General features: G+C 37.9%; 1 protein-coding gene across 1 annotated transcript; it reads right to left on the bottom strand.

The window, feature by feature from the left end:
- Positions 1 to 24721: 24721 nt before the first annotated feature.
- LOC132541272 (tropomyosin alpha-1 chain-like) lies at positions 24722 to 39870 on the bottom strand. Its single transcript, XM_060201021.1, has 3 exons — positions 39764 to 39870; positions 34191 to 34281; positions 24722 to 25561 (listed from the first exon to the last, which is right to left on the bottom strand). The coding sequence occupies exons 1-3, from the start codon at positions 39868 to 39870 to the stop codon at positions 24761 to 24763; spliced, it is 999 nt and encodes a 332-aa protein (XP_060057004.1). The 3' UTR covers positions 24722 to 24760.
- Between the last annotated feature and the right edge of the window lie 32219 nt (positions 39871 to 72089).

The raw sequence follows: 72089 nt of genomic DNA, 5'->3' as shown, positions 1-72089 counted from the left end.
TACATTATTCCCCCAATGTAAAATAAAATCTGAACTTCTAAATCTAGGGAGAAATTTTGATAACTGAAATAAAAGGGCATATGTTGCTCAAGGAACATAGGGGCCTAACTTGCAAGTTTCTGTGGGGAGAAGGAAATACTTTTCTATCTCAAAAAATATAAGCATGTTTCCAGTGATGTTTTAGCAATGACCTCTAGGATCAGGAAATATCTTATTCATGTGCAAGGCTCTTGGGTTCAATTTCCAGCGTTGTATAGAACTCCATGAGAGATGGTACTAGGAAAGCCCCAGGAATGATAATGATGAAGTGTTCCTTTAGTTGGTGTTTATCTTCCTGTCTCTCCCTAAATAATGGGGAAGGGGCCCACAGTGGTAGTCACTTAGGAGTATCAGACATATACTATATGGATCTTTAAGATAGTTCACCTGGTGGTGCACCTGGTGGTGCTTTTGCCATGAAAATTCCAGATTTGAGTCCCAGTGTAATGGTGGAAGCTTCGGTGCATTGGTCTCTCTCTCTCTCTCTCTCTCTCTCTCTCTCTCTCTCTCTCTCTTTCATGTCAGCTTGGAGAATTCAAGTCCTGGCAACAAATAATAAAATAAAAATAAAAGATGTGGTAACAGGAAACAAAATGATATAAAACATAGAATTATGATGCATTGAAGATTCCTTGACCCCTTTGGGAAAACCAAAAGCAGTTTTTAGGTCTTTATGTTGCAGTTTACAGAATTAGTCTCCCTTCCATAGATGGGCAAATTAAGTCAAGAAGGCTGTGGCTTACGCCAAATGACCTACTAATAAAACTAGTTTAGGCACTGAAATAGTACTTATTTGTCTATCTTTTTTTAGATATGGAGAGAAATATTATATGTATTTCTTACTTAAACCTTTAGAATATTTTCTGCAACACTAAGTCCACATTTGCATTTTTCTTTTCTTTTGTAAAATTTTGACTTTTATATATTGTCACCTAAGTTATCAATGGGACTCTGTGCCTAAAAACACAAATGCACTGCTCCCAGTGGCTAATATCCCCCACACCTATTTTATTTTTTCCTTTCTTTTGTTAACAGAGGCAGAGAGAAATCAGGTGGGAAAGAAGAAACAGACAGAGAGGAAAGGAGAAAGGTAAACCCTATAGTGTAGGTTCACTGCTCATGAAGCTTCCATCTTGCAGATGGGAACCAGAGATTTGACCCTGGGTCCTTAAGCATGGTAACTTGCACTCTCAATAGGTGTGCCACTTCCTGGCTCACTCTTTTTTTTCCCCCTTTACTACATATTTCAATAATAATCTCAAATATCAGACAACTAGGACAGATAGTTTTTTTTTCTCCATGCAAGCAGTATCAGTTCCTGAGAACATAAGCAACTCAGCGTTACAGAACATTTCCCAGTTTTCCATACTAATGAGTTATTAATGTCAAGTGAAAACCGTAGGGCACATTCAACCCACTTGTGTACAAAACATGTCAGGTAGAGTAGTTACTAAGAGAAAGCCTCAGACTTGTCTCAACTACTAAATTGGCCCAGTACTTTCACATCCTTGAAAAAGCAAGCGGCGTCAAATTGCCTGCTTTAAATAAGAGAAGTAGGCATAGGTGCTGTACTTCCATACTCTCTCCAGGCTAGTCATGACCTCTCAGGTTTTAGAAAAATGACTCAACTTTTCTAAGGCCTATTTTGAAGCCCCCGAAGGAGAAACATTCTGAATGAACTATGACTTGTGGTTGATTTTCTGCCTCAAATGTACTTGGAACCTCAAACAGCATGGTGTCTAGAAATACTAGTCTCTACTACTAGAGCAGAAATCTTAAAGAGCCATGCAAATTGGATCCACCCGGTCTTTAACTTGGGCCAATTCTTCCACAGTATGTGCTGACACATTCTTCCTTGACTTGACTGCATAATAGAGATAATTATAAGCACTTACTTATCTCACAGAGGTCTACTAAAGATTAATTAGTTAATGTTGGCGGACCAAAGGTGCAATATATGTGCTAAGTATTATTATTATTACTATGCCACTTATCTTTAAAGAATGCCTGTGTGCCATCTGCTCACAGCAGCCTTTACAGTCTCTCTACTCAGAGACAGAATCCGGTATCTGAATAAATAGATGTGCTCAAAAAAAAATCTATCACACCTCCATCTGTGCTTATGGAATATGAATTCAGACATAGGCAGAAATGCAAATCAATCACAAGTGAAGAGGATTCTCCAGTGCCCAGAGTCACATTTTGAGATGTTGCTCTAATAGTCTTGCTTTTTCATTTTAGAATCCGCTAACTCACTATGCAAGGCTTCTGTGAAATTTTCTCTTCTGCATCTGAAATAAGGGTGTCACATTGGAGCCCTGAACTGCCTTCTCTTTTGTTCCCAGAAAGTTGAAAGTGAAAAATTTCCCAGAACATGTTCACTGCTCATCTTTTGCAGAAATTAGCTCCATAATTTTAATACTTTAGATATTGGTATAATTATGAGACGTTAATGAGTTTTTAAAGGTTCCTGTATGACATCATGGTTTTTGAAACTTCCCACCTGCCGGAATTATAACTAGGTTAAAGACAACACTACATGATCTATGACCCATTTTTACTAATGACTAAAGAATGAAGATATAGCTTCTTATGAATAAGCACAGAAAAGGGCAGTACCACTAAAAGCTCTAGAAATCAGAAAGACTAAAATGAACTAAAATTACCCAAGTGTTTCATGGATGCCACTATAGTAATATAAATGCTATTGTTTGCCTATAAAATTGTTATTGGTATCACAATTATCATAGATATTAAATATTCTTTCATAGCAGGCACTTCAATGGAATTATTTCTTTTCCTATCATCTTACTACTTCTTTTCTTAGTCAAACGCAGAATTTACATTTATCTTCTACCTGAATCTTAAAACACTTGATTCATGTGCCAACAGTAATTCCAATAATCACTCAGTTAAAGCTTTATTTCTTCTTACCTATTTTGTTTGCAAATCTCTCCTCTAACTAGGACATCTTTTACAGTAGCTGTAGAATTAGTCAAGTAGGAAATAAACTCAGGTCCATCCAGAGTTCTGCGACATATGCGTTATCTGATTGCACTAAAAATGCAAGTAATATATGAATTCATCTCATCTAAATGACACACTTACTTCATAAATTGGTTAGGTTTCAATATAGGAAGAGGGACAAAATATACCCATCCTCAAATACAGAAGATAAATCTAGGATTGTGTCATAATGAAAAGTTCCAAACTAGACACTTGTAGCAAGTCTTATGTGAGCTTAGAAAGGCAAATGACTCAGTTTGTTATGAGAGGCAGTAAACACTATCGGAGGCATCAAGCAGATGCTATTTGAGTTAGGCTGTGAAGATTGAAAGTTGCATCAGTAGATAGAAAAGGAGAGATGGCTTTCCTGACAGCCTGAGTCTATACTTTCAAGCAGAAAGATACCTTCTTGAACCATCCTGTGCCATCTTCAGAAAAAGAAAAAACAAGACAAAAAACCTGTTAGACACTTGGATTTTTTTCTTTGTTTTTATTGGGAGGTTCATGGTCTACATTATATTTGCTGGCACATAGGTACAATACTCATGTTTTTGGAGATAGACGTCCGCAAAATATTAGGTCCATCATTGTATACCAAGACCCGAAGGCCCCCCTTCCCTCAAGCTCCCTTTGGCCCCTCCTTTCCCAGAATTCTCTGCATTGGTGCAATAAACTACCAGTCCTAGTTTTACTTTGTGTCTCCCTTTTCTGTTCTTGTTTCTTAAGTTCTGTCCATGTTAAGTGAGATAAGCTAGAAAGAGAAGAAAGAATATGGGATGATCTCACTCATGGGTAGACTCTTGGATTTTACAAATCCTAACATGACATTTTAAAAAAATTTTTATTTCATATAAAATCTATAGAGAGTTTTATGGTGAGGGAAAAAGAGATGGAAAAACAAAGAAAGAGGGGAGAGAGAGAGGGATAGAGAGAGAGAGAGAGAGGAGCCAGACAAAGAGAGAGAGAGCCAGACAAAGAGAGAGAGAGAGAGACAGAGAGAGAGAGAGAGAAGTCAGACAAAGAGAGAGAGAGAGAGAGAGAGGAGCCAGACGAAGAGAGAGAGAGAGAGAGAGAGAGAGAGAGAAAGAGAAGAGAGAGAGAAGCAGAGTAGAGTACCATTCTGGTACATGTTGTGACAGGAATCAAACCAGGAACTTCATGCATTCAAATAGTCTAATCCTTGACCTCTTAGCCTTGTTTTCTGTTGATTTTTCCAACATTTGAAAATAGATGTACCTGTATCAACTTTAAATAGATGTACCTGTGTCAACTTTAAATAGATGTACCTGTATCAACTTTAAATAGATGTACCTGTATCAACTTCCACTTGGATATCCTTTTAATCTTATTTACCAACATGCAGTATGGCAAATATCATACATCTAATATCTCTGCAGAGCTTACATTCACCAACAAGAGGACACACCAAAAACCACAGGATAGAAGATTGAACAAATATCAGGTAAAAAAAAAAAAGCAAGCAAGCAAGCAAACAAACAAAAAACAACCAAAAACAAAAACAAGTGTGTGTGTATAGGGGTATGGTAGGGAATAAAGTCTTAACATCAGGGCATTTGACAGAGTGATGTAGCCAGTCACACAGTAGCAGTGATACTGTGAAATAGCAAAGGTTATTCTATCTCAGCAACACTTCAGCACATCCCTTAGAAAAACTACTAAATATAGACAAGGTATGCACACAAATAAGTTTAACTCCCTAAACAACTATGACATCATTTCTTCTTAGAGAAGATGGTCTAACTCGTCATTCCTCTGAACATAGATTCTGCATATTCAGGGGTTCCAAGAATTCAGGGGAGTGCTTTTACAAAGTACTTGGGAAAATGAAAGTTTTTCTAAACCCTGTGTCTACCAGTTTATGGTTATATAGTAAGCACAAAAGTATTAAGTGATTTGAATATGGGGTATTCTAGAGCTTGGTTGCTTTTTGCAATTCATTCTTTTAGACATATGGTTATGATGTCTCATAAGATGGAGGACTGGAGGTTTCAACTAGAATTGCTGATCTGTAGTGATGTTTCCATTATTGGATAGACTAAAAGTCTGAAATGCAATACTTGTGTCCCCCTCAGGGATAAGTATGGCTGTGATGGAGTGGGGTTAGCTCAGAATGCTTGCAGTATGACAACTTATGCAATGCTTTTTTTTTTTTTTTTTTGGTAGACTAAAAAAGGGAGTCTGGACTCAGTGTTGTAGATTTGGCACTGTCCATGAGTTCTAAATTGACTTTAAAATGAATGAGGTAATGGAATACTCAGACAGAAGGCTCATCCATTATAGAAATACACCTCAAATTAGTCCATCTTTTGGTAAAGGCTAAGGAATACTTCTAGTTAAAACTTCACAAGCTATTTGCTTACCAGGTCTTGCTGGGGCTTGAATTAACTGTCATAGTGATAACATTTTCCTCGAAACTAAATGAAAAAGCCAATGCAAACAAATGTCACAGAAAACCCTCAAAATTTTCAAAATTAACTGTTGATCTAGTTAACACCTCTAGTTGTGTTGGTATAGTCCATTTAAAGCAACTTTCTATAAGGGGATAAGCAGTGAAATTGAAGCAAATCACACATATGGCGTGGGTCTATCTATTTATGTAATAGAAAAAGAGGCAGAAAGCTTAGAGAAAAATTGTGAGACAGATAATGCTAAGGAACAAATAAATGCTCATTTAGTAGACCTTGAAATTGCCAATCAAATAATTAACAACTATAAATTAGAACATTTAAAAAGTATTCAATTCAACTGAATATACTCCATATCTTTCTGTGATCTCTCCACATTGGCCAGACATAGCTTACTGAACTGAGACTCCATTAAATTGCGCGTATTTTCATTTTCGTGGTCTTGAAGCTACTTTTTTTTGTGTGTGTGTGTGGGGGGGGGTACTTGTATCTTCTAGGATCTCTATTTTTTACAAAAATATTTGTTCATTTATTCCCTTTTGTTGCCCTTGTTGTTTCTTTTTATTGTTGTACTTACTATTGTCGTCATTGTTAGATAGGACAGAGAGAAATAGAGGGGAAGACAGAGAGGGAGAGAGAGAGACACCTGCAGACCTGCTTCACAGCCTGTGAAGCCACTGCCCTGCAGGTGGGGAGCTGGGGGCTCTAACCGGGATCCTTCTGCTGGTCGTTGCTCTTCATGCCACCTGCGCTTAACCCACTGCACTACCGCCCGACTCCCTTAGGGTCTCTATTTTAAAAAATTTTTTATTATTTATTTATTTATTTAAGAAAGGAGACATTAACAAAACCGTAGGATAGGAGGGGTACAACTCCACACAATTACCACCACCTGGTCTCCATATCCCATCCCCTCTCCTGATAGCTTTCCCATTCTCTATCCCTCTGGGAGTATGGACCCAGGGTCATTGTGAGTTGCAGAAGATGGAAGGTCTGGCTTCTGTAATTGCTTCCCCGCTGGACATGGGCGTTGACTGGTCAATCCATACTCCCAGTCTGCCTCTCTCTTTTCATAGTAGGGTGGGGCTCTGGGGAAGCAGAGCTCCAGGACACATTGGTGGGGTCGTCAGTCCAGGGAAGTCTGTTCTGCATCGTGATGGCATCTGGAACCTGGTGGCTGAAAAGAGAGTTAACATACAAAGCCAAACAAATTGTTCAACAATCCTGGACCTAAAGGCTGGAATAGTGAGGATGAAGTGTTGGGGGGGTACTGTCTGCAGACTTTTGTATACTTATGCTTTCAGGTATATATTCTTCCCTGGTTTATGGACACATGTGAACATATGCTCTATCTTAGGGGACCTGGTCTATAGGATCTCCATTTTATCTGATCTGAAGATACTGCTGCTCACACAGTCAAATTCTCACAACTACACTAATTTTGTTGTCTATGATTCCAGTTTGTCAGTAAGTTAAGATTTTTTTTTTTAAATATTGAGTAATGTTGATGATCTCACACAGGAGACTAGGAAACAAAGCCAAGTAAAATACAAAGAGAAATTTAAATATATGGTGATTCTGTATTTGCGGGAACTTGGGGTGAGTTCATTCACATTTTTATAGGTTTGTTACACATAATTCCAACAAACAATTGAGGAGAAAGCATGCTTGTCAGGAATTTTAAACTTCATTCAGGTAAACTGATAACACCCACAGGTTGGAGTACATGTGAGCCAAGAGAGAAAGTACGAGATCCTAAGAGACCTTACTAGCAAGATGGCAGGCTCACATAGGCAGAGAAAGCGCAACACCCGTAGGTCTGATTTATAAAAAACATTCAAGCCCAACCTTCACCTCCTTTCTAAGCCACACTCACACCCACACCCACACCCACACCTGTGACCATTCCCGTGTGTGTGTGTGTGTGTGTGTGTGTGTATGTGTTTGTGTGTGTGTGTGTGTGTGTGTATGTGTTTGTGTGTGTGTGTGTGTGTGTGTATGTGTTTGTGTGTGTGTGTGTGTGTGTTACAATATCCTTTCTACAGGCCCAAAGGTGTGTCTGGGGAACTTGTGCTCTGGTACTGTGCTACAGTGTCTGTGTTCCCGCATGTACTTCCTACCATTTCTGTGCTGACACCTATTTTAGGGATAATGTGGAACTTTACCCCTGTGACAACAACAATCCTGGAAATTAGCATTTCTTCAATAAAGTCATTAACCCCCCCCCAAAAAAAGCAGAGTATGTCAATCAAAAGCTGTTCAACTGATTCCAGCAGCTATTAGAGCAAGACACATGAAATAGCATCTTGTGCCAACACGCTTATGCACCAGGTGGCATTTTTCAGTAACGTGCACTAGTAGCTATAGCTTCAAAATGAAAGTGTCTCTCTTGTTTGGAATCCATAGCAGGTTATAACACCTTTCACATTTTTATTAGTTGTTTACAGAATTACCAAGTGTTGAAAAAAAATACATGTATGTGATTATAATCTGCACTAAATTTACAAATTTACTCTGATATCATCCTTAGCCTTTTATATGGTCAATAAAAATCCAACATGAAAAGACTGAATAGCTCATACACATAACTGTTAAGACTAGATTATGTGAATACCTTCTCTGTGTTTTTTCTATAAATCAAACATTAGCCATTAAGTTCTTGAAACTTCAGTTTTATGACTAATTAATTTTACAGATGCCTTCGTAGTATTTTAAAGTATTAAATGAATTATTAAATATCTCTGCTTTTCCCTGATCTCCAGGATTCTCATTGCCTTAAAGGGATAAGATTAATGTGAGAGGTTATAGCATGAAACTTTGGAATTAAACTTCATTGCCATTGTGATATGCATTGATTGTTTTCTTTTTAAAATATTTTATTTATTTTATTTTTAGGAAGATGCAGAGAGAGAGAGAGAGAGAGACAGAGAGAAACACCAGAGCACTGCTCAGCTCTGGCTTATGGTGGTGCGAGGAATTGAACCTGAGACTCTGGAGCCTCAGGCTCAAGGGTCTGTTTACATTCCATTATGCTACCTCCCCTGCCCTTATTGATTATTTTCAAGTAAGAAAAATATGAAATTTATAAAGAGGATAAGTAATGCATATTTAGTTACAAGGTTTGTAATGTTATTTTCCTTATAATTTATATTTAAAAATTACACATATATATACACACATATATATGTGTGTGTGTGCAAAAAGTTTCATCAGTATGCAACTTGAAACATGAAAAATGACCTTTATTCCTTCTTTGCTCTCGTTCCAAGTTTTCATACTAGAGTCTTCTCTATTTATTTCTTTAACAATATACCTTCTATGTAGATATAAACTATTTCTCTCTTATCCTAACACATTTTTTTTTTGTTATATTTGTATGGTCAGTTCTACAGTTCCCTTTGCTTTTCCCACGTTGGACTGAAATGATCTCAACTCATTAATTAGCTCTGACATTTAGAGATTTTTGTAGACTTTTGTTCTAAGTCTGCTGTAATGGTCACCATTATTATATCTTTGTTTACAAATATATATGTAAATGTTAAATAAATAGGTCAAAGTAGTGCTATTCAAAGGCTAAGTTTATAATTATATAGGAATGACAACATTTATTTTCACGGATACCAATTTTGCAGTTCAGCTACACTTTTCAAATACTGCATGTTTACTACAAATGAAGAGAGCTATACTATTTAATCATTTTTTTTAACATTAGGAATTCTCTAGGGCTGGAGAGATAACTGACAAGGTAAGGGACTTCTGTTGTCAAGCATGTGGAGACCAGGTTTAGCCCCCAGCAACACAAGGGAGCTTCTCTCTCTATTTGACTGAAGAAGTGGTCTCCATTGACATGAGTGAAGTTCTCTGATACAGAAAGGAGAAAGATCATTTTAGAGCTCAGAGATGAGTATCTGAGGCCTCACAGATCCCAGGTTCACGCAGGGGATCTGGTATATATCTCTCTTATTCTTTTCTAATAAAAATGAATAAAGAAATAAACCTTAAGAATAAAATATAAATAAATCATACATCTGGAATTTATTTGGATTTACTAATAAGGAAATAACTAGGCTTTTTTTTTTACTTTATCTAGTTATCTTGAAATTATTGAAAAAATGTATTTTTCACTAATTTTATATATAAAGTTTATCTACCAGTAGTTTTTTATATATTTTTTGTTTATACCTTGAAATTTCCCCCCATCTAAATAATAGATTTCCTATTTCAGTCAAAAGCTCTACACAATTACACTAGAATATTGTACTGTCTTTTTGAGGCATTCCTCACTAGTATTTATTCTGAATTTTAGTGCCAATTCTTCATGTTTAGTTTTACATGAGAAATATAGAATCAGAACATTCAAGCTCCAAAAAAAAAGCTCTTAGTATTGTCATGTATCTTCTTATCATAATGAGAATCTCCTCTTTTTATTGTGTTTTGTAGGAAGACCAGCAAGATAACTCACATGGGAGGTAACCTGCTTTTCTGTGAACAAGACATCATATGGGAGGGAGTTTTTCATATCATGTTTCTTTCTCTCTATCCCTTTGTCTGTTTTTCTTCCTACCTAAAAATGTCATTCTGGAGCTGTGAAACCCCTGCAATGGAAAAAAAAATGGGTCTGCCCTTTTGTTTTTTTTTCATATTTTTAAACTATAGAATGGTACATTTCTATATTTAAAATATCAACTCTATGTGGGCTTCATAAGTATGATTTTGAAGCTATGTGTTTCTAGGTTTTTAGAATATTCCAGATGATTTCATAATTATTAGTTCCACAGGGGTGACTGTAATTCATCAGTGAATCTTTTCAACTTAGGAATGGTTTTGTTCATTTAAGAATAATGATGGGACAAAGAAACATTTCTTAATTTTTTCCCAAGAAAAATTGGAAAAGTTGCCTTGATATGATTTTTCTGCTGTTATTTGCTAGGATGATGATGAAGACTACTTAAATGAATTAAATTCCAAAATTTTGAATGCACCTTCATAATGTATTATTTTGTTATAATTATTTTTATATTTATTTATATTATTTTTCCCTTTTGTTGCCCTTAGTTTTTTTTTTATTGTTGTCGTAGTTATTATTCTTGTTGATGTCCTTATTGTTAGATAGGACAAAGAGAAATGGAGAGAGGAGGGGGAGAGAAAGACAGACACCTGCAGATCTGCTTCACTGCCTGTGAAGCAACTCCCTTGCAGAGGGGAGCAGGGGGAGGGGCTTAAACTGGGATCCTTAAGCCAGTCTTTGCACTTTGCTTTGTGCCACTTGCACTTAACCACTGTGGTACTACTGCCTGACTCCCTTTTATTTTTGATTTTCCTATATCTTTATTTACTGATTAACTCTCAGTTTTTCTAACTTTTTTTAGAAATTCATTATATCTTTATAATTTGAATGTTTATTTATTTATTTATTTTGGACATAAACTGAGAAAAATTGAGAAAGAAGGAGGAGATAGAGAAGGAGAAAGTGAAATACATCTGAAGCACTGCTTCACCTTTTTGTGAAACTCCCTCTATGCAACTGGGGACTGGGGACTTGAACCTGAGTCCTTGTGCACTGTAATGTGGACTCAGTGTGCACTGTAATGTGTAATTGTGCTCTCAACCAGGTGTATCTAGCTACTTCTCATGCTTCCTCTTTATCATTTGTGACACCTGTTTATACACAAATACATATAATGGGCACTGCATATGTATAAAGCTATGCATACTGTATATTATGTTATTAGTGAATGTGCTTTTCTACTACTATTCTTCCATTCCTTCTTTATTTTCTTTCTTCCTTTCTTTATTTCTCTTTCTTCTCCCTCTCTTTCTTTCACTAGTAGATTTAATAGTGATATACAATGTAAAATAATAGGTGTACAAATCTTCAACACTGTACTACCAAAGTTCTGGACTTCCACCCCCAACGATAGGGAGAATCATAGTTTGCCCAAGGTCTTAAATATGGGTCAACTAATTTTTTCAAGATCATATGTATGTTTTCATATTTTATATTCTGCATATATGTAAAATCATATGACTAAGTGTCCTTTACTTAATTACTTATTTCACTGTGCATAATTACCTCCAGCTCCAACTGTTTTATGCCAAAGGACACAATATTGTCTTTTTGTAATTGTTGAATATTACTCCACTAAGTATGTGTCACATAATATCTTTTTTTTCCAGTCATCTGTTCATGGGCATTTAGATTAATTCCACATTTTGGATATTGAGAATAATGCAGTTGTGAACATGGAGGTGCATGTGTTCCTTAAAATTAGTGTTTTCAGATCTTTTGGATCATTGCCTAGGAATAGAATTGCTGGATTATAAAATATTTACATTTGTATTTGTGTTGTGGTTGCACTACAAGTGTTATGTCTAATTTGTTGTATCTAGAAAAGTCTTTTTAAAATTGCTCTTGATTTTCTAATGTTTGATTTTACCTCTCTGTCCATTATTTCCCTCCCCTTTCATATTTCTTTGTTCATTCTTGCTGTTGCTGTGTTCTTAATTCAATATTCCTGCTGATCACCTCACATAAAATATATGTTTCCTTTGCTTTTGCTTTTCTTGTAAGATCCCCCTCAGCAATTCTTGCAAGGCAGATATGGTAGAGAAAAACTCCTCTAGCTTTGCTATGTTTCAGAAGACATTAGTGATCCATACTATATTTTACCTCTATGTAGAATTTATTATTTTACTGCATTAATTCAGACCTCTGAATGACAGAGCTTCTTTATAGGCCTGTTAGCAGTTAGTACTCAGTGAGATTCACTTATATTATCATTAAGACAGGCTGTACTTTATGCTGAGAATGATGTCTCTGAAGAATCCACATTTTCAAACACAAGTTCAAACACTAACTAGTCCCTTTACTATATGATGTTCTAAAATTTACCTGGCCTTTCTTAGTTGAAGTTCTTCTATGTAACAGGAAATTTTACTAGTGCCTACTTCATAGAGTGTTGAGGAGAAAATTTATTGCTAATCAATACATTTTAGCTCTAGGAAAAATTGATTTGGAACATTCAGGATATTTGAAGCTTGATATATGAGCTTTAACTGATCTTAAATACTTGCATCCTAGGCATTTATTACTTGTTAGAGATAGAAGAACACGTCTATGACCATAAAGTTATGTCAGAGATTGAATTTGAAGCTTCTGGCAGATCTTGGACCTCTGAGGACTCAGATATACAAATTCAGTGCTAACAGGTTGAGGTATTGTCCCAGCTCTTTTTAATTGACCCCAAGTAATCTTAATGGTAATTCTAGGTAAAGTCTATTTAGGCATAATCATCTTTAGTTTCACTCATTTTGTCCCAAAGATACCATCTTTATTTTTTTAAATGCAGGCTAGTATTCCATTGAATACATATCCCATACCTTCTTTATTTCTCGTCTGTAGATGAAAATGTAGGTTACTTCCATAGCTTGGGTCTTATGGATAATGTATCCTGTATCAACGCAAGTTGCATATATCTCTTTGGAGAAGTATATTCATGACCTTTGGATATATGGTATTGTTAGATCATGAGGTCTTTTCATTTCACTAGGTTAAGGACTCTCTCCATACATTTTAAAAATGTTTTACTATCTTTATTTATTTATATAGAGACATCCAGAAATCAAGAGGGAAGGGGGAGATAGAGACAGAGAGAGAGACAGAGAGACACCTGCAGCCCTGCTTCCCCACTCATGAAGCTTTCCCCCTGCAGGAGGGGACCAGGGGCTCGACCCTGGGTCCTTGTGCCCTGTAACATGTGCGCTCAAGCAGATGGGATACCATCTGTCCCCCTCTCCATACCTTTACGCACAGGAAAGTAAGGGAAGAGGTTAAAGAAAATTACGGGGCTGTTTCACTCATATGTGGAATGTAGATAATCAAATATATGAGTAGATGTACATGCAAAAAATAAACTATCAGTTCTAGAGAATGACAGTGCTTGAGTGAGTGTGGCATAAAGTATACCTCTAAAAGTTTATCATTTTGAAGCTTTGCACACTCACTGGTCATGAATCAAGTCCATATGTGTGGCGCTGATTGTTCACACTATGTAAACATTCTCTCTGTAGGGAGAACTTTGAGCTCTATATTTTCCATTTAGTTTATCTAACTTATCCCTTTTCCTTGCAGTCACTGGTGTGATGTATCCTTGTTTTAACAGAAAAACAAGTGCATTTTGAAACAGTAGTTATGCTTTACTTTTTTCTTCAAATGCAACAGAATGGCTAGTCTCTCAGTAATTCTTGTAATCAATTTACTTCAGTCATGATCTTGATTGGTTTAATTGTGGTCCTGAGAAATAAACTCAGACCTCTGCATGCATGCATGATATTGCTTACACTTTCCACAAGAAATTCAAGTAGTATACATAATTTATCAGTCCTATTTTACAAGTGAGGAAGCTAGGACACAGACTACTGAAGTAACTTCTATATTAAACTCCAGACTTTCTAGCTAGTGAAAGAATGGTATGTGAAGGTTTAATAAAACCTGAGTTAAGATGAGCTGTGATGCTAATGTTAGAAATAGGAATTAGAAAAAATTGGGGGTACTGGGTAGCGACACACCTGGTTAAGTTTACATGGTACCCTATTCAAAGACCCAAGTTCGAGGCCCCAGTCCTTACCTACAGAAGTGAAACTTCACTAGCAGTAAAGCATGGCTGCATGTATCCTTCTTACTCCCTTCTCTGTCTCATGCTCCCCTCTAAATTCCTCTGTTTGATTAAATAAAATGTAAATTAAAAAGAAACAATGGTTTTCTGGGGCAGGAGATTCATTATCAGTCATGCAGGTGCCAAGCCTCAGGCCATATAATAACCCTGGTGATAATAAAAAAAGAGGAGAGAGATTGTAGATTCTTTTTTTAAAAATATTTTTATTTTATTTTTATTGGATAGATAGAAATTGAGAGAATGGGAGGGAAATAGATAGACACCTACAGCCCTGCTTCACCACTTGTGAAGCTTCCCCCCTGCAGGAGGGGGGACCAGGGCTTGAACCTGGACCCTGGCGTATTGTCATGTGTGCGCTTAACTAGGTGCACCACCGTCTGGTCCTGAGAAAGATTCTTCAAAGGGCAAATTTTAAGCAAAAATTTCAAAGGAATGAGATTAAGACCTTCACACAGTAGTAAAGTTGGGAGACCATATACAAGGAAGAAGATCAGTATGGAGAGGAGTGAAAGTACTGAAGGGCACAGTGAAACAGCATGTGGTTCTGATCAGGATGTTAGAAGAAATCACTAATCAAATCCTTGTGGAATGGCAGAGAGAACTGCTGAGTCAGGTAACATCTTCTGTCTTCTGACTATTAGTTTACCTGCCTGTTTTGGAGAATGCTGATTGTGTATTCAGGTAACAAGTGAGAGTCGACAAGACAAAACTAAGGCTTGTCACTTTTTCTATTCACTGAGAGTGCTTCAGCGTCACTATTCAGAGCTCAGACACTCTTTCCAGACTGCTATTCTTAATATTGTATGTATCATAAGCAAGAAAACAATCAAATTGCTGTCTCTAATAACACTGCCCAATAGCTCATTTGTGAATTTATTAGCTTCACTTGTGTCATTAGATTAACAGTAGAATGCAAAGCAGGGCATGTGATTTAAATGGAGGTGAGTGAAAATTGTAGAACCGCTAAATTACAGGACACTAGCTAAGCGCTGGGAATAGCAAAGGCAAAATTGAAAGGCAAAACAAAAGTCTGACTCTTTGTCCCACTAATTTTACAACTTTGCCTAGAGCTGGTGTGAAAAAGCTATAAGAGCAGCTATTTTAATAAAGAAAATAATTAGTAGGAGGAGAAGTGAAAAGAGTTTATTACTCTCAATATTTTGTAATAAGAGATTATTTTGCAGCAGTTATGAATGAGATAGCTGGAATGAGATAACATTGCACAAAAGCCAAACTGCAGGATTTTGAAAATAATGTGGGGGTTAATTCGTATACTGCTGCTAGACTAAAGTCTACCATGGTGGCAATACCTACATCATGGACTTGTTAAAGTTATAAATCAAGCTTCTTTTAGTCCCTTTTCCTTGAATTCCTTCCACCCAATATGCACAACTCCTTTAAGGTGGCTTGAAAGTTAACTAAAGTAAGTTTCAGAACAAGATGTTTAATAAGAACTCTGTAAGAATTCACTAACAACTTCTTTCCTCTCCTAAGGTCAAAGGAGTTAAGGTTTTTTTTTTTTCTTTTTTTAAAGATTTTATATATTTATTAATGAGAAATATAGGAGGAGAGAGAAAGAACCAGACATGACTCTGGCACATGTGCTGCCAGGGATCGAACTCAGGACCTCATGCTTGAGAGTCCAAAACTTTATCACTGTGCCACCTCCCGGACCATAGGAGTTAAGGTTTTTATATGGAGGTGAAGAATTCATTCCAAGTTCATCATACTTAGGTGTCACAGAAGGAAATAAAAGCAACCTGTTTTCATACTTTTGGTTTCCTGACTTTTAAAAACATGAGATATCAATAAAAACAATACTGGTTGAAACCAAAGTTGAAGTCAGTTTAGGAGGAAACTATAGCAGATTATTGTCTTTTATAGCATAGCCATGACTCAGAGGATGGGAGGAAGTTGAAGGTTATGAATCTTAAGTTCCTATGGTCGAAGGGGATGAAATTTTGCTGGAAAGTGATATGTAGTGATGCCCTTTTAGGGAAAATATGGAATGTACCCTTGTGACAACAGTTCTGTAATTGGAGATGGGGAATGTCTGGCACCCAGGCTATATACAATTTGTGAAATTTAGTCTGGCCCTGTTAAGGCAGCCACAGATTGGATTCAAAATTCAATAAATCTAATGTTTTTTTGATTTTTTGTTTGTTTTTTCCCCAGAGCTCTGCTCAATTCTAATTTATAGTCTTCCAGGAGATTGAACCTGGGGCTTGGGAGTCTCAGGATTAGAGTCTCTTTGCATAACCATTGTTATCTACCCCTAGGAGCTTTTTTTTTTCATAGCAAGATTAGGTGCTACTTATTAAGTTGATAACGTTGTATAATCTGTGAATGTTGTTATAAATATTTAAATGATCTTTTAGCAGAAAAAAAAATTCCCCATCCCCAGGAACAAGGTAGCGGTATACTCAGTTGAGCACACAGGCCACCAAGTGTGAGGACCTAGGTTCAAGCCACCTCCTTCCCAGCACCCCACTTGCAGGGAGGAAGTGTCATGAGCACTGAAAGAGTGATGCAGGTTCTCTCTCTCTCTATTTATGTCTTCCCTCTCCATTCATCTTTGCCCTATCAAACAGAAGAAAGAAGAGAGAGAGAAAGAGAGAGAGAGAGAGAGAAGTAAACAGAGAAAAGAAAAAGAAATAGAAGAGAGATTCCCCACTAATGCTGTACTGTTGGGAACAGTTTTACTTACAGTGAGCAAAAAAAAAAAAAAAAATTATGGGACATGAACATAACTAGTACATGGCTGATATCAACAAAATACGACATATATAAACTCACAGAAGTTGTGGGTATGAGAAGCTACTTAACCAAGCATCTGAGGGAAGTTCAGTCTTTTCATCTCCTTTCCTGCTTACCCTTTGCCTGGTTTGTGTGATAGTCTCTTGGGACCCGAGGATTACTTTCCTTGGGACCTGCACATGTGGAAGCTGAACTTGAGTGAACTAAGTTTAAATGACTCATGGATCCTACACATTTCTAGTAGCCTTTCTCTCCTATTTTCTCATCATGTTTTTAGGTTGATTTATGTCTAAATAAACCCATGTTTTTTAAACTCTACAGCAAAAGATTAACAGAAGCTTATTATTATTATTTTTTATTATACTGTAGATCAACATTTCCTCAATAAAGAGACACTGAAATTGAAGTAAACACACACACACACACAAAAACATAGAAATATCCAGGGCTAGGTGGTGGTGCACCTGGTTAAGGACGAGGATTTGAGTCACTGGTTCCCACCTGCAGGAGGAAAGCTTCACAAGTGGTGAAGCAGTGCTGCAGGTGTCTCTCTGTCTCTCTCTCTATCTCCCCCTTCCTCTCAATTTCTGGCTATCTCTATCCAATAAATAAATAAAGATAATAAACAAAGAAGAAGAAAATACAAGAATCCATGGAGCCTCTGTTTTTAAGAGAGAGAACAAGAAGTGTCAAGGAAGAATCAAGGATGATTGACTATATTATGGGAGACAGTGGGGAAGGAATGTAGAAAGTTAAAACTTGGAAGTTTATTACTGACTCAAAGGTTTATAAGACCATACTACCTGGGGTGATCTAGACTATATTTCCTATGAAGAGGTTGTTTTTCTACTCTTTATTTTAATCTTCACTCTATAACTCCTCTTCCTCCTTTGTTCTCTCCTTTAAGTTTCTGAAATTGCTCTACATTGAAGAATATCAGGGCAAAAGGGAAAGTTTACAAAAGCCTCCTATGAGGAACAAAATCAGACTGGAAGAAAACGTTATCTGGGAAAACAGTGTACCAACATCCTCTAGCATGCTCATAGTGAAGAGCCTTACCATTTTCAATGCCAAAAGAATAAAGTTAGTTAAGTAGATGGGGAAAATAAAAGTTAGATGAAGCTATAAAATATTCTGATTCCTAAAGTGAAGAAACCATTGGTGGAGCTTCTCCTTTCATTTAAGCAGCATGAATAAGACTAATTCAATAATAAATTCTTTACCTACAAGCTGTTCTGGAGTCAAGAATTCTATCTCATGCAGGTGTTCCATGTGTAAAATGCCAAAATAGATAACAGAAACCCCAGACTTACAATATTGTGGTTAGAGGAGTACTCTAAACCCTAAGACATGGTAAGAAGAATAAAGGTTTTTCAGAAACAAATATGTTTATGCTTTAATGCTGCTTCAGAGTGATTCCATTTGTTTTGAATCAGTTACAATTTGTGAGACTTAAATTCCATATGCAAACTAGTTATACTAGTAAAATTTAATGTTGCAAGGAGGGAAGACTGGTGAATTCTGTGAGAAAATACAGCTATTTTTTTTCTTAAAGGATACAAATGATACTTCAGGTCCTTAAAAATTAAATTTACTTTCAAAAATCACTTGCAGAATAGCTTATGGGCTTTATTTGGCATGCTTCTGCATCAGAGCTCCCCAAGAAGTTATGGAAACTTATACCTCTATAAATGCCAACTGTGCAATCAGGGCTGCTACTGATATAAGCGAAGAAGGAAAGGAAGTGTGAGGCCCTGTGATGATACCAGTGGACAGAGAACTAATGAGGAAACTCAGGAGAAGATCTATACCTTCATGGCCTAGTGGTAGGGCTATGAGAGTCTCTTTGCATAGCCACTGGATTATCTCTACCCCACCCTGCTTTATGTCTTGATCAGGAGTGAGTAATTAAGCTAAGACACCTACTTATAATTTAAAAGCCCTCAGCCTCCCATAGCCTACAGAGAAGAAAAAGAACAAAAAAGGCTTTAAAGTCACTGTGCTCCAACTCAGGGGTTAAAATAATATTGAAACAACTGTCAATTTCCACAACTATGAACACTTTAATTATCTTATTTAGACACAAGTCAATCCAGGCAAGAGTGATCAATAAGTTGAAGTACTGAGAGAGGAACTTCATAACATACTATATAAAATGGTTAAGACAACAAGAAGAAATATTGGAGAAATGAACCAGGACAAGAATCCAGCTAAAAGCCCCCCAAAGGTTGAACCACAAAATAGTGAGATCAATATCCAAACACTAGTTAAGGAAATAATCACAAGAGTGAGTAAAGAGTTTGAAAGAATTGTCATCAGAAATGTAGAAACAACAAATAAGACTCTGGAAGAAAACACTAATTATCTCAAGGTTATTAGAGAGCTGAAAGCTGAAATAGCTGAGCTAAGAACACAACTAGCTAAACAAGCTAAAACAGTATGAACAGTAAGAACAGGCTAACAAAATAGATAAACTACAGAAACAGTAGAGGAGAGAGAGAATAGAATAAATGATGCTGAAGACAGAATTAGCAAGATCTTGGATGAATTAAAAGGGAAGTAAGAGATCTGAAAAAAAGATTAAGAGATACTGAAAACAATAACAGGGACCTATGGGATGACTTCAAAAGAAATAATGATTGGTTTACCAGAGGAGGAGAGAGAGGGTAAGAAAGCATTCTTCAGGACATAATAGCTGAGAACTTCTCTAGTGTAGACAACATAAATGACATAAAGGTTCAAGAAACCCAAAGAGTCCCAAATAGAATTAACCCAGAATTAAAGATACCAAGACTTATCATATTTAGAATGGAAAGGTATAAGGATAAACAAAGGATCCTGAGGGCTGCAAGAGAAAAACAAAGAGTCAACTACAGAGATAAATCCAAGATTAGAAGCAGACTCCTCCACACAAACACTACAGGCCAGAAGAGAATGGCAAGATATCTATGGACTGCTCAATGAGAAAGGCTTTCAACCGTGATTACTGTATCCTGCTAGACTGTCATTCAGACTAGATAGAGCTATAAAAACCTTCTCAGACAAGCAACAGTTGAAAGAATCAACTATCACCAAGCCTTCCCTGAACAAAATTCTGAAAGGTCTCCTATAAATAGTCAGACCATCATAAATAGGCCATCTATCAGAACACTCTAAAAATCTACAAGAATGACGTTAAAATATCTTCAATCTTTGATACCAATAAGTGTCAATGGCCTGTATTCACCTATTAAAAGGCATAGAGTAGGAAGCTGTATCAGAAAACACAACCCAGCTGTCGAGGTTGCCTTGTGAGAGAGAGAGACGAGGATCTCCTGGTTGAGCAGGAACACAAATCTTTATTCATGTGGATGTCCCAGAGTTGGGTGTGAGCACAGCGGGTTTAGGCCACATGGAGCTAGCAAAATGGCTGCCTCCCGCTATGCACAGGAGCCCTTCTCCAAGTCTTCTCCAGGTCGGGATGCAGAAGAGAAAAAAAGGGGTGAAACCAGGAACAGCACTGGGTTTTATATGGTAAAAAGGAAGTGGCAAGTTGGGATGGAATTGGCTAGGGAAGAGGGTGGAGAAAATAAAAAAGGCATTCTGGGAACTTCCTTAGTTATGGTTGCTATAGTTTTGGCTGGCAGGAACGGGTAATACCCTGAGGGGATAATGTGGTGGCAGAGGAGACATTTTTAAAACAAAGCAGAAGATTGATATGTAAATAATAATATACACATGGAAACATTGTGGTTGTGGTTCCTGCCTAACTCAACCACATATGCACAATTTCCCAACACCCAACAATATGCTGCCTACAGGAAACCCACCTAACTCAACAAGACAAACACAGACTCAAATTGAAAGGGTAGAAAACTATCATAAAAGCCAGTGGCCCACAAAAAAAGGGGAGGAACAGCTATTCTCACATCTGACATGGTAGACATTAAAATAAATAAAATTTAAAAACATAGGGATGGACACTACTTAATGCACAAAGGATCAGTCAATCAAGAGGACTTAACAACATTAACATTAACAACATTAACTTAACAACATTAACACCCAATGAGAAGCCATGTAAATACATCAAACACCTATGGAAAGAGCTATAGCAATATATTAACAGCAACACAGTCATAGTGGGGTCTTCAGCACCACACTCTCTGAATTTGTCAGATAATCCAAACAGAAAATCAATAAAGAAATGAGGGAGCTAAATGAGGAGGTAGATGAACTAGAATTATTGGATATTTTAAGAATCATTCACCCCCAGAAACTGGAATACACATTTTACTCAAGTCCACATGGGTCATTCTCAAGGATAGACCATATGTTAGGCCACAAAGACAGCATCAGCAAATTCAAGAGCATTTAATTTATCTCAAGCATCTTCTCAGACCACAGTGGAATTAAACTAACACTTAAAAATCATCAAAAGAAAAAAAAATCATCAAAAGATTAGTGATAGCCCCAAAATGAGGAAGCTCAATAGTACACTACTTAACAACTACTGGGTCAAAGAGGAAATCAAGGAAGAAATCAAAATGTTTCGAGAGTTCAATGAAAATGAAGACACAAGCTAGCAAAATATTTGGGATTCAGCTAAGGCAGTACTGAGAGGGAAGTTCATAGCCATACAAGCACACATTAGGAAACAAGAAAAAGCACAAATAAACAACCTGATTGCACATCTTAAAGACAAAGAAGAAGAAGAACAAAGGAACCCTAAAGCAACCAGAAGGACAGAAATAACTATATTTAGGGCATAAATCAATAACATTGAAAATAAGAAAACCATACAAAAGATCAACGAAAGTAAATATCGATCTTTGTAAGAGTGAACAAAATTGACAACCTTTAGTCAGACTCACAAAACAAAAAGGGAGAAGACCCAAATAAATCAGATCATAAATAAAAGAGGAGATATCATAACAGACACTGCAGAAATTCAACATAAACATGCAACATAACAATGATTATCTAGATACCTATGGGCTTCCAAAATTAAATACAGAGGAACTAGATAATATGAACAGGCCCATCACAGCAAACAAAATTGAAACAGTTAAAAAAACCTTCCAGAGAATAAAAGTTCTGGACTAGATAGTTTTATAAAAAAATATATGCAAAACCTTCAAAGAAGAGTTAATATCTCTACTTTCAAAAGACTTCCAAAAGAGTGAAGACACTGGTAACTCCCTTCCAGCTTCTATGAAGCCAACATCACTCTGATACCAAAAGTAGACAGGGACACAACCAAAAAAGAAAACTACAGATGCATATCTCTGATGAACATAGATGCTGAAATACTGAACAAAATTCTATCCAAATGAATACAGCAGTATATTAAAAAGATTGTTCATCATGACGAAGTGGGGTTTATCCCAGGGATGCAAGGTTGGCATAATATATACACATCAATCAACATGATCCACCACATCAACAAAAGCAAGACCAAAAACCACATGTTCATATCAATAGATGCAGAGATAGCTTTTGACAAAATCCAACATCCATTTATGATCAAACACTACAAAAAATGGGAATAGATGGAAAATTACTGAAGATAGTGGAGTCTATGTATAGCAGACCTACAACCAACATCATACTCAATGGTTGAAAACTGGAAGCATTTCCCTTCAGATCAGGTACTAGACAGGGCTGCCCCCACTATCACCATTATTCTTCAACACAGTATTGGAAATTCTTGCCATAGCAATCAGGCAGGAGCAAGGAATTAAAGGGATACAGATTGGAAGAGAAGTCAAACTCTCCCTATTTGTAGATGGCATGATACTATACATAGAAAAACCTAAGGAATCAAGCAAGAAGCTTTTGGAAATCATCAGGCAATACAGTAAGGTGTCAGGCTACAAAATTAACATTCAAAAGTCAGTGGCATTCCTCTATGCAAACACTAAGTTAGAAGAAGATGAAATCCAGAAATCAATTCCTTTTACTCTAACAACAAAAATAATAAGATACCTAGGAATAAACTTAACCTAAGACGTGAAATACTTGTATACTGAAAATTATAAGTCACTACTCAAGGAAATATAAAAAGACACAAAGAAATGGAAAGATGTTCATGTTCATAGGTTGGAAGAATTACCATCATCAAAATGAATATACTGTCCAGAGCCATATAGAAATTTAATGCTATCCCCATCAGGATCTCAACTACATATTTTAGGAGAATAGAACAAATGCTACAAATGTTTATCTGGAACCAGAAAAGACCTAGAATTGCCAAAACAATCTTGAGAAGAAAGAACAGAACTGGAGGCATCATACTCCCAGATCTCAAATTGTATTATAGGGCCATTGTCATCAAAACTGCTTGGTATTGGAACATGAATATACATACTGACAAATGGAATAGAATTGAGAGCCCAGAAGTAAGCCCCCACACCTATGGACATCTATTCTTTGACAGAGGGGCCCAGACTATTAAATGGGGACAGGGGAGTCTCTTCAACAAGTGGTATTAGAAAAAATGAGTTGAAGCATGCAGAAGAATGAAACTGAACCACTATATTTCACCAACTATAAAAGTAAATTTCAAGTAGATCAAGGACTTGAATGTTATACAAGAAACTCTCAGATACTTAGAGGAAATTATTGGCAGAACTCTTTTCTGCATAAATTTTAAAGACATCTTCAATGAAACAAATCCAGTTACTAAGAAGACTACGACAAGCATATACCTATGGGACTACATCAAATTAAAAAGCTTCTGCACAGCAAATCACTACCTAAACTGAGAGACTCCTCACAGAATGGAAGAAGGTCTTTACATGCCATACAGACAAGAATTTAATAACCAAAATATATAAAGCACTTGGCAAAATCAACATCAAGAAAACAAAAGACCCCATACAAAAGTGGGGAGAGGACATGGACAGAGTATCCACCACAAAAGATATCCAAAAGGCCAAGAAACACCTAAAAAGTTGCTCCAAGTCTTTGATTGTCAGAGAAATGCAAATAAAGACAACAATGAAATACCACTTCACTCCTGTGTGAATGTCATATATCACAAAGGTAGTAGCAACAAATGCTGGAGAGGGTGTGGGGTCAAAGGAACCCTCCTGCACTGCTGGTGGGAATGTAAATTGGTCCAACCTCTATGTGGAACAGTCTCTAGAACTCTCAGAAGGCTAGAAATGGACCTACCCTATGATCCTGCAATTCCTCTTCTGGGGATATATCCTAAGGAACCCAACACACCCATTCAAAAGATCTGTGAACACATATGTTCTTAGCAGCACAATTTGTAATAGCCAAAACCTGGAAGCAACCCAGGTGTCCAATAACAGATATGTGGTTAAGCAAGTTGTGGTATATATACACAATGGAATACTACTCAGCTATTAAAAACGATGACTTTACTGTTTTTAGTTGATCTTCGATGGACCTTGAAAAAATCATGTTAAATGAATTAAGTCAGAAACAAAAGGATGAATATGGGATGATCTTACTCTCAGACAGAAGTTGAAAAACAAGATCAGATTAGAAAACACAAGTAGAACCTGAACTGGAATTGGCGTATTGCACCAAAGTAAAAGACTCTGGGTAGGGGGTGGGGGCAGGGATACAAGTCCAAAAAGGATGACAGAGGACCTAGTGGGGGTTGTACTGTTATATGGAAAACTCGGAAATGTTATGCATGTACAAACTATTGTATTTACTGTCGCTTGTAAAACATTAATTCCCCAATAAGGAAATTAAAAAAAATCCTATACTAAGACATTTCATTTTCTTTTTTTTATTTTAATTTTTTTATTTAAGAAAGGATTAATGAACAAAAACATAAGGTAGTGTTCCCATTTTTTTTTATTTTATTTTATTTTATTTTTTGAGCTTACAAGGTGTTTATTTTACACAAAGAAAGAGCTTCTGTACAACAGAGGGCACAGGCGTGCCTGACCCCGTGTGGGACTCTAAAAGGAAGGGCCGGCCGGCCAGGGTGAGCTGCAGGACAGACAGACTGCAGAGCTCAGAGAGGTGGGACATCCAGCTTGATGATGGGGTCTTGGGAGGACTGAAGCAAAGAAACTTATCTTCCAAGTCGTCGATGCTTTTCTCCAATTTAGTTACAGATCTCTCTGCAAACTCAGCCCGAGTCTCTGCCTCCTTCAGCTTGTCGGAAAGGACCTTGATCTCCTCCTCGTACTTGTCTTCCTTCTGGGAGTACTTCTCGGCCTGAGCCTCCAGTGACTTCAGGTTGTTGGTCACAGTTTTCAATTCTTCTTCAAGCTCGGCGCATTTGCCTTCTGAGAGTTTGGCCCGCTCCTCTGCACGCTCCAAGTCACTCTCAATGATGACCAGCTTCCGGGCCACCTCTTCATACTTGCGGTCGGCATCCTCAGCGATGTGCTTGGCCTCCTTCAGCTGGATCTCCTGGATCTCCATCTTCTCCTCATCCTTCTGGGCTCGGCTTTCAATGACCTTCATGCCTCTCTCGCTTTCGTCGGCCGCCTTCTCAGCCTCCTCCAGCTTCTGCAGAGCGGTGGCCAGACGCTCCTGGGCTCGGTCCAGCTCCTCCTCAACCAGCTGGATGCTTCTGTTCAGGGAGGTGACGTCGGCTTCAGCATCGGTGGCCTTTTTTTCAGCCAGCTCCAGCTTCTCCTGGGCATCTTTGAGAGCCTCGGAGTACTTGTCCTGGTGGTTCCACTGGGGTTTTGTTAATTAATCCTTTCTTAAATAAAAAAAAATTAATTAAAAAAAAAACATAAGGTAGGAGGGGTACAACTCCACACAATTCCCACCACCCAATCTCCATAACCCACCCCCTCCCATGATAGCTTTCCCATTCTCTATCCCTCTGAGAGCATGGACCCAGGGTCATTGTGGGTTGCAGAAGGTAGAAGGTCTGGCTTCTGTAATTGCTTCCCCGCTGAACATGGGCGTTGACTGGTCGGTCCATACTCCCAGTCTGCCTCTCTCTTTCCCTAGTAGGGTGGGTCTCTGGGGAAGCTGAGCTCCAGCACACATTGGTGGGGTCTTCAATCCAGGGAAGCCTGGCCAGCATCCTGGTGGCATCTGGAACCTGGTGATTGAAAAGAGAGTCAACATACGAAGCCAAACAATTTGTTGAGCAATCATGGATCCCAAGCTTGGAATAGTGGAGAGGAAGTGTTAGGGAGGTACTCACTGAAAACTCTAGTGTACTTCTGCTTTCAGGTATATATTTTGCAGGAGTTTATGGATACGTGTGCACATAAGCTCTCTCTCACAGAAACTGGTGTATATCTAGGTTATGGGACTTTGTTAGAAAGTGAACTACCTGAGATGAAATTAGAGTGTACTATAAAAGGAAAGGTCTCACCCGAGTAATGAAGCTGAAGGGTTGTACTTTTTATGAGAATAAACTAAATGTAAAATAAATAGGTAATATTGATTACATAGCCCTGTATACTCCTATAAGAAATTAATTAAATTTCTCAAGAACTGGGTGATTGAATCATTATCTTGCAATAACTAAATTTCTGGAAATGATCTGGTCTAATTATAGCTCTTTCAAACCATTTTTTTTCTAACTTTCCTTACTCCTCCTTTTGCCTTTAGAGCCCACTCCACCACTTTTCTCATTATGTTTATTCTTAGTGTTGTGGTGCCACTGAAGAGGGGCTTCCTGAACTGTTCTCAGACAAATCGTAGCAATGAAATATTTTGCTTTGAGCTAGTTTTCTCTCCTATCTTATTAGCTGCAAAGTAGCATAATGGTCTCACACACTTTTTCAACTGATAAAACTATGTAGCCTGTAGGCATATATTGATATACGATGCATGATGTATAACCTATCTGTAACATTTTCACCGATAGTACTTTATCAGCGTTTAATTGAGTTAAAAATCTTGGCAGGAGTCACTAATTCTCAAGTCGATTTCTAGTCATTTTAAAATTAAATTTCTCATGTGACTCTGGTCTTTTTGAAAATAGTGACCTCCTTCTCTCTATGCCTCTGTTTCACTATCTCTACCTAAAAATAAAACAAAACAAATTGAAAAAAGAAAAGGTTTGGGACTAGGGTGGTTGCATACCCAGTTAAGTGCACCTACCACCATGCATAAGGACTAGGGTTTGAGTCCACACACCCCATCCCCAGGCGCTCTGTTCTCTGCTTCAGGAACAGTGAAGCAAGTCTGCAGGTGTCTATCTTTTTCTCCCTCTAACTCCTCTTTCCCTCTCGATTTCACCCTGTCATATTTAGTAAAAGTTATGGGGGGAGGAATGGCAGCCAGGAGCATTAGATTCATAGCACCAGCACTGAGCACCAATGATAACCCTGGAGTTAGGGAAAAAGAGAGAGAAATGAAAAGAAGAGAAAAGGAAGGGAAAGGAAAGAAGAACAGAGAAGAAAAAGAATGAAAAGGAAAGGAAAGGAAAGGAAAGAAAAGAAAAAGAAAAAAAGCCTTCAGAGCTGGTGAAATCACTCCCTTGGTTAGTATGCTGTTTTACCATGTGCTGCATCCAGGTTTAAACTTAGCTTCCAACACACTGAAAGAAACTATAGTGAGTGCTATGGTCTCTTTTATTCTACCTTTCCATCTCAACCAAAACAAACAAACAAAAGCAAAACAAACAAAAAACCCCAGAAAATAGTGAGAAAGACAATGGTGTGGTTGAGATTCAAAAGAAATGAGTTAACCAGATGACAAATTCCCTCAAGAGTATATATATGTGATGCTTCTGATACAGAAATGTGATTTTTATAATGTGAATAAATGATTGAGAAAATCTATTGCCTCTGAGGACCACATGACTAGCTCTGAAGCTAAGATGGCCAGCAGCAAATACACTAGAAAATCAACAATTTTAAATAACTTAACACTTAATAAATTTAATTTTTAGCAAGCAAGATTGCTTGGATTTTTTTTTTTAATGAGAAAGAGAGAAAACCAGAGCACCATACCAGCATATGTGGTGTCTGGGATAAGCCTTAAAACATAGTCACTGCAGGCTCCTATGCTAAATCGACAGGGTTTACAATTGATGGTATTTATATACTTTTCCCATATTTGGGAGCTACTATCTGCCCTGATCGAGATTTCTAGTCCTGTTTCCAACTCTGACACACAATCTTCTCTGACAATACTCCTAGCCTGCCTGCGTGTTAGCTGTCAGGCTCAGGCAAAATTTATAAAGTTATGGGCCCCTTGTAATATACCTTAAATAGATTTTCTAGCTTCTTCCAGCATAAAGATACAAATTTCATTTGCTTTAGTCTTACCTCTAGGTTCCTGATTATTAAACAAATTGTTCTTCTTTATATCTTAATGCTTTTCAGCCACCAAGTTGCAGATGCTACCAAGACGCCATTTCGACTTCCCTGGGAAGGTGACCTCACCAACGTGTCCTGGAACCTCACCTCTCCAGAGCCCTGCCCAACTAGAGAAAGATAGGAACAGTCTGGGGGTGTGGATCAACCTGTCAACGCCCATCTCCAGCACAGAAGCAATTACAGAAGCCAGATCTTCCACCTTCTGCACCCCATAAAGATCTTTGGTCCATATTCCCGGAAGGATAAAGAATAAGAAAGATTCCAGTGGAGTGGATGGAATGCAGAACTCTGGTGGTGGGAACTGTACCCCTTTTATCCTACAGTCCTGCCAATCATTATTAAATCTATAAGAAAGTAAAAAAAAAACCAACATAATCACTGTAAGTGCAGTGTCTTACTACTGAGGAGGCATATCCTCTACTCTATAACTGACATGTCTTTAGACTTGTCATAAGACTTTCCCAGTAGCAACTTATAAACAAAGTCTTTTTTAAAAATTAATTTACTTTTTATGAGAAAGATAGGAGGAGAGAGAGAAAGAACCAGACATCAGATAGTACATGTGCGGCCAGAGATTGAACTCGGGATCTCATGCATGAGAGTCTGATGCTTTAGCCACTGCGCCACCCCCCGGACCACAAGCAAAGTCTTTAAGAACACTACTTTGTGAGACTCTCTGGAGTCTACAGAAGGCTATTTGTCCATGAAAAAGAAACAAATGTCTAGAGTTGATGTCCTCACCTTGCAGACTTTTTTTTTTCTTAAATAAGTAGTGTTTTGATAGTTTCACTGAGTTTATGCACAGATCTTCGTAGAGTAATAATTATTCTGGAATAATCTGTTTTTATCTATTTGGTTCCCAACGAAGAGAAATAGTTAAGCTAAAAAAATAGGCTAATAAAATCTAATTAAATTAAGCTAGTGATTGTGGCTAGGAAAGTGGCCTGGCGTGGAAAGTACATTGAACGCTTTCCAGGATTGAGGCTTTACGTTCAATTCTCGGTATCACATAAAAATACAAGGATAGACTATTGGAACTCCATGGGCATTGGAATGTGCTTTGTTGTATTTCTTTTTTTTTTAATATTTATTTATTTTCTCTTTTGTTGTCCTTGTGATTTTATTGTTTTTGTGATATTATTATTGTTATTGATGTCTTAGTGGTTGGATAGGACAGAGAGAAATCAAGAGAGGAGGAGAAGAAAGAGAGGGGGAGAGAAAGATAGATACCTGCAGACCTGCTTCACAGTTTGCAGGTGGGGAGCCGGGGGCTTGAACAAGGATCCTTACTCTGGTCCTTGCGCTTTGCACCACATGCGGCGCTTAAACCTCAGCGCTACTGTCCAAACCCTGCTTTGTTGCCTTTCTTTCGTAAAAATATCAAAATCATAATTGAACAAGGGAGTAGTAACTCAGCAACAAAAACAAATACACTCAGCCTTGGATTTGATCCCCAGAACTTTAAAAATTAAGCTAGACAGCAGTTCCTAGTTGCCAGAACCTGTAAGCCACTCGGATGTCCAACATAAGATGAGTGATTAAAAAAACTGTGGTATATATACATGATGGAATACTACTCAGCTGTTAAAAACTAGGAGGTTGTCTCCTTCACATCTTCTTGGACGCAACTTGAGGACACGGCGTTGAGCGAGATAAGCCAAAAAGAGAAGGGTGAATACTAAGTGATCTTTCTGATTAACCGGACTTAATAGAGATGGGGAGGGAGAGCACAAAGTGAACCATGGACTGGACATGGTGTATTGAACCAAAGCAAAGGGCTCTGGGGAGGGAAGGAAAGAGAAGAGAGGAAGAAAACTGGGGGGCGGGGGGGCTATTAGATAATGCAACTGTATGCATATGTCAGTGGTTGCACTGTAAAGCATTAGCCCCCATAATGAAATAAAAGCAAAAATAAAAAAACAATGAATTATAGTCATACCCGCATCACTTTTTGCCTACATAAACTTAAAAAAAATTCACTGGTAGATCAAGTAACTTTTCATCTGCAAATTATTTGTAAATGATTATTATTAGGTAACTGTGTATTTATAAATATTTTTTAGAATTAAAATTGAATCATAACTAAAATTGCTTTAAGCAAGGATCCATCCCTTATGTTGGGTTCAAGAAACTTAATTCTACTGCTAAGTTTTACAGTGAAGACAATTGGAGTTCTGCAATTAAGATTTTTATTTGTAATTTTCTTGAATAAATAAATACATAAATAAAGTAGGTTTCTGAAAGTTAGAGAGTATATTGTTGCATCTGACCATTTTCTTTGTGTGTGTGTGTGTGTGTGTTTCTTTTGTCTTAGTACATTTTGTAATTTGTACTTAAAAATCTCATCATCTGGTACTGTAATCTAGCTACTGTATCTTCTAGAAGTGAATCCCAAGCAAAGCTTTATTTTCTTTCTACCTTTGTTTACATTCAACTCTAGTTTTACTCCCAGAAATTATTTAAAAAGCTCTCTCCCAGTTCCCCCACCCCCCACCCCCCTGCTTTCTTCCTGCTTGTGAAGCAGCTCTTAGGTCTGTAAGTCACAGACTTCTCATCATGCACATATTTAGCATCCTAATCTCTGCACCAGTTTTAGCTGCTTGTTATACTTTTCTTGACATTTTCTTGTATGCTTTTTGACATCTGCTTGCAAACTCCTGCAGCCTTTTCAATCCTGATATTCACTTGTTTCATCTGATGTTATCATTCTCTTCAGATATGCAGATGTGTTGTTTTCCATTAAGTCCTGTCTGTCCCTTCAGTCTTGTTAGAAAGACTGTCTTGGAGAACTACCCTTCCTCCTTGTTGATTTGTTTCTTTGCCAGTTTATTATACTTTTTTTTTGCCTCCGACTTCTAGTATCCTACTCTTCCTTTGAGAATGAATACCTTCGATTGACTTTTTAAAGCAAAACATTTGACATAGAAACAGAGATTGCCAACAAACTATGTGATAGATAGTATTTCAAAAGAGGTGATAGTCAATATTACCTTTGTAACTGCTCTGCCAATATCCCTTGCAAAACTCAATCACACAAATGCTTGAAAATACTCATGAACACTTGTCAGAAATGATTTTGTAAACTTATGTAATTAGCAACCTAAGGTGCTATGGCATCACATGGCATCACTTGGTGTCAACAATCATCCTTTTGGATCATCAAAGCTAAATGAATCGTTTATTTTCTTGTGATAGCATGCAGACCCACAGCATCACGTGAGCATTTGGCAATGAGCTGTGAATATAGTGCACTGCTTTCTTCAGATGTCTGAATATTTCAAAAGGTAGAATCTTTTGTCTCTCTGTAAATGTGCCGCACTAGCAGTGTGATTTATATCTTTGGGGAAAAAAAATGCTGCAGGGATGGCAGCACAATAGCACTCAGGAATTCGGGTAAAACGGAACAGGTGTTGAGACCCTGAAATAATCCTTAATAGTGGTTCAAAGAGTCCTGAAAGTTTATATCTAATTCTATATTTCAGTTTCTGAAATGGAAGCCTCCTTGCGTCTCTTTCCAATTACCAGAAGACATTTGGGTAGTAGTTAATTGGCAAAAATCTGTCATTGCTGAAGGTGAAGCAGTAAGGAGCTCAGTTTTCATCAATGCTGAATAGTGTGATGTCTCACACATAATATTTAAGTCAGTAGCTTAACCTCCCTTGTATATTTAATGCAAGATAAATTACCAACACAGCATTTTAAAGTGTTTAGGTAACTCTATATTTGGATTGAGTTTTAATGAGCAGTAAGGCATTTCTTCTAGTAGTACTAAGGTAAAAAAAAGTATCTTTGTATACAATGGTGGCCTTATCTAAGTCATTAATGTAACTTGGCACATGAGATAATTGAATTTTATTTTTCATATTCAACCTTAAATTATGGAGATTGCCTGGGTTTATGAAAGTTGCAGAAAATTCTAAGTAGCCAGCTTTTAAACTTTACTTACCTCTTTTGGACATGGTGGGGATTCTAATGGTTATGAAGGGGACACACAGAAATTTGGTGGTGGGCACAGCAAGGTACGTGTGTCTGTGTGCATGTGTAAACCTACCCTTGAAATCTTATAATTCTTTAATGTGTGTGCTCAACCAGGAATGCCACCCCTCGGCCTCCAAATCTTATAATTCTGTAAATCATTGTTAAATGACTAGTAAAAAAATAGCAAGAATAAAATAAAGCTTACTTTCTTATAATCATGATAAAATTTTTTCTTAAGGAAAGCTTAAAATATTTATCTTATTAGAAACAGGTTGGGAATATGGATTTACTTGCCAACATCCATCTTCAGTGGAGAAACAATTACAGAAGCCAGACTTTCTGCCTTCTGCACCCCATAATGATACTGGATCCATACTCCCAGAGGAATAAGGAGAGTGGATGGGATAGGGAGTTCTGGTGGTGGGAATTGTGAGGAATTTTACCCTTCTTATAATATGGTCTTGTGGATATTTTTAATTTTATAAATAAATTAAATAAATACAAATAAAATAAAAATATCTTACTTATTATAGTGTAGACATTTTTATTATCCTCCTGGAGGAAATAAAGATAAAAAAATATAACACAGTTTCTCAGAAACTTTGATGTCCCTCTGGCTCTTTGAACACTGAACTAAGTATGTGAGTTACGGAGGTGAAATCATTTGCTTTCAACAGTTGTTAATATATCATTAATAATCATACTTGCAATAAATAACCACACATGAGTTATTTCCCAAAAGATATATGACTGCAAGTCGCAATAACAAATCACAGTGTATGTAAAGACTCTCATTACTCTAGTGTGTACAGAAGCTGTTCTAACAATTGTATTCTTTATGGTGAAGCTCACCCTAATTAGCCTTGCAGATTCCTTGGGGGATGTGTGCAGAATGTTTGACATTGTGATGCTCTGGCTAAAGTGGGGAAGGAGAATATCATTTCTGCATCAAGAAAGCACCAATCCACAAGCCTGGCTTTCTGTTCATTCACTTGTTTTAATGTATGCATTGTGGTGAAAGTAAATAGCCTTTGCAAACAAGTAGACAATAAGGGCATTTGGAATTAAATGACTAATTAAATCAATATTAAACATGTAAGCTAGACGGTAATGTGGACTTTTTTTTTCCTCAGTGGTGTCCCTCCCCACAAGAAAGAAACATAAGCCAATTGTAGGCTTGTATGTGTTTGGACATTATGATTTGAAGGCAAAGATGTAAGAGGAATACAGTTTCTAATATCTTATTGTATTCACAAGCTAAGTGGAATATATATATATATATTTTTTTTTTTAAAAAGGGAAAAAAAAACACAGTTGAAGCACAAAAAAGCAGCATGTTTCTCCCCTCTTTCAATGAGACATTATATGTGGATTCTGCCGCTCTGTTAGCTTATAGCTTGTTACTAAATCAGACCTTTCCTGCAGTGAAAAAAATTGCATCTTTTCGTTGTAATTCTTGACAGCTTAAAGTTTAATGGAGGCAGTTTCCTTTTTTTTTTTTTTAAAGGTATATAATGGGTTGACACTGTGGAAGGCTGCTGAGAGCTCACAGACTCAGAAATAGCATGAAGTGCAGTAAGAACAAGCTCTTGCTGTTTTTTTTTTTTTTAATCATAATTTTCTACTTTTGATAGAGAAAGCAATGGAAAGAAATAGCTTTTGTTGTTGTTGTTGTTTGTTTTGTTTTGTTCTGTTTGTTTGCTTAAAGTGTTTGTCTCATCCCAATCCAACGATTTTCCTCAACACTGGAAGAGTTGAGGAACCATGGGAACATGCTCTAAAGGTAAATGGAAGGTTATACAGACATTCAGGGAAATGGGTAGTATCCCCAGTGTGAGAGTAGATGGCCAAACATTAAGAACTCAATAAAAGGGAAACATTTCACCTCTTTGGAGACAATTAGACAAATAATTACTGGCCGACCATATTACTCCTTTGAACTTCCAGAGGTCAGACTTGGCTACATTTCAGTTTACAAATCTCAGGGTATTATTTCTAGATAAAATGTGTCCAGGGGCAAGGCAAAAAGACCTTTGTACCTGAGGCTCCATCAGGTTCCCATGTGGTTCCAGAGGTTCTCTGGATACCTGAATGCAGCTTTTCATTTGACTCTCGGAGATGAGAAATAAACTTTATCACACCATTAGCAGTGAGAGAAAATGGTTTTTAGAGTGTCTTCACAAGGACACCAATAGGTATTGGTGAAATGTCTTTCTTGTGTGTGTGTGTGTCTTTTTTTTTTTTTTTAATCGTTTGTTTGTGTCTGCCTCTTAAGTCTCTCGAGTCTTTCCAATGTTTCTAATGTCTCGCTCGGGTTCAGTGTCAATGTATATATTGGATATGTGTGCATACAGCAAGATCAAACACCTCATGGATTATATATAAGCATCTTAATGGCATGATTAGACTTGTTAGCTCCAGTTATAGTGAGTGAATATAAAAGATTCTATGGTTACTCTACAAATCCTGACCTTAGCCAAAGAATGTAGGCATAATTCAAAAATATCAGATAAGACAGGCTTCATGTTAGCCTGAAGGTCTGTTGACCATGGCTTGTGGTTACCCTGACAGGGCCAAAATATTCTCTGGGTACTGTAGACACAACAGTGAATGCAAATAATTTCTGGTATGCCTGGTATAAAACATATCTGTTAGTAATTAAGAAAAATAATTCAGTAGAGAAATAACAGGCATTGTAATCAGAGGTTCCTCAACAAATATAGTGGTTATTATGTATGGACAAAGCTATAAAGGTGGGAATCATAGTGCATCTAGAGGAAAAGCAAACTTTCAGGCGGTTACTGAGTTCTTCATGGGATGGGATGTGATGAGCAAGAACATGAGGGAGATAGCTCACAGGTTTGAATGCTCCACTAAGAAATCTGGACTGTCCTTATAAAGTATGAGTAGAATAATCAATGTTAAAGTAACACTTTAGGGGAGTCGGGTGGTAGCGCAGCAGGTTAAGCGCATATGGCGCGAAGCGCAAGGACTGGCATGAGGATCCCAGTTCGAGCCCCTGGTTCTCCACCTGCAGGGGAATAGCTTCACAAGTGGTGAAGCAGGTCTGCAGATGTCTATCTTTCTCTCCCCCCTCTCTGTCTTCCCCGTCTCTCTCCATTTCTCTCTTTCCTATCCAACAACCACGGCATCAATAACAACAGTAATAACTACAACAAGGGCAACAAAAGGGAAAATAAATAAATAAATATTTTAAAAAGTAACACTCTAGGAAGATTAATGTGAGGTTCCAGAGATGGTTCACGTAGTTTAGGATACAGGTGTAAGCATACAGTCACATAGAAGCACAACAATAAAAGGAGATACTTCACAAGCTGTGAAAGAATGCTGTAGTGTCCGTATTTATTTCTATCGGTTTCTCTCTATCTCTCTCATATATATATATATATATATATATATATATATATATATATATATATATATTTATATTTATATATATACATGTTCACTGGGAGTGGTGGAATATTGCAAATATGAAATCCCATTGAGGATCCCAGTTCGAGCCCCTGGCTCTCCACCTACAGGGGAGTCGCTTCACAAGTGGTGAAGTAGATCTGTAGATGTCTATCCTCTTCCCCTCTCTGTCTTCCCCATCTCTCTCCATTTTCTCTCTGTCCTATCCAACAACCACGGCATCAATAACAACAACAAAAGATAAAATAAAATAAAATAAAATAACTTTGTAGTATAAGCTCAGTTGGGGTGTTTGATAACTTCATTCTTTCTTCACTTTTTCAAGAGTATTTTAGGTGTGTGTGTGCATGTGCATGTGTGTGCATATGATCTTTTGTGAATTTTTGGATAATGTGTTTACTTTCTTTTAAATATATCATTGGGATTTTGTTAGGGATTTCACTGAATCTAAAAATCACTATTAAAAGGATGAACAAGGGATATTCCTCCATTTCTCTGTATCACCAATTATTTATTTTAATGATATCCTATAGTTTTCATTGTAAATGTCATTTTCCTGCTTAGTTAGATTTACTCTGAGCTATTTTGTATTTTGGTGTTCCACAGTAAATGAAAATACTTTCTTCATTTCCCTTGCCGTCATTTGAATAAGGAACATCATGTGTATTGATTTTGTATCCCTGCTACCTTAGTGAATTTTTTGATGGGTCCAGCAGTTATGAGGTGGAGTTTCTAGAGTTCTCTAGATATGTTATCATGTCATCAGAAAATATTAGTAGCTTAATTTCTTCCTTTCCAAGCTGAATGTCTTGGAGGTCTCTTTCTGGTCAAATTGTACTAACAAGAACTTCCATGGCCATGTTGAATAGAGGTGGTGAGAATGGCCATCCTTATATAGAACAAAAGCAAGGCAGAAAGTAGAGAAACCAGAAGGGTTTGTTTATTGTTTTAAATTTGTGATTACTAGGTTACAGGATTGTAAGATAACAGTGTATAGTTTCACTCCACACCCACCACCAAAGATCTGTATCCCCACACTTTCACCTCCCAAAGATACCCAAAGGAGTTCTTTTTTAAAAGTTTCTTGTCTTTGTTTATTTATTGGATAGAGGCAGCCAGAAATTAAGAGGAAGGGGAAGAGATTGAGAGAAGGAGACAGACAGAGTCACCTGAATCCTCACTTCACCACTTATGAAGCTTTCCCCCTGAAGGTGAGGACTGGGGGATTGAATCCAGATCCTTGTGCACTGTGAAGTATGTGCTCAACCAGGCGTGCCACCACCAGCCCTGGCATCACAATAGTTCTTACAAGTCTTAGAACAGTTTGCTTGCTTCTGTTTTTGTTTGCTTTTGTTAAGTTGATATGTATCACATCTTTAGATTCTGTATATATGTGAAACCACCAGGTAGTTGTCTTTAGTCTTTTTATGTATTTTGCTAAGCATAATCACTTCCAGTTCTGCCCATTTTGTTCCAAAGGACACAATACTATCTTTTCTTTTATTCTAGTGTATTATGCCATGGAATACATATCCCATAACTTCTTTAGCCAGTCATCTGTTGATGGGCATTTAAGCTGGTTCCACTTTTTGGCTATTGTGAATAATACAACTATGAACGTAAGAGTGCATATGTCCTTGTGGATTAGTGCTTGAGTGTCCACTGGATAAATGCTTAAGAGTGGTATAATTAGATCATAAAGTAATTCCATATTTGTTTGTTTGTTTAAGAACTCCTGAGGAGATTTGGAGAGCTAGAACCAGGTGGTTAAGTTAAGCAGCAAAGTTTTGAACATAACATAGTTTGTGCTGCTTTTATTACTTGTTGGGTCACATAGTTTATCTTTTTCTATCTCAACCTCGCATATATGAAATTAGGGCACTATTAGAAGTTCTAATAGTAAATGTAAATTTGATGAGAGACAGCTATTCCTTTGGCTTTGGTATGTGTGGGATAAGAGGGGATGATTTCTGCTAAGGGAAAAATAGGTATAAAAAAAAGAAGGCAGATAGGGAGCACTACGAGGGCTGGGAATGTATAATTCGTCACTGCAGGGTGAGTGATGAATGCTAGGGAATTTCAAGTAGCGAGGATAAAAATTTTTATTTAATAAACTCAGAGAAGCTTTACAGTATAGTGGCTAAGAGTATGGTCTCACTAACCAAATCATCTACACTCAAATTCTACCTTACTATTCAGTTTTTTAAATGAAATTGAGCATCACTTATTCTCCATTGCTTTATCTATAGAGTGGGCACTTAATGCTAATACCTCTAGTGTTTTTGTGAGGATTAAGTAAGTCTTACTGAGAGAAGTCAAAAATCAATATTAATAACAAACAAAAACCCTGAAATTTGCTATTTGATAACTAAACAATGTTTTTAAAATTAAATACATTTTATTTGAACAAACTATTTTTTTAAGTTTTTAAAATTTATTTATTCCTTTTTGTTGCTCTTGTTGTTTTATTGTTGTAGTTATTGTTGATGTTGTTATTGATGTGGTTGTTGTTGGATAGGATAGAGAGAAATGGAGAGAGGAGGGGAAGACAGAGTGGGGGAGAGAAAGACAGACACCTGCAGAACTGCTTCACTGCTTGTGAAGTGACTCCCCTGCAGGTGGGGAGCCAGGGGCTCGAACCTGGATCCTTATGCCAGTCCTTGTGCTTTGTGCCACTTGTGCTTAACCTGCTGATCTACCGCCTGACTCCCTTGAACAATTATTATATGACATTCTGGGATTGGCAAACATTCAGAAATGGAAGTATTGAGCCGTGGAAAGACAGCTTCTGAAGTTTGGTTCTTAACTGCATGAGTAACTCAGAAGAATGGTCTCTGGGGTAAAACTGTTACCACTTGGTGGTATCACCAATGGACTATCTCTAAAATGGGTGACTGTGGAGAGATTAGCTCATTTAAGAGACTAGTAGACTATGATGGTCTTAAGATATGCTACAGTCATTGGTTACTTGATACAATGATCAAAAAACAATTAGCATGCTCCCTTCTGACTATAGAATCACTGCTATATTCTCACTTAATTTTATATATTTTCAGTTGTTCTTCTGTGTATTATATTGTTATTAATATGTCTCTTTATTATTTGACTGAATAGAGAATTTCTTCACATGATCATAGAGAGGATTCTTACTTTTACTGTAAGTAGAGATTATCTACTAGAGGATATTTGGCAGTAAAATTATTAAATCAACTGCTAAAATTTACAGCAGTTTGAAGGTCATTGAGAAAAACATACACATAAAAAGTATACTTTCTTTGTGTAAATAAATTAAGAGTATTAGTATCTTGAATAATAATGGTGAAATAGTTAAAGGAAAATAAATTTATGTTACTTTACCTAGCTTTGTGGCAAAAAGTACCACCTTTAACAATTTTCCATAAAAAAAATCCACTTTGAAAATTTCAAGGGATTTTCATGTTTAGGGGCTAAGAGGGAGGTCAATTGATGCATTAGTCTAAAGTAAATGAAAATCCATTATAGAACTTACTGTTGAATTTGAAACTGGTATTTCTTTCATACTTAGGAAGGTAATGAATTAAAAAAAAACTATTAAAGACTTTTAATTAGTTTTCCATGTTCTTAAAGTGAAGAAAAATTATCTCCAGTGCTATAGTTTTAAGTTTTCCTCTGAGAAGTCCTCACTAATGAAAATAATTTATAGAACCCCAGAAAGTATAAAAGAAAAGAAAATCAAATTTTGTCATGTATAATTTGTGTGTGCATTATCATGTCTGGACAAATAATCAGAAATTTGTGATGTTATCAGTCTCAAAAGAAAAAGAAGTCATTTGCATCACATAGATAACAATGTCACTAGTGGTCACATGTTTTTGGAGACCCCTGTATCCAATTCTAAAAGGGCAACAGAGAATAAAAAGATCCAGGATAGTTTCAGGAAGTCTTCTTAGAGTGCTCCTCTTCTGCTGCCTTATAAAAGGGTAAAATAAATAAATAAATAAAAAGAAACAAAGCAAGGAAGAAAGGAAAATATACACGAACCTGCTAGTGGGAATCTGTCTTCAGAAAACTCAGCTGTTTTTGTATAATTGAAAGAGAACTCAAGAGGTTTGGATAAAAGTAAGCATCCCTCTTTCATACTGACCTCACTTAGAATAGATTCAAGGGATCAAAATATTCATACGAACCTCAAACTCACCACATATAATCATGAAGTTTGAAGACTTGTCCTCTATAAAAAGCATATGACTTTATTTCTTGAAGCATTATTCTTCTGTAAGCATAATGCTGCATGATGTTCCCCATGCTCTCAAGGAGTGTAAAAGAATAAATCTGGGGTGAGATATTCCATAAACTTGAAATATACATAACCTTGAAGTCTAACTGTGATAAATAGCCCTGCATCCAGCAAATCCGATGAATTCTAGCTGCTACATAATCTTTACCTTGGACTCATGAATCAAGCCAGTTTAAATTCATGTGTCCATTCTAATACCACTGTACATATTTCCCAGCTAAACACAGCAATGCCTTAACTACCTGTGATAATCAAGTTAAAATGAAATTAATGAAGCATTGATGATTTTGTTTACTTTTATATAGAAACAACAAATAAATTTGGGCTTTGAGAGCTGGCATTTTATTGAATAATAATCTCTGTTATTGTGTGCTCATTGTAGGAACAAACAGCAGTTAAAATAAGAAAGGGTTTTTGAATCTTCCACAACTGACGTTTGTAGATTTAGGCATTACATTAAAAGGTATTATTTCGCATTAAATTATTGCTTAATTCACTCTTCAATATGGCCGGAATGTTTAATAAATAACATACATAGGTGCTTTTTTGTGTAGGTAATTAAATATTAGAACAAAGGATCAAATTAAGAGCGCTTAACATGACTCTAGACTGAATCCTTCTTCCAGCTCTAGCATCAGGCATCGCTCACCTCCCACACTCAAAACATCAAATTCCAGACATTCTTAGCTACAACTCTTTGGATCACCACATTGCCTGCTAATCACTCTTAGTTACTTTGACTAGTTAGTTACCCAACTTGTACTTCTGGTTCTTATCCCAAGTTAGATGGCTCTCCTTTATCATAACTGCTCTGCAACTTCCTTATTACAAAGTTCATCCCACAGTTAATTTCAAAACTATGAAGTTATTTCTCTCTTTAAAAAATTTTTTATTATCTTTATTTATTGGATAGAGACAGCCAAAACTTGAGAGGGAAGGGGGTGATAGAGAGGGAGAGAGACAGAGAGACACCTGCAGTCCTGCTTCACCACTTGTGAAGCTTCCCCTTTGTAGGTGAGGAGCAGGAGCTCGAACCAGGGTCCTTGTGCACTGTAACATGTATGCTCAACCAGGTGCACCACCACCCGGCCCATGAGACTACTTATCTATGAATGTGTAACCTCTGAAGGACAGGGACCTTAATTTTCATGTTCATCAAAGGCTTAGGTCCTATGTCTGGAATAGTGTGATTACCCTAAAGGTACTGATTTTGTAAAGGCTAGTATTTGAGGAGTATGTAACTTGATAAATGTTTTGCATATATAACATCCTCAAGTAAACATTGGATCATATATAGAGAGAGGTTTGCAACAAAATTATATTATTTCAGAGAATTTTGTTCCAGGCATTAATTTAGAGGCATATTTATTCTGATATTAGTTTCATGAGCAATCAAACTTTACTATAGTGGTGATTTGTCAACAGAGCCCTATTTTTGGTCAAATAATGACCCCTGGAAAAAATACTTACAAAGAGAAAGAAAGTATTACAGGCCATGTTAAAATAGAAGTATTGTTACTTCATAGTCAGAGCATTGTGAGCATTAGAGATATTTCTATACTGAACCTCTCAAAGACAAGCCATTTAATGAAGTTTCAATACATAGTAAACCAAGCTTGGTTTTCTAATGATGTACAGTAAAATCAATTTTTTGGCTGCTAACTGTTCATGAATCCTATTATTCAAGAATTATCTCTACCTGAAAGTTTGAAAACCTGAGTTTTAGACAAAAGCACCCACTTTGCTTTTATTCAAGGCAATATGACCTTGTCTGGAAATACATAATTTCCAAGAGTACAAATATGGGAATGCTTTATTCTGACTTTCTGGAAGAAATAATGATTTTTTTAAAAGCACTTTTTTTTTCCCCTAAGTAGATGATAATGAATGCAAATCATTCTACAAAACAATGTGAGCCTATTTTCACATTTGTTTGGGATTAAACTGCATCCATAAACTGCTACTGCATGTATGCTAATTAACTCTGCAAAAGAACCAACTACTCTACTTTGAGGATTACAGAAAAGTCTTTATGAAATCTTACCTTTTCAGTTTACCATTTATCACCATATTTCTGATTAGTAGGACTCAGTTATAGGCAAGACTACTTTTGAGTCTCTTTTGGCTAAGGGCATTGATAGTAAGATATGAAATCTTTCCTTATAAATAAAAAGAACACAACCCAGTCTGATGTAAATCCATAGCTCTTTGATATCTGTTAGTAGTGAATGTAAAATGAATACATGGTTTTCTATCAAATAAATCTTAAGATAAAAATTCATCTATGTATTAGTATTAAAAGGCATTGCTGTTCCTCCTAGGAGACCAGACGGGGAGTGGGCAAGTCACAATATGCATACCTGTAGGACTGGAAAGTTTAGATCAGACATTAACGTGATCAGTTCTTTTTGAAGGCTTCAGGAGGTTGTGATGTGCCGAAGCCTACTTAGAAGGGTTTGTTTAAATATACTTATTTATTAGGTGTAGGCGAAGGAACTGAAAATAGTCATGTTGTTTTGTGAGTGTTTGTTTGTAATGCTTATGTGAAAGACAAAGAGAGCCCTTTAATATACAAGCTCTGCTTATTATTACAAGCTAGCAGAAAAATAAATTCTAGCATTCTAAGGATCATCTTTGTTTTGCTCATTGCTTTAGTGGCCTGTTTAATTTTATTTTGGAGTAAGTACAGAAATAATAAACTAAATAGTTTTAAGTATATCTAGTTCTACACAGCAACTTTTGGCTTTTCCTCATCTTAGATGTTTGTAATCATTAAGATAAAAGTGATCACCATATCATTCAAGGGATAATATTAACCAGTAACTCCCATGTTGATCAGGACAAAACAACTTCCATAGAATCTCCAACATGGTTTTATTCTTGAATTTATCCATTCAAACAACATGCATAACTGAACATTTTTGTCTGTTACCATATTAGTTTGGTTATACTGAACCATTAGATAGAAGAAATGTACTACTTAATACAGACATTTGCCATCTTGTGCATGTGTATATTGAAATGTGGTATATAATTAAACCACAAACAATTTTAAATTTTTCCTTCTATCTTATCCCTTGCTTTGTTTCTTAGATCCCACCTATGAGTGACACTATCTATCTGGTATTCTTTCTTCTCCTGGTTTATTTTACTTTAATATAATTCTCTCCAGTTTCATCCATGTTGTAGCAGAAGAGAAGATTTTACTGTTTCTTACTACTGAGTAATATTCCATTGTAACCCTATTATTCAACAGTTCATCCATAAAAATGGATAAAATTTTTGGGACGCAGAGCTTCGGAGCAGCAGCAGCAGCTGTGTTTCTCTCCTCTCCTCTCTGGGTCAACTAGGAATGCCAAAGGAAACCACCTGGGACTGCAAGAAGGCAGGACTAGAACCCACCAAACCACTGATGAGTACAAACCATGTGACTCATGGACAGGGAGATATTGAGCAGCTGGTAACATTCTGGCAGTTTACCAGCTGAGGCACCACCTCTAGTCTGCTTTACCAACAAAAAAGACTGCTGAAGGTAGGAGAGAACTCCCCTAAGACTCACCAAATGCAACTGTGAGTCTCCATTGCTACTGTCCTCAGAGGATGGAGCAGCAGGGAGAAGGCCCTGTGCTGGCATCTGGGATCAGAGATCTGACCAGGAAACTCAGGAGAAGAGCTATACCTTGGTGGCCGAGCAGTGGGGCTGTATAGTGGGTGCCTTTCCACATTGTTCTCTCCTGATGATACCATTGTGAATAATTGCTTCAGAACCTACAGACTATAAATGGGACTTGTTTAGAAACTCACAGGGTCCATCAGTGCTGCCCTGCATGGCAGAGAAGCTGAATTAAGCCCAGAGCTTTGGATCTTTGGGGTGTGAGAGTATCTTTGCATAACCACTGTGCTATCTCTCCCCCACCCTGCTTTATCTCTTGGTCAGGAGTGAGTGATTAAGCTAAGAAGCCTACTTATAGTTTAAAAGCCCTGAGGCTAACATAGAGGTCAGGGAAGAAAAGGAAAAACAGAGGCTTTTCACAGCCTCTGTGCTCCAACTCAACGACTGAAATAATATTGAAACAACAGTTAATTTCCACAACTTTGAACTCTTTAAATACCTTACTTAGACATAAGTCAATCCAGGCAAGAGTGATCAGTAATTTGAAAAGTTCTGAGAGAGGGACCTCATAACATACTATATAGAATGGTTAAACCAACAAGAAGAAATATAGGAGAAATGACAAGAGTTCAGCAAAAAGCCTTCCAAAGGCTGAACCACAAAAATTTGAGGTCAACATCCAAACACTTGTTAAGCAAATAGTAACACAAGTGAGTAAAGAGTTTGAAAGAATTGTCATCAGAAATGTAGAAACAACAAATGAGACTCTGGAAGAAAACACTAATTATCTCAAGGTTGTTAGAGAGCTGAAAGCTGAAATAGCTGAGCTAAAAACACAACTAGCTAAACAAACTAAAACAGTATCAGAAAAGGGTAACAAAATAGATGAACAACAGAAAACAGTAGAGGGAGAGAGAAAGGTATAAATGAGGCTGAAGACAGAATTAGCAAGATCAAGGACAAATTAGAGACAACTAAAAAAAGAAGTAAGAGATCTGAAAAATAGATTAAGAGATACTGAAAACAACAACAGAGACCAATGGGATGAATTCAAAAGAAATAACATAAGCATTATTGGCTTACTGGAGAAAGAAAGAGAGGGAGGGTAAGAAAGCATTCCTCAGGACATAATAGCTGAGAACTTCTCTAGTCTAGACAACACCAAAGACAAACATATTCAAGAAGCCCAGAGGGTCCCCAACAGAATTAACCCAGGCTTAAAGACACCAAGATTCATTATATTTAGGATGGAAAGAAATAAGGACAAAGAAAGGATCCTGAAGGCGTCAAGAGAAAACAAAAGAGTCACCTACAGAGAAAACCCATAAGATTAGTAGCAGACTACTACTCCTCACAAATGCTTCAAGCCAGAAGGGAATGGCAAGATATCTATGGAGTGCTCAATGAGAAAGGCTTTCAACCATGATTACTGTATCCTGCTAGACTGTCATTCAGACTAGATGAGGCATAAAAATCTTCTCGGACAAGCAATAGTTGAAAGAATCAACTATCACCAAGCCTTCCCTGAAAGAAGTTCTGAAAGGTCTCCTAGAAACAACCAGACCACCATAAATATGCCATATATAAGAACACTCTAAAAATCCATAAGAATGGCATTAAAATATCTTCAATCTTTGGTACCAATAAATGTCAATGGCCTGAATTCACCTACTAAAAGGCACAGAATAGGAAGATGGATCAGAAAACACAACCTAACAATATGCTGTCTACAGGAAACCATCTAACTCAACAAGACAAACACAGACTCAAAATGAAAGGATGGAAAACTATCATAAAAGCCATTGGCCAACAAAAAAGGGCAGGAAGAGCTATTCTCATAGCTGACACGATAGACTTTAAAATAAAATTTAAAAAGATAGTGATGAACAAACATTAATTAATGCTCAGAGGATCAGTCAATCAAAAGGACTCAACAATTATTAACATATATGCACCCAATGAGAAGCCACCTAAATACATCAAACATCTATAGAAATGCTACAACAATATATCAACAGCAACACAGTCATAGTTGGGGACTTCAACACCCCACTCTGTCAACTTGACAGATAATCCAGGCAGAAAATCAATAAATACATAAGGGAGCTAAATGACGAGATAGATTAACTAGAACTATTGGACATCTTCAGAATCATTCACCCCCAGAAACTGGAATACACATTTTACTCAAGTCCACATGGGTCATTCTCAAGGATAGAACATATGTTAGGCCACAAAGACAGCATCAGCAAATTCAAGAGCATTTAATTTATCTCAAGCATCTTCTCAGACCACAGTGGAATTAAACTAACACTTAAAAATCATCAAAAGATAAGTAATAGTCCCAAAATGTGGAAGCTCAACAGTACACTACTTAACAACTACTGGGTCAAAGAGGAAATCAAGGAAGAAATAAAAATGTTTTGAGAGTTCAATGAAAATGAAGACACAAGCAAGCAAAAGATTTGGGACACAGCTAAGGCAGTACTGAGAGGGAAGTGCATAGCCATACAAGCACACATTAGGAAACAAGAAAAAGCACAAATAAACAACCCGATTGCACATCTTAAAGACCAAGAAGAAGAACAAAGGAACCCTAAAGGAACCAGAAGAACAGAAATAACTAAAGTTAGGGCAGAAATAAATAACATTGAAAATAAGAAAAACAAACAAAAAAAAGATCAATGAAAGTTAAATGTTGGTTCTTCCAAAGAGTGAACAAAAAAAAAACTGAACCACTATATTTCACCAACTATAAAAGTAAATTTCAAGTAGATCAAGGACTTGATGGTAGACAAGAAACTCTCAGAAACTTAGCAGAAATTATTGGCAGAACTCTTTTGTGCATACATTTTAAAGACATCGTCAATTAAAAGAATCCAGTTACAAAGAAGACTAAGGCAAGCATATACCTATGGGACTACATCAAATAAAAATGTCTGCACAGCAAAAGAAACCACTACCCAAACCAAGGTACTCCTCACAGAGTGGGAGAAGATTTTCACATGCCATAAATCAGACAAGAGTTTAATAACCAAAATGTATGAAGAGCTTGCCAAACTCAACATCAAGAAAACAAACAACCCCATCCAAAAATGGGGAGAGGACAGGGATGGAGTATTCACCACAGAGGAGATCCACAAGGCCAAAAAACACATGAAAAAATGATCCAAGTGGGGAGTCGGGCAGTGATGCAGAGGGTTAAGAGCACCTGGCACAAAGCCCAAGGACTGGCTTATGGATACTGGTTAGAGCCCTGGCTCCCCACCTGCAGGGGAGTCACTTCACAAGCAGTGAAGCAGATCTGCAGGTGTCTGTCTTTCTCTCACCCTCTCTGTCTTCCCCGCCTCTCTCCATTTCTCTCCATCCTATCCCACAACAAGGACATCAATAACCACAATGTTAAACAACAGGGCAACAAAAGGGAAAATAAATAAATAAATACAAAAAATTAAAAAATACTTTTTGATGGTCAGAGAAATGCAAATAAAGACAACAATGAGATACTACTTCACTCCTGTGAGAATGTCATACATCAGAAAAGGTAGCAGCAACAAATGCTGGAGAGTTTGTAGGGTGAAAGGAACCCTCCTGCACTTCTGGTGAGAAATGTAAATTGGTCCAACTCCTGTGAAAGCAGTCTGAAGAACTTCCAGAATTCTGGAAATGGACCTACCCTATGATCCTATAATTCCTCTCCTGGGGATATATCCTAAGAAACTCAACACACCCATCCAAATATATTTGTATATACCTATTTTCATAGCAGCACAATTTGTAATCGCCCAGACCTGGAAGCAACCCAGATATCCAACAACAGATGAGTGGCTGAGCAAGTTGTGGTATATACACACAATGGAATTTTACTCAGGTATTATAAATGGTGATTTCACTGTTTTCAGCTCATCTTAGATGGATCTTGAAGAAATAATGCTAAGTGAAATAAGTCAGAAACAGAAGGATAAATATGGATGATCTCACTCTCAGGCAGAGTTGATAAACAAGATCAGAAGTGAAAACACAAGTAGAATCTGAACTGGAGTTGGCATATTACACAATCCAATGTGTGTGTGTGTGTGTGGAGAATACAGATCCAAAAGGATGACATAGCACCTAGTGGGAGTTGCATTGTTATGTGTAAAACTGAGAAATGTTATGTTTTTGTGTTTTTATTTTTTATTTAAGAAAGGATTAATTAACAAAACCATAGGGTAGGAGAGGTACAATTCCACACAATTCCCACCACCCAATCTCCATATCCCACCCCCTCCCATGATAGCTTTCCCATTCTCTATCCCTCTGGGAGAATGGACCCAGGGTCATTGTGGGTTGCAGAAGGTAGAAGGTCTGGCTTCTGTAATTAGACTTCCCCGGTGAACATGGGCGTTGACTGGTCGGTCCATACTCCCAGTCTGCCTCTCTCTTTCCCTAGTAGGGTGGGTCTCTGGGGAAGCGGAGCTCCAGGACACATAGGTGCGGTCTTTAGTCTAGGGAAGCCTGGCTGGCATCCTGATGACATCTGGAACCTGGTGACTGAAAAGAAAGTTAACATACGAAGCCAAACAAATTGTTGAGCAATCATGGACCCAAAGCTGGGAATACTGGAGAGGAAGTGTTAGGGAGTTACTCACTGCAAACTCTCGTGTACTTCTCCTTTCAGGTATGTATTTTGCAGTAGTTTGCGGATATGTGTGAACATATGCTCTCTCTCACAGAAACTGGTGTATATCTAGGTTTTGGGATTTTGTTAGAAAGTGAACCACCTGAGATGGAATTAGAGTATACTATGAAAGGAAAGGTCTCACCCGAGTAATGAAGCTGAAGGGTTGTCATTCCACACGTGAAGTCTCTGGACACAGTCTGAAGTGAAGCATGTTGAGGTGGCAATCGTTGTGTTGGTTAGGTTGTGATTGGCAGATGCAATATTATTTGATTTGGATTGGGAGAGGCATACGGGAAAGTGGGCCCTATCCAAGGGTTCCAGGACTGGGGGAAGTAGAGGCTCTATAGTGGAGATGTGAGGTTCCTGCTGTCTTAGGGTTCAAAAAGACAATTGATAGTTAATGCTATCATCACATTATTTGTTAATGGGTTAACTTTGAAAAGTCCTTTTGTTATGGTTTGCTGTACAGTACCCAGTATCTTGTATATAGCCGTGCTATTGGATGCTTCTGATCTACTTGGTCTAGGCTTTTGAGAGAGTCTGCATATCAATTACGCAGCCTATATATTGAAAAGATTCAGTTTGTGTTTTGAAAAACTTCGAGACATACAATTAATTTTCCCCCTCTCGTATTAATTAACTAGTGATTTATATGACTACATTTTACTAGGAGTGTACATAAACACCATTCCCACCACCAAAGGGCTGTGACCCATCCCTCCCACCCACTCCCACCCCCCACTGGCCCAGGAAGCTGCATGTCTACCCCTCACCACAGGGTTTTTACTTTGGTGCCCTACTTCCAATTTGGTCAGGTCCTGCTTTTAGTTTCCCTTTCAGATCTTCTTAGTCAACTTCTGTTGATGAGTGGGATCATCCCATACTCATCTTTATCTTTCTGACTTAGCTCACTTAACATGATTCCTTCTAGCTCTGTTCAAGATGGGTCAGAGAAGGTGGGTTCATTGTTCTTGACAGCTGCATAGTATTGTGTTGGGTAGTTGCCATCTCCCCCTGGCTTCTTCTTATCCATATGGCTATATAGGGATTTACTGATCCAAAGGTTTGGTCTATTTACATAAATCACTTTTACATAAAGCACTCCAGGGCATTGGTGGTTCAGTTATAGGATTCTCGCCTGTTCCGCCCCCTCCTTGTCACACTCTGATTTTCACCAGTCACTTTTCTCTCCACCCTCTCTATATCACATCCTGTTTCCACCCTACTTGGAGAGTATAAAAACAGCTGCTCTTCTGATTAAAGACACTTGGAAATTGCTTTCCGGCTCCGAGAGTTCCAGAGTGTATCTCCTGCGGAAGTTGGTGCAGCACGCGTTCCTGATCCCTCTCCCACACAGCAGCCTAGATCAGCTCCAGTTGAGTTCTCTCCAACCCAGAGAGCACTAGCTCGGGAAGAAGTACCCTCAGGCTATCCCGGCATCTGGCGCCCGGAACAGGGACCCGTAAGCAGCAGATTTACAAGAAGACGTCTTAGATAAGTACACACCTTTTGGGTATCTGCAATATTGTGTTAAGGCACTGTGATTTTTTTTTCTTTTTTATTGTTTTCCGGAGATCTTTCCACCATGGAAAATCTTTTCCAAATCCTGCATTCTTTTTCCAGTATACAATTTTTATATATCTGGGACATTTTTCTCGGGGCTTCACCTTATATCCTGTTGATCATCATAGCAGCTTTTAAGGGATATATAGGGCAACCTCTCAAAAGGCTTAAGAAACTAGAGGCTGAGGTCCAAGAGATAAAGGAAGTAATCATAGAACTTAACCAGCACCTTAAAAACAAGAAGAAGCAAAGGCCTGTTGTGATCTTGACCCACCCTAATTCCTCTGCATCTTGCCCTGAGGCCCCTATTTTGGCATCTTGCCCTGAGGCCCCTATTTTGGCAGACACGTGTCCGAATTCTCCTTTGGACTCCACAGCCACTTCTTCGGCCACCCCCATTTTGGCAGAAACGTGTCTGGAACCTCCTGCTGCCTCCACGGCTGCTTCTTCACCCCACCCTGTTTTGATAGACACATGTCCGAATTCTCCTGTAGCCTCCAAAACCACTTCTTCGGCCACTTGTCCAGAAGCTTCCACTTCAGTGACTCCTCCTACCACTACACACTTATCAGAGGAAGTCCACACATTTCCGGTCAATGTTGCCCCCAATAGACAAAAACCTCAGGCCTGGTATCCATATTCCGCCACAGACCTGAAGGAACTACGCCAGGCTATCAAAGATGACGGTGTCATGCCCCATGGACCAGGTCCATTTTACAAGGCCTGCTTCAGAACCTTAATACCCCTCAAGATTGGAGAGATGTGACTCGTGCTACACTCCCAGGCCCCCTCTTCCTGCAATGGGAGGCATTCTTTCGCGATGAATGTTTACAACAATCACGGAAAAATATTCAAAATCAGCCAGAGGGTAATTTTGATGCATTGTTTGGAACAGGCCAATTAGAAACAGGGATTCAACAGGCGGAAGCCAAGTTTCCAGCGGGGTATTTTGATCAAGTACGCCTGTGTGCATTAAAAGCATGGGAGCGATTAACACCACCCATGGGAGCAGCCTCAGCCCCCATTCTCTCCCTGCAACAAGAACCTGATGAATCCCTCGCTAAATTCATTGCCAGGGTCCAGTCGAGTTTGGAAAGGAAGATTTATAATCCTGACGCTCGTTTTCTCCTTCTGCGATCCATAGTCTGGGATGGAATGCTTCCGCATTTTCGACAGGCCTGTATCACTCTTAAAAACGAACACCCAGATACTTGGATTCTAGCTACACAGGATCTCAGATCAAGCTCTTTTCAAGGACCTATGTTACAGGCCTATGCAGCTACCTTACATAAGCAAAAAGGAGCTTGCTTTCAGTGCGGTCGCCAAGGGCATTGGCATAACCAATGTCCAGAAAATAGACCGCGACCGCGCCTCCAGTCAGGGCGACCCCACCTCCAATCAGGGCAACCCCGCCTCCAGACAGGGAATCAGAGACCACGAATGCCTTGTCCCAGATGCCAGAAAGGATTTCACTGGAGGAGAGATTGTTGGTCAAGGTTCCATAGGAACGGCACGCCTCTGCCAAATGTAAACAGGGATTTAAACTAGGTATGGGGCTTCCCTTAGCCCCGCCCCCAAGAGGGAAGGAAGCAGGTCGCCCGCTTGGTGCTGTGCCCTTCTTCCACAAACAGAAGCCCAGCTTGGGACCCAATCCGTCGCTATACCCACCACGCCAAGTAACAATAACAGAGGGTGAGCAGAAGGAGGAACCCGTGGTATGTGGGAACTTCCAGCATAGAAATAACCGGCTGGAGCAAGAGAACAGCTCGAATTCAGAGCCTGAGATTTTATGGACCACCCCTGTTTTAGAAAGGGGTCACCCAACTATGACAGTAAAGATTGGTAATATTCCTTTTAAGTGTTTGATTGACACGGGAGCAGATAAGACAATATTAAGACAAGCAGAGGTTCCCCAGAGTTGGGAACTCCTCCCAGGACCACGCTTACATGGTGTTGGAGGATTGACTCAGGCATTCCGCACACGAGATTCCCTTGTGTGGGAAGATCCAGAAGGGACTACCGGACGCTTTCAGCCTTTAATAGCTGATATAAGCACCAATTTATTGGGAAGAGACTTGCTGGAATCTTTAGATGTAGTGATATCCTCAGACACCTCTGCAGGACACCACACTCACTCCTGTGAGACTGCTAGACCCAACCAGCACCCCCAATACTAACTGCCACTGTTCGTAACAGAACTCCCCGCTTAGATTGGCTTTCTAATGAGCCTGTCTGGGTGGAACAGTGGCCTTTGCCTAGGGAGAAGCTAGAAATTTTAAAAAAACTCGTCCAAGAGCAGTTATCGTTGGGACACATTCGTCATTCTCGGAGCCCATGGAATACTCCAGTCTTTGTAATTAAAAAGCGCTCAGGAAAATGGCGCCTCCTCCAAGATCTTCGTGCAGTTAATAAAACCATGCAGGTTTGGGGCTCCCCCCAAAGGGGTTTGCCTCTTGCTTCCGCAATTCCCACAGGAATTCCAATCATAGCTATTGATATACAGGATTGTTTTTTCTCTATTCCCTTACACCCACAAGATTGTAAACGTTTTGCTTTCTCTGTTCCTTCTATTAATAATGCCAGCCCTGCCGATAGATTTGAATGGGTGGTACTGCCCCAGGGCATGGCTAATAGTCCTACTATTTGTCAAGAGGTTGTTAAATCTGCCCTTTTTCCATATATTCATAAGGGCCTTAAGGTTTTTCATTATATGGATGACGTGTTAATATGGGGAGAATTAGATACAGATCTCTCCGCCCTACGTGATTTTCTAATCCCTGCCTTAAAGAGAAGTGGACTTAATGTAGCTCCTGAGAAGATACAGCTAATCCCTCCAATATCTTTCTTAGGCTCAGAGATTTCCCTAACGCAGATTCGTCCTATAAAACCTTGTGTTACTTTTCCTTCTAATCTCACTCTTGCTTCTTTACAAAGTTTTCTTGGAAATTTGAATTGGCTTAGGCAGTATCTTTATCTGCCTACGAGCTGCCTGCAACCACTGTTCGATCTGTTAAAAGGAAACAAACAGCCCTCCTCAAAGCGTATGTTAACCCCCGAAGCATCCTTGGCTCTGGAAAAAGTTAACCAGGCTCTCCAGGACATGCACCTCGTTCGATTCTCCCCCTCCTCTCCAGTAAATCTTCTAATCTTTAACTCCACCCCCACGGTAGTGGGGGCATTGTGGCAGAAACATGGCATTCTCGAATGGCTTCATACGCCAGTAGGCGGAGCTCCAAGACTCCTTACCGAGATTGATGCCTTAGCATTTATGGTTCGCCAAGGAAGAAACAGATCAGTTCAGGTCTTAGGAAGGGAACCAGATTCAATCATTCTTCCCTTTTCTCTCACTGATACAGAATGGCTCATATGCCACCATTCTCGTTTTGCCATAAGTTTAATGGGTTTTCCAGGACAATTAGATAATCATTTTCCCTCTAATAATTTGATAGCTTCTTTACCTCTGTTGCCTCTACTAGTACCTAAACTTTTCTCTCGAGATCCCATCCCCTCTGCTCCTACAGTGTTCACTGATGGTGGAAAAAAGGGAGCTGCTGCCCTTATATATTATCCAGACCAGCAATACCCCAAACCTCTCTTTACTGAACTTCCTGATAATTCCCCTCAGTACAAAGAACTTTATGCTGTTTTCCTTGCATTAAAAGCTGTACCAGAATCCTTCAACCTTTTTTCTGACAGTGTGTATACTGTTAACTTACTTCCATGGCTTGCTCGATCTTATGTAAGAATTGATGACAACCCACTTTCTCCTCTTTTAATTCAAATTGCCTCTATGCTCTGTTCTCGAACCCATCCACTGTATGTTCAGCACCTACGTTCCCACAGCCCTCTTCCTGGTCCCCTGTCCGAAGGGAATGCTGCAGCTGACCGCCTTGCCTCCACAGGAATTCTCCTAGCCTCTGTCTCTAATCCTGCTGACTTTCATTCCCTAACCCATGTTAATCTTAAAGGTCTTCGAGCTCGATTTCCTGATATTCCTCTGCCACAGTTAAAGCGTATTCTTGCTACATGTTCCTCCTGTGCAGGTCTAATCAAAACACCTGCTATTCAGACTCTAGGGGTTAATCCTCGAGGTTTAAAAGCCAACGCTCTTTGGCAAATTGATGTTACCCACATACCTAACTTTGGCAAACAAAAATATGTGTTCGTCTCAATTGATACCTTCTCTAAGTTTATGTGGGCTACAGCTCAAACTGGAGAAAACTCAAAAAAGCTTATAAGCCATATGCTCTCCTGTTTTGCTGTAATGGGCTTACCTCTTCAACTTAAAACGGATAATGGACCTGCTTTTACCAGCAAACAATTTAAAGATTTTTGTTCCCTCTGGAACATTACTCATACTACAGGCATTCCGTATAATCCACAGGGACAAGGCATTGTTGAGAGGGCCCATCAAACTCTTAAGGCTCAATTAAATAAAGAAAAAGGGGAAATGTACCCCCCTAATATCCAGCTGGCAAAAGCCTTAACTACATTAAATCTCTTTAATATTTACAAAAACTCCGACCAACCTCCTATAATTCTTCATTGGCAAACACCACCCACCCTCCCAGCTATTAAAGTCAAATGGAAAGACCCACTTGATAAAATTTGGAAAGGACCTGACCCCCTGTTGACTATGGGGAGGGGTTTCGCATGTATTTTTCCACAAAATTACTCCAAGCCTGTTTGGGTTCCTGCCCGCCATGTCCGGCAATACCCACATGATGGTGCTGATATCCCTGAAGAACAAGAAACACTGCAAGAAGACTGGCTGCAAGAGGACTGGCTACAGGATGCACCCCAGGATCCATAATACAGCATGGCAGAATCAAAAAAAAAAAAAATCTGATTCACAGAACTCTCCCCCCCCCCCAAATGAATGTCTTATGCTATGACTGGCCAGTTGTGTTTTGTGAGTGAGTGAGTGAAAAAAAAAAAATTGAGTGAGTTGAGTGACCAAAATTTTTGTATGACCCATTGTGCTCAGAGTACTCTGAAAGTTAACTGACTTTATATCAAACGGCTGGACGCAGCCATGGTTTCTGGAGACGTTCAGAAACAGTCCAAAAATTGTTCATTCCCCCTTTTGATTTCTTTTTTAAGTCTTGATATCAATATGAAATGTTTAGTCTTAAACTGTGTGAGTAAAGATGGTTCAACTATGACAGTAGTTCTAAATTCACATTTGAAATGATATATCTTATTTACAAGTTTTTCTCCTCCTGTGTGTTATAAACTATATGTTTAATATGCGTGTTTCAAGTTTGGTAAACATTAACTTGACAGTTAAATCGTAACTTCGAAGTTACATTTTTACGAGAAGAGGTAAAATCAATTCATTTAAGTAACTGAGTGTTTAAGGTAAAACTCTAAATATTCAATGTGACAATTCATCATCTCCTAAGTTAAAATACAAATTCTCTATACAGGACATTTTTGGAGGGCCCCCAAAAATGTCCTGTAAGCTATCTTGTGGAAATTAATCCACAACAAATTTGGCATCAATCTGATATTGTAAATGTACCAAAAAAAAAAAATTGTCACTAAAATGTGTTAACTCTAGTAACCTGAGTTTGCTTAAAAACCCAATGTAAAAATAGTCAAGAATCAATATATGTAACTTAAACTCGGTATGAAAACTTTGCTATATAAAGACTGCTACATGAGGTCACGTAAGATGACGTTTACACAAAATTATAAAGATACCTAAACCAGTTATAATCATTGAGTTATCAATTGTAGTAAACTTCTAATTTGTTACAAAGTTTTTTCATAAGTAATTGACTACAGCTATGACAAGCCTTCGCATAAAGAAGCATCTGCTCATATAGAATCCCCAGAAATCTATCTTGGACCCCTGACCTCTGACATCACCCACAATTACAGCCATCCCCAGAAACCCATGATGTGACCTGACACGATCTGGAGAACCTGATTCACAGACTCCAAAGGACAAGACTTTCCTACTGCCTTTCTCTCAACCATCGGTGTCTGCTCTTCCTGCTTCTGTTTCACCCATCATGTTTTGGCGGTTCCAGGTCACTCTCTACAGAGAAGAAAAGTTCCGGTGGCCGTCCTCCTCCATCAAGATAGACGTGTGGCATTTATTTCCTGGCCGTTGACATTGGACTGATGCTTCTATAGAACTTGCTGGACACTCCTTTTATACTCCTGGACTTCTTGAAGAATGACTGTAGCAGGCTGACTCGGGATTTTGCAATGCCAGATCACCCCTCTAGCCCCTCGGCTTATCAGGCCCCCACTCCTCCACCCATCAGGCTCACTCTGTCTCTTGCTACTCTTACTTATCCCTCCCTGTCTTGTGCTAGTTATTTTTGAAGACACTTACACACTATCATTCTGCTTTCTTCCCAACAGGTTTCCGTTCACCCCTACACTGCTATTCCCCTAACAGAGATGAAGCCTTTTACAGACATTGACCCAGTTATATATGGCCATTAAGTAAGAGGAAGATGTTGGGGAATTGTGAGGATATGGTTGAGCTTGGAAGGGCTTGAGCCTGAGGGGTGTGTCAATCCTGTTAGTCTCTCTCTCCACGGAGAGGTTGAGCAAGGAGGGACAGTAGAACCCCAAAAAAGGTGTGCCTCTTATCAGTCTCCCTGCCTCACAAAGTGCCCCACACTCCTGATACTATGGCAAAAAGTTAAAAAGAAAGGGGGAGATGTTGGGTAGTTGCCATCTCCCCCTGGCTTCTTCTTATCCATATGGCTATATAGGGATTTACTGATCCAAAGGTTTGGTCTATTTACATAAATCACTTTTACATAAAGCACTCCAGGGCATTGGTGGTTCAGTTATAGGATTCTCGCCTGTTCCGCCCCCTCCTTGTCACACTCTGATTTTCACCAGTCACTTTTCTCTCCACCCTCTCTATATCACATCCTGTTTCCACCCTACTTGGAGAGTATAAAAACAGCTGCTCTTCTGATTAAAGACACTTGGAAATTGCTTTCCGGCTCCGAGAGTTCCAGAGTGTATCTCCTGCGGAAGTTGGTGCAGCACGCGTTCCTGATCCCTCTCCCACACAGCAGCCTAGATCAGCTCCAGTTGAGTTCTCTCCAACCCAGAGAGCACTAGCTCGGGAAGAAGTACCGGCAGTATTGCACTTGATTATCTTACAAAGTAAATCATCTATACTTGGCTGAAAGGAGACTTAGTCAATAATTAGAAGAATGTTTTTTGTTTTCAAATGGGCATGCTCAGATTGGGTTATTCTATTTCTTCCTAAGTCTTTTGGTCATTGGAGTCTTGAATAACTGAATCAGAAAATACTAAAATAAATTAAGTTAGAAAATACTAGAGGAACGAAGGACTGAAAGACAGATTATTGGGAGTCCTACCTATTTTATGCCAAGCTCCCCACACTTTTCCATTATCTCCTATATATTCTTAGTACACTCTGATTAGCTTCCTAATATTCATCAGAGACATAGAGATAATGTGGGATCCTAAAGTTAGTCACCATGAAACAATTAATAATTTAGAATAACATATATGATTCAAACGTACACATAAAGTTTTTTTTGGTTTGTTAACATGATATTAATGGTTTTTTTAAAAATTAATACTAAACCCGTTACTATTCTGTTCTAGTACACTATTCCTTCCGTATAACTTTTCTTTAGGAAAATGGCTTTGGTTATGTGAGTTATAGCATTAATGGTAAAAAATAAACTGTAGCATTGAATGCTTATGACATTTAATAATATTAAAAATAAATCTGATTTATACGAGGTAAGATGGCGGCGGCCTGAGAAATCGCTGACAGCGAGTGCTCTGATAGCATCGTCGGCAACCGTAGGATTTTCTGCCTTTAGCAGGCCAGTCAATAAGGGGGGGGGGCACCAAAGAAGTGATTACAGTTTAATTTGGGTTAACAATTAGAGCAAAGGTGACACGGACTAGCGGGGCTCCAGAATTCCCAGGCGGCGCCAGGCAAGGCGAGTGCGCCGGGCATTGTCCTCCGCCCGCCCGGGAAGGCGGCTCCTCCGCCGGTTGCAGAGCCCGGCGGGCAGAGGACCCGGAGAGAGCACTTTAGCTCGGGGGCTGCCTCTTGGGAGTCGCGAGGGTCCACCGCGACCCTGAGGGTGGATCCAAAGACTTCTTGAGTATAGCTCTCATTGGATCAAAGGACTTGGAGCTAGTTTTCATTTTTGAGAAATCCTTTAAAAAAGTCTGGAGGGCGGGGTTTCCCGGAAGATGGCGCCCGGAGAAGCGGCCAGCCTTTGAGCTCCGGACACATCTCGTGTAAACAATAGGATTTTCTGCCTTTAGCAGGCCAGCCAATAAGGGGCCATAACGGTCATACCAAGGATGTGTCTATAACTTAATTTGGGATAAGAATTAGAGTAGGGGGAAAAAATTCTTTTTTCTTCCTTTTAATTTTCAAGCATAATTTTCCTTCCCGCCGCCCCCCCCCCCCATAAGCAGTGCCTGGGACCAGCTACTAGCAGGATACCCCATACCACCAAACAGGGTTTTTTTTTTTTTTTTTTTTTTAATTCACTGATACACATTTGGGAAGTTCCTCGCACTGCTCTTTAATTACAACTCTTCTTCTTATCTTCTCCCTTTTCTCTCTCTTATCTCTCTCTATCTCTCTCTTTTTTTTTTTTTAATCTTGTCATACACTTCTTTCTTCTTTGCCTTTCTGAATTTGTGAATTACTTTGGGGAAGAAATATGACCCAGAGTGGACTCTCTACGTGTGTATCTCTGCTCTAGTTCCCTTTACACTCTTGTTACCCTTAGAATATACACTGGATAGTAGATTTGCATAACTGTCTATTCTTGCTATCCTCTCTTCCTTTTCTCTTTCTTCACTGGGATTTGGTTACTATTTTTTCACGGACTGGAGAAATTGTTTGGCTAACTGGTAACGATTAAACTCCTTCAATACTTACTTCAGTTGCTACTGTTATTCCGGAGGTTGGTGAGTGCAATTGTCATAAAGGTATTTAGTACAGTGTTACTTGTGCTCAAAACACAATAACTGAGGAACAACAGAGCATTAAAAAAAAAAAAGAGAGAGAAACACATAAATTAAAAAAAAATGGGTAGATTAAAAACAAATAAAACTGCTACCCCAATGAATGAAGACAAGAGCCCAGAAGAAACCACAAATCAGTCAGAAGTAACCATAGATAAGAAAAGTATGCAAGCAATAATAAACTTATTAATCACAGAAATGAAAACAACATTGGAGGAAAGAAATGGCAGTATTAGGGAAACAACAGTTGAGACCCCCAAGGAAAATACTGATTATCTTGAGACAATTAGAGAACTGAAAGCTGAAATAGCTGTAATGAAGAAAGAAGCTGAGGCAAGGGAAAGCAGACTAACAGAAGCAGAAAACAGAATTAGTCAGACAGAGGATGAGTTAGAGAAAACTAAGAAAGAGGTGAAAGAGCTTAAAAAGAGATTGAGAGACACAGAAAACAACAACAGAGACATATGGGATGATCTCAAAAGAAGTAACATTCGTATAATTGGCCTGCCAGAGGAAGAAAGAGAGGAAGGGGAAACAAACATCCTAGAGGAAATAATACAAGAAAATTTCCCAGACCTGAATAACAGAAAGGATATCAAGGTGCAAGAGGCCCAGAGAGTACCAAACAGAATCAACCCAGACCTGAAAACACCAAGACACATCATAGTCACAATGAGAAGAAGTAAGGATAAAGAAAGGATCCTAAAGGCTGCAAGAGAGAAACAAAAAGTCACATACAGGGGAAAACCCATAAGACTTTCTGCAGATTTTTCAACTCAAACTCTAAAAGCCAGAAGGGAGTGGCAAGATATCTATCGAGCCCTGAATGAAAAAGGGTTTCAACCAAGGATTATGTATCCTGCTAGACTTTCATTCAAGCTAGATGGAGGGATCAAAACCTTCTTAGACAAACAACAGTTAAAGGAGGCAACTATCACCAAGCCAGCCCTGAAAGAGGTACTAAAAGACCTCTTATAAACAAGAACATCACTATAATACTTGTAATATATCAGAGTAAACAAATTGTTTTTTAGAACAATGGCACTACAATACATTAAATCCATAATATCAATAAATGTCAATGGCTTAAACTCACCCATCAAAAGGCACAGGGTGGGGGGATGGATCAGAAAACATAACCCAACCATATGCTGCTTGCAAGAATCACATCTGTCACAACAAGATAAACACAGACTTAAAGTGAAAGGATGGAAAACTATCATACAGGCTAACGGTCCACAAAAAAGGGCAGGAACAGCCATTCTCATCTCAGACACGATAGATTTTAAATTGAATAAAGTAATAAAAGATAGGCAAGGACATTACATAATGATTAGAGGATCAATCAGCCAAGAAGACTTAACAATTATTAACATCTATGCACCCAACGAGGGACCATCTAAATACATTAAACACCTATTGAAAGAATTTCAAAAATACATCAATAGTAATACAATAATAGTGGGAGACTTCAATACCCCACTCTCACACTTAGACAGATCAACAAAGCAGAGAACCAATAAAGATACAAGAGAATTGAATGAAGAGATTGACAGACTAGACCTCTTGGACATTTTCAGACTCCTCCACCCCAAAAAACTGGAATACACCTTCTTTTCAAATCCACACAACACATACTCAAGGATAGACCACATGTTAGGCCACAAAGACAGCATCAATAAATTCAAGAGCATTGAAATCATCCCAAGTATCTTCTCAGACCACAGTGGAGTAAAACTAACTTTTAACAACAAACGGAAAATTATTAAAAGACATAGAATTTGGAAACTAAACAACATGCTCCTTAAGAACCACTGGGTCAGACACTCACTCAAACAGGAAATTCAAATGTTCCTGGAAACTAATGAAAATGAAGACACAACCTATCAAAATATTTGGGACACAGCTAAAGCAGTACTGAGAGGGAAACTTATAGCTATACAATCACATATTAAACACCAAGAAGAAGCCCAAATGAACGAACTTACTACACACCTCAAGGACTTAGAGGAAGAGGAACAAAGGAACCCTAAGGCAACCAGAAGGACAGAAATCACTAAAGTTAGAGCAGAAATAAACAACATCGAAAATAAAAGAACCATACAAAAGATCAATGAAGCCAAATGTTGGTTCTTTGAAAGATTAAACAAAATTGACAAACCCCTAGCCAGACTCACCAAACAAAAAAGAGAGAAGACTCAAATTAATAGAATTGTAAACGATACAGGAGATATCACAACTGACACCACAGAAATCCAGAGAATTCTGCGAAACTTCTATAAAGATCTATATGCCACCAAGCTAGAGAATCTGGAAGAAATGGAACAATTCCTAGAAACCTATGCACTTCCAAAACTGAACCAAGAAGAACTACAAAATCTAAATGCACCAATCACAGACAAAGAAATTGAAACCGTTATTAAGAATCTCCCCAACAACAAAAGTCCTGGACCAGATGGCTTCACAAACGAATTCTACAAAACTTTCAGGAAACAGTTAATACCCATACTTCTTAAGCTATTCCATAAGATTGAAGAAACAGGAATACTCCCTTCCACCTTTTATGAAGCCAACATCACCCTGATACCAAAAGCTGATAGGGACAGAACAAAAAAGGAAAACTACAGACCAATATCTCTGATGAACATAGATGCCAAAATATTAAACAAGATCTTGGCCAACCGGATACAGCAACACATCAAAAAGATTGTTCATCATGACCAAGTGGGATTCATCCCAGGAATGCAAGGCTGGTTCAACATCCGTAAATCAATCAATGTCATTCATCACATCAATAAAAGCAAAGCCAAAAACCACATGATTATCTCAATAGATGCAGAGAAAGCCTTTGACAAAATCCAACACCCATTCATGCTCAAAACTCTACAAAAAATGGGAATAGATGGGAAATTCGTCAAGATAGTGGAGTCTATATATAGCAAACCTACAGCCAATATCATACTCAATGGAGAGAAGCTGAAAGCATTCCCCCTCAGATCAGGGACTAGACAGGGCTGCCCACTGTCACCGTTACTCTTCAACATAGTATTGGAAGTTCTTGCCATAGCAATCAGGCAAGAGAAAGAAATCAAAGGGATACAGATTGGAAGGGAAGAAGTCAAGCTCTCACTATTTGCAGATGATATGATAGTATACATGGAAAGACCTAAAGAATCCAGTAGAAAATTACTGGAAGTTGTTAGGCAATATAGCAAGGTATCAGGCTACAAAATCAATGTACAAAAATCAGTGGCATTTCTTTATGCAAACACTAAATCTGAAGAAGAAGACATCCAGAAATCACTCCCATTTACTGTTTCAGCAAAATCAATCAAATACCTAGGAATAAAGTTGACCAAAGAAGTGAAAGACTTGTATGCTGAAAACGATGAGTCGCTACTCAAGGAGATAGAAACTGATACCAAGAAATGGAAAGATATCCCATGCTCATGGATTGGAAGAATAAATATCATCAAAATGAACATTCTCCCCAGAGCCATATACAAATTTAATGCAATACCCATCAAAGTTCCACCAAGCTTCTTTAAGAGAATAGAACAAACACTACAATCATTTATCTGGAACCTGAAAACACCTAGAATTGCCAAAACCATCCTAAGGAAAAGAAACAGAAATGGAGGCATCACACTCCCAGACCTTAAACTATATTATAAAGCCATCATCATCAAAACAGCATGGTACTGGAACAAAAATAGGCACACAGACCAGTGGAACAGAATTGAAAGCCCAGAAGTAAATCCCAACACCTATGGGCATCTAATCTTTGATAAGGGGGCCCAAAGGATTAAATGGAAGAAGGAGGCTCTCTTCAATAAATGGTGCTGGGAAAACTGGGTTGAAACATGCAGAAGAATGAAATTGAACCACTTTGTCTCACCAGAAACAAAAATCAACTCCAAATGGATCAAAGACCTAGATGTCAGACCAGAAACAATCAAATACTTAGAGGAAAACATTGGTAAAACACTTTCCCATCTACACCTCAAGGATATCTTTGATGAATCAAACCCAATTGCAAGGAAGACCAAAGCAGAAACAAACCAATGGGACTACATCAAATTGAAAAGCTTCTGCACATCCAAAGAAACTATTAAACAAACAGAGAGACCCCTCACAGAATGGGAGAAGATCTTCACATGCCAGACATCAGACAAGAAACTAATCACCAAAATATATAAAGAGCTCAGCAAACTCAGCCGCAAAAAAGCAAATGACCCCATCCAAAAATGGGCAGAGGAAATGAACAAAACATTCACCACAGAGGAGATCCAAAAGGCTAACAAACATATGAAAAACTGCTCTAGGTCACTGATTGTCAGAGAAATGCAAATTAAGACAACACTAAGATACCACCTCACTCCTGTAAGAATGGCATACATCAAAAAGGACAGCAGCAACAAATGCTGGAGAGGATGTGGGGACAGAGGAACTCTTTTACATTGCTGGTGGGAATGTAAATTGGTACAGCCTCTGTGGAGAGCAGTCTGGAAAACTCTCAGAAGGCTAGACATGGACCTTCCATATGACCCAATAATTCCTCTCCTGGGGTTATACCCCAAGGACTCCATAACACCCAACCAAAAAGAGGTGTGTACTCCTATGTTCATAGCAGCACAATTCATAATAGCTAAAACCTGGAAGCAACCCAGGTGCCCAACAACAGATGAATGGCTGAGAAAGCTGTGGTATATATACACAATGGAATACTATGCAGCTATCAAGAACAATGAACTCACCTTCTCTGACCCAGCTTGGACAGAGCTAGAAGGAATTATGTTAAGTGGACTAAGTCAGAAAGTTAAAGAAGAGTATGGGATGATCCCACTCATCAACAGAAGCTGACTTAGAAGATCTGAAAGGGAAACTAAAAGCAGGACCTGATCAAATTGTAAGTAGGGCACCAAAGTAAGAACCCAGTGGTGAGGGGTAGACATGTAGCTTCCTGGGCCAGTGGGGGGTGTGAATGGGTGGGAGGGATGGGTCACGGTCCTTTGGTGATGGGAATGGTGTTATGTACACTCCTAGCAAAATGTAGACATATAAATCAGTAGTTAATTAATATGAGAGGGGGAAATCAATTGTATGTCTCAAAGGTTCTCAAAACACAAACTGAATCTTTTTAATAGATAGGCTACGTGTTTGATATGCGGACTCTCTCAAAAGCCTAGACCAAGTAGATTAGAAGCTTCCAATAGCACAGCTATATACAAGATACTGGGTACTATACAGCAAACCATAACAAAGGGACTTTTCAAAGTTAACCCAATTAACAAATAATGTGATGATAATATTAACTATTGATTGTCTTTTTGAACCCTAAGACAGCAGGAACCTCACATCTTCACTATAGAGCCCCTACTTCCCCCAGTCCTGGCACCCTTGGATAGGGCTCACTTTCCCGTATGCTTCTCCCAATCCATACCAAATAATATTGCATCCGCCGATCACAACCTAACCAAAGCAACGATTGCCATCTCAACATGCTTCACCTCAGTGTGTATCCAGAGACTTCACGTGTGGAATGACAACCCTTCAGCTTCATTACTCGGGTGAGACCTTTCCTTTTATAGTACACTCTAATTTCATCTCAGGTAGTTCACTTTCTAACAAAGTCCCATAACCTAGACATACACCAGTTTCTGTGAGAGAGAGCGTATGTGCACACGTATCCATAAACTACTGCAAAATATATACCTGAAAGCAGGATTACACTAGAGTTTGCAGTGAGTACCTCCCTAACACTTCCTCTCCACTATTCCAATCTTGGGATCCATGATTGCTCAACAAATTGTTTGGCTTTGTATGTTAACTCTCTTTTCAATCACCAGGTTCCAGATGCCACCAGGATGCTGGCTAGGCTTCCCTGGATTGAAGACCCCACCAATGTGTCCTGGAGCTCAGCTTCCCCAGAGACACACCTTACTAGGGAAAGAGAGAGGCAGACTGGGAGTATGGACCGACCAGTCAACGCCCATGTTCAGCGGGGAAGCAATTACAGAAGCCAGACCCTCTACCTTCTGCAACCCTCAACGACCCTGGGTCCATGCTCCCAGAGGGCTAGAGAATGGGAAGGCTATCATGGGAGAGGGTGGGTTATGGGGATTGGGTGGTGGGAATTGTGTGGAGTTGTACCCCTCCTACCTTATGCTTTTGTTCACTAATCCTTTCTTAAATTAAAAATTTAAATAAAATAAAAACAAATAAAAAATAAAAAAAAAAAATCTTATTTTATCTCAAATACTTTTTTACTTTAATATATATTTTCTTTTGGAGCTAAAAGAATCCTCCAAATTAGCACCCTGTCTCTATGCTGTACAAGAATATGAAGTAAGTAAATGTATATCATATTATTGCATTTATGGATTTGCTAGATTGAGACAGGATCCAAACTTCAATCTCTGTGGATTCTTTTTTTCTTTAAAAAATTATATACACCTATAGAAATAATATGATGAAAGGAAAAATCTTTCATCATTGCTATAATCCACACCAGAAAGAAAAGACATTTATCTTGTCAGACCATAAAGATGCACTGAAATAGGTCTGAAAGGGTCTGAAGCTGCTGACAAAACCACAACACTGGGCCCAATTAACAATACCCATTTTTAATTAACAGTTGCTGACTCTTTGCCATTGAAATATTCACGCTCTAGGTGTGAAATGGCAACCCCCATTTGTCATATCTGTCAAAATTAATTTTGAAATCCCATGGTCTTCCTTCCACAGGATAAAAGTGAATAACTAAAACAGGCTTCCTACCTGCCAAAGTTCAGTTCCAGGACAAAGACTAGGAGAATTGTTCCATGAAACTGATTGGGTCAGCTTTAGCTTTCAATTTATATAAATTATGTTCATAGCATTTATAATGCTTCCAATTATGCCAATATTTATTCCATATTTTTGAGTAGTATATGGTATTTTTAAATTTCATGTCTTAAAATCAGCTTATTTTTCTATCAAAAATGTATTAAAGTACCTTACACGCATATTAGATATTAGAAACATCTTTTAATCCAGTGATCCTGTGTAAGACCTGTTAGAGAAGACAATATAGTCAAATTAAAAAAGGAAAAAACCGCCAAACTTCTGTGTAGAGATAGAGGAGATTATGAGATGTAAATGCTGGCTATTATGAATGACAACATACTTGGGAAGAGAGTTAAAAATTAAAGAGCAAACCCAGCAGCTGGATGGTAGCACACCTGTTTGATTGCACATGTTACAATGTGCAAGAACTTGGGTTCGAGACCCTACGCCCCACGTGGATGGCGAAAGCTTTGTGAGTGGTGAAGAAGTGATGCATGTAGCTCTGTCCCTCTCCTTTTCTACCTCCCCTTCCCCTCTCAATTTCTGGCTTTCTCATTCATATAATAATAATAATAATAATAATAATAATAATAACAATAATAATAATAATAAAAAGAAAAGTTAAAAAAATTAAAGAGAAAGCCTAGTAACCATGGCTAATAGTTTTTGCATTGAGTAATAATATGAGAGCTGTCATCATTCTTGTGCACTTACTGAGCGTCTAGGGCAATGACATTATGTCAATTGCATAGTGTGTTCTACTTATTTCATTTCTTTGCAACAATAAAGTCATGAAGGAGATACATTCAGTATATAAGTGATAAAACTAATTACAAGATCTAATTTAGCATGCTGAATTTCAAGAGTTGGTAGATGGCAGAGTCTGTGTGAGAATGATCAGTGGACACATTTATTCATGAATTAATTTATTGAGTGATCACTGTATGCTCTTTATGGAGATTGAAAATTTAGAGATGAATAAAGCATATGCCCTGATATGAAGGCATTTACTTGCAATGGATTTGGAATCATATACATATATGTGTATATATATATATTATTTTTTTTGATAAAAAACTTTCTATCTTACCGTGAGAATGCTCAGTTCCTCTTGTGGAAGTAAGAAAATATACCAAGAGAAAAATGATATATTCTGATTCATTTTATGCTTTTGCCCCAAGTATCTGCCCTTTTTTGTCCATTCTGTATAAAGTAGTTATCATAAAAAAAAAAAACAACAAAAAACTAAAAACACTGCATTGTTTCCGTGCTCCGGAAGCTTATATCCTAATTAAAGAACAAAATATCACCCCTGAAGTAACAGAAGAGCAGTGACATGTTCAAGGATATAATCATTGCCTAGGTTCCGGACTAGTGGAACATGGAGAAGCTGTTTGAATCCTTTATGAGTGGATATTTCACTACTATGAAAGCAGGGGGTTAAGCAGAGAATATCAAGGGTAAAAAGCAAGTCGAAGGAGGTTAAATTCAACAGAAGTACCTAGAAACATGCTCTTGTTTTCTTCTTTCTTTCAGAGTACTGCATTGTATTTTAGGTGAGTAGAAGATACAATCTTTATTTATAATTTAATTTATTTATAACTTTTAATTTATTATTTCTTTCTGAGTCAGGGCCTCACACATGCACAACTTACTTCTTTGGACTACTTCTTCATTCAGATAGATACATACAGAAAGAAAGATAAAGAGATAGATAAAGTTTGTCCTTGCAGACATCCTGATCACTGACTTACAGCCCCAAGAACTGTGAGAAAATAAATTTTGATTGTTGTAAACCAAAAATAAAATAAATAAATATAGGTTTCATATGAAAAAACAAACAAAAAAGAATGAGATGTATAACATCACCCAACATATTTCCCTGAACAACTTTGTATTTTTATATGGATAATAAAATCAATCTTTTCCTTATATTTTCTATTTATATGGTATACCCATAATATTGTTCAATTATAAATTACGGAATAACTATGTTTATTTTCATGTTTTATTTAGATTTTCAATTAATCTAGAATTTTGGTGTATGGTGTGACATAGTAACCAATTTCTAGTTTTCCTAACGTTTAATAATATCTCCAATGCTATCAGATTAATTCCCCACTGACACAATATTTGTTACCTTTTTTCCTCACTGCTACTGATCTTTATTATCATTACTACTGCTTTTTTATCCATTGTCTTTACTTCTCAAATAGTTCATGACTATTATCTCACATATTTAATTCAGAAAATCCTTTGACTTACTTTGTTAAGTTTGTAAAATAGTTTCCAAAATAGTTCCTTTACAATTCTAATAAACTGAAAGATTAATTTGGAAAGAATGACATATTCAAGTTAACAGATTTCATGCAATAGTTTCTCTGATCATCCATCCATCATAGAACCATCCATTCTACTATGAAAGACCATAATTATTGCTACAAACCTCCAAATAAATTACACAAAGGATAATTCAGTCTTGGGAATGTTTACTTGATTTTCTTGAAAAATAAACAAGTGGTTGTTAGATACCGGCTAGTTAAACAGCGTATAGAGTTGTAACACATATGGTAGCTTATGTATTTATTTATTTGTTGTTGTTTCTATTGCCACTATGGTTGCCCTTGAAGCTCAGTGCCTGTACAATGTATCCACTGCTTCCAGAGGCCATTTTCCCCTCTTTCCTTTTTGATATAGATAGAGAGCTATAGAGAGGGAAGGAGGATGGAGAGGGAGAAAGAGACACAGAGACAACTGTAGAACTGCTTTAATTCTCAGGAAGCTTCCACTTACCCACTCCCATCCTGCCCACAGGCAGAGATCAGGAGCTTAAACCAGTCTCTGTGGTAGTGTGTGCTCTTCTTCTTTTTAAAAATTGTATTAAAAATTTCTTTTTCTTTTAATTTTAAAAAAATATTTACTCTCTTGTTGCCCTTACTGTTTTATTGTTGTACTTATTATTGATGCCATTATTGTTGGATAGGACAGAGAGAAATGGAGAGAGGAAGGGAAGGCAGAGAGGGGGAGAGAAAGATAGACACCTGCAGACCTGCTTCACAATTTGTGAAGTGACTCCCCTGCAAGTGGGGAGCCAGGGGCTCAAACCGGGATTCTTGCACTTTGTGCCATCCACGCATAACCTGGTGAGCTACACCAAACTCCCAATGGTGGAGTGTGTTATTCTCAAGCTTTCCCCAATAAGCAAAAAAAAAAAAAAAAAAAAAGATTTTGTTTTGTTTTTCTACCATTAGAGGACATTATCAATCATCTTCTTTTGTCCTCCCAAAATTACAATGTGCAATTTTCTTTTTAACACAAACAAAAATTATGAAAAAACTAAAAAGATAAAGCAATCTCACTTCATAGGCATCTGTGTGGCGTTTTCTTTATCAGTAGCAATACGTGTAGTCATTTCTAATATTTCAATCTTTTATACTGCCCCCCTTTCAGGTTTTTATCTATCATGTTGCTATTCCTGTTAAAACTTTCAAGAATGGTATTGGCTTGAAATTTTCTATGTTGAAATGCCCTTCTCTCTTTTATGTTAAAAGGTAATTGATATATGAAACTATATGTCTCAGTGTATAATATAATGATTCAGTTGTTTGTAAGTACTTCAGAAGTGATCATCAAAATATGTGCGGTTAACACAAGGTAATTTTTTTCTTCTGGTGAAAAGAACTTGGTTGAGTGGTTATTGGAATTGGAGTTGCTTGCTCATGTAATTTTACCACTTCCAGCTACTTTGTACATTTCATTTAGATAGAGGATGAGAAACCACAGTTTCACCCACTACCATGAAAATCCCCATGTAGTACCGGACCCTACCCTGTGCTGTGTGTATGCGCCCGGCTGAGTAACCTGACTCTATTATCTCTTGTGATGAAAACTTGTCAGGTCTACTCTTATAGCAAGTTTCAAATAATCACAACAGTATTATAAACTCCAGACACTATCTTTGTAACTGAAAGCACCTTTTACCTTTCAAATATTTTGCCTAACTCCTTTCCCTGGCAACCATCATAACATTCTTGTCTGATATTTTTCAACCTTTGACACTTTTTCCACTTAAAATAATGACCTCAGGAATTATTACATTGTTAAAAATGACAATGTTTCATTCTTTTATGACTAAATAATATCCAGTTATTAATATATATATATTAATATATAATTGTGAGTTTGGTTTGCTATTATATTTCTTTTTTTTTGAGAATTCACCATACTGTTTTCAGTAATAACAATTTACATTTCCACCAAGAGTGCGTGAGTGCTAATTTTCTCCACATCCTCAATACATATTATTTCTTGTCTTTTTATTTTAATAGACATTCTAGTAGATATGAGGTCATATTTTATTTATTTTTTTCCATTCCTGGATAATTAGTGATGTTAAGCATTTTTATATATGTATAAGCCATCTATGTCTGTATTTTTTAATTTTTTATATTTATTTATTTATCCCCTTTTGTTGTTTTATTGTTATTATTGATGTTGTTATTGATATCGTCGTGGTTGGATAGGACAGAGAGAAATGGAGAAAGGAGGGGAAGACAGAGAGCAGGAGAGAAAGATAGACATCTGCAGACCTGCTTCACCACTTGTGAAGTGACTCTCCTGCAGTTGGGGAGCCGGGGACTCAAACCGGGATCCTTACACTGGTCCTTGTCCTTTGCGCCACATGTGCTTAACTCGCTGTGCTACCGACCAACTTCCCCTATGTATGTATTTTTAAAAGAATAAAAACTATTTAAATCATTTAATTATCTTTATATGTATTTTTTTTCAGTGCCAGGACCTCATGAATATGTGCTTTCATTAATCTTGGGTCAATTTTTTCTTAGATACACGGAGAGAGTGAGAAACACCAAAGCCCCAGAGTTCTCCCTGGGGAAATACTGTACTCCCGTGTAGTGCCAGAGGTTCAAACCTAAATGTACCCATGGAAAGGCTGGCTTCATACCTGGGGATCTCTTTCTCTAGTCTGGGTTTTTGCTATGGATTTATATAAATTCTGTATATATTTTGTATATTAACCTTATGTCTGATTTGTAAATAATCTTCCTTCATAGTAGATAACCTTTTTGGCACTACTTCTATGATTTTTTTTAAAAATTAATTTATTTATTGGATAGAGACAGTCAGAAATGGAGAGGGGAGGGGATGATAGAGAGGAAAGAGATGAAGAGAAACCTACAACACTACTTCACCACTTGTGAAGCTTTTCCCTTGCAGGTGGGGGCCAGAGTTAGAGCATCTGGTCCTTGCACATTGTAATATATGAGCTCAACCAGGTACTCACCACGCTGAACCTGTGATTTGTCTCTTTATATTATGATTACATATATTTACTTGATTGAGGGGACAAGAGGCACGGAGAGGGAAAAGGGGAGGTAGAGACGAGAGAGAGAAGGAGAGAACTTCTTCTTCTAGCGTTTGCCCTTCTTCCATAGCCAGTCAACAGCATCAGGTTGAAAGCTGTCAGGAGCTGCTTGTTGCTGGCTTTGAAAGTGACTGGGATCCATGTGGATTCAGTCAGCTAGGAAGGATCATCAGTTTCCCCAATGAATGGGTACTCACGGGATGCACCACGAGAAGGTCGATCCAATGCATCCCAAGGAGAGAACTGTAGCACTGCTTCACCACTCATAAAGCTCCCCCCATTGTAAGTGGTATCTGGAGGATTGAACCCAGGTCTTTGAGCCCTGTAATATGTGTGTTCAACTAGGTGCATCACCACCCAGCCCATTATGATTCTATTTTCATATCTTGCTTTCTTGGATACATACTTAAATTTTTATCACTAGATATCAAGATGTGAGAACTGTAGCAATAAGTTATAAACTTTGGATAATGCTATTTTTTTTCTAATAAAACTTCAAACTTTTCTTGGTTGTCTAAGACCATTCAAAATAGATCATTATAACCCAATTCTAAATTGAAGTGAGTTCATACTTGACTTTGACCCTTATGAGGTGTAACTTTTTTTTTATAAACAAATACAATTTTGAATGCCAGCTTTTCTAGTCTCTGTGCTCTGCCCATATCATGAAAATGTGTAATTAGTCCTCAGCTTGTTAGTGTTTCAGTTCCTGTTCTTAGAATCAGATATTCTGGGGGAAAAGTGATTCCAGATTGGTTTGCCTTTCTTTCCTATAATTTTTCCTATTTATTTCTCAGTTATTTATTTTTTGCAAAACTTTTTATTGGTGAGGTTAATGGTTTATAGAATAGTGTTGATATATGGATAAAATTCCTCATATCCAGTGTCATTATAATAAAGAAATGTTTGGAACTGGGAAAAGACTTTTGGTGGTGGGAATGATGTTGACTTATAGTCTCACAAATCACTATTCAATTAATATAAAATATAAAAACAAAACTGTCTGGGACTGGAACAAAATAGTAACAGACCTGTGGAGTAAAATATTGAGAGCTCAGAAATAAGCCCCCACACCTATGGACATACATATTTATTTATTTATTTATTTGTTTATTTATGTATTCTCTTTTGTTGCCCCTGTTGTTTTATTGTTGTAGTTATTATTGTT

This window comes from Erinaceus europaeus, chromosome 11 (genome assembly GCF_950295315.1).
Source record: "Erinaceus europaeus chromosome 11, mEriEur2.1, whole genome shotgun sequence".
NCBI classification, from domain to species: domain Eukaryota; kingdom Metazoa; phylum Chordata; class Mammalia; order Eulipotyphla; family Erinaceidae; genus Erinaceus; species Erinaceus europaeus.
Note: the sequence above shows the minus strand (reverse complement) of the source record. Positions and strands in the feature narration are given on the sequence as shown.

Bases quoted from the DNA above. Each gene is read 5' to 3' on its own strand.
- LOC132541272 (XM_060201021.1), bottom strand. From the start codon at position 39,870: ATGGGGAACATCATGCAGCATTATGCTTACAGAAGAATAATGCTTCAA. The intron at 34,282-39,763 runs GTGAGTTTGAGG...GGTGTGATAAAG, and splicing joins AAACTTCATGATTATATGTG to TTTATTTCTCATCTCCGAGA. The intron at 25,562-34,190 runs GTACAAAGGTCT...ACAAAACCCCAG, and splicing joins GGAACCTGATGGAGCCTCAG to TGGAACCACCAGGACAAGTA.